Genomic DNA, 72,089 nt, shown 5'->3' with positions numbered 1-72,089 from the left:
ACCCTGAGCATTCTCTCCAGTCCATCTTTTGACAATTTTATAGGCAAGAAGCACATCTATTACACTGTTTTATTATGTAGATTCTTACATTTCCATAGCCAAAATTAGGTTTAAAAGATATGATTGATTTACAGTGTTAGCTGTAAATATTTTTAGCTGTTACAATGTGGATGAAAGAAAGGAAAAAAGGGATGGAAAGGTAACATGACAAATGTTGATTGTATTTCGTGGCTACGAAATGTACTCACTTTAATAATAAACTTATTTCTTAATATGAATCCTTTCTATATGCATGTTACATTATAGTAAATATTTTTAATGACTCAGGTAAATTTCAGTGTCTTAGTTGCACAGCAATCAGTTATCATGTGCATGCTTTTGTACAAATGTGTGTTTGTGTGTAGACATATATGTTCTTATTTTTCTTTTTAAAAGCTTTGTTTTTTATTTTATTATTTTGTTTTCTGTATTTTTGAAACAGGTTTTCACTTTTTGGTTCTGGCCAGACAAGAACTTGCTGTATAGACTAGGATCAAACTCAGGTTATTGGGCTGCTTTCCAGGCAAGTGCCTTTATCTGCTGGGTCAACTCCACAGTTATTCTCTCACCACAATTTTTGGGATTGCACAAAACAAAATATTTGTTTCTCTTGGTGTTTTCTTTTTTACTGCTATAGGGTTTCCTTACAGTTTCTTCATTTTATAACTGATATTTTATTAAAATTTTTATTTATTACTATTTATGAGGTATGCTTTAAAATTTTTTATGTCTGCTGCTGGTAGATATCTTCATGTTTTCAATGAAATGATATAGAAACAACAGTTTAATAGTCTTTAAATTTTTATTACACTCCTTCCCTTTCTTGACATCTCAGTTCATTAATCATTCATTTGTAAACATTCATTGATATCAGGAAGACTATAATACCTTGTTCTATTCTGAAAATATGAATATGATTTAATATGTGCATTAGAAATTTTATTATTTCATGGGTGTTTTAGAACAATAACAGATTTTCATACTCCTATAATATTAAAATGACAAAGCAGGTGGATTCCAATAATAAATATATTCTTACCTGAAGGTTCTCATTTTTCTAATTTCATCTTCTAACAAACTTTAAGAGTACTTATTTATCTTCTCAAAGAAAATAGATGGTTTTTGCTGAGGAAGGTGAATCTGTAGGGAGATATGATGGGATGGCAGGGGTGAGGGCAACTAAGAGAACAGAGGGTTGCTGGAAAATAAACTTTAAAATAGCAAGCAGGAAATAGGCAACATGAGAAAATGGTGAGCTAGCAAAGACTAGCCATGGCTCAGGTGTAAGGTCATTTGTCTTTTCATATGAGAAAATAATGATCATCAACTCCAGATTTTGATGCAGTTGACATTTCTACCTATTCCTGTGTTATTCTAAGGCTTTATCATGACTCAGGAAGAGGGAGCAAAGAACATCTTTACAAGCATGCTTGTCTTATATTATTTTTCTTCTCACAGAAAAAGTTACCTTGAGAATTATGTGACAATCCAGTGGAAAAATGCGCAAGAGTTAGGAAAAATCAACAGGGAGAAATTTTACATATCAGATTTTCCCAATACTCTACACAAAGTTAACTAACCTCTTGTCTGCATGTTTAGTCTAAGGAGGATTTTTAACAAATGCTCAAGGCACATTGCCATTAGATCTGACAAGAATGAAGGTAAGCTTTCCTAAAGGATGAAGAGTTGACTTAAACATTGGTACTTCAGTGTTAGATTCCAAATAGGATTATGTTACAACAGGACTGCTACAGCTACACCCACATTTCTAATACATATGTTCTGAAGCAAAGATATTTTTGGTACATATTTTTCAATCGTGTACAATAAATTATAGTATGTTTTCATGTATGGTTTCAGGAACCAAAATAATTGCCATGTGTAAGCTACTTAGAAACATAATCAACAGAACTTAGGCATCACAGGCCTTTAAATTATTCTACCTTCTAGGTGTATATCTAGCTTTATAGAGGACATCAATCTTTTCCTGAATCAATTCTGTCAGCATACAAAGTCCTAATCCATTGTGTCAGCAAAATTTAATGATTCAATTTAAAACTATACATAATCTCAATGAATTCTATGTTAACTGTATGATAAAATATATGTACATGTGTCATAATGTAATTTCATATGCAAGAAATCTCCATGCATGAAAGAATTTCATACCAAACACATAAGCTGAAGAAAGAAACTAGCACATTAGCAAAACCAGATTGAAAATTCAGGATGTGATATTACATTTCTGTTATTTTTATTGCTTGGATAATCTCTACATGGAGGATGGTGAGCAAGGGGTGATTGTCTGTAATATTCCATGGGTCTGTGTTGAGCTAGCATAAACACAGTCTTTCTTGTAGAATTTGAAGAACGACTTGTTGAGTTAACACAGAGAATGTTCCACCTACCAGAGATGATCTTATTTCATCATATATCTGAATAAACCAGGTGTCTGATTAATAAAAGTGTAAGGATGAGATTCATGAAGATACCAGAACCTCCTAGAATAATGATCTGTGTTAAACTCCTTTCTGCTGTCACATTGTGAATCCAAACTAACAACATTAACCCTTTTTCCTCCTAGCAAGAGATGTTCCAGGATCTGACCAGTTCCAACAGCTCTAGGTTCCAAGTGTCTGAGTTCATTCTGATGGGATTTCCAGGCATCCACAGCTGGCAGCACTGGCTGTCCCTTCCCCTGGCTTTGCTATATGTCTTGGCTCTCATAGCCAACATACTTATCATTACCACAATCTACCAGGAAGAATCACTACACCAGCCTATGTATCATTTCCTGGGCATCCTGGCTATAGTAGATATGGGCTTGGCAACCACTATCATGCCTAAGATTTTAGCCATTTTATGGTTCAATGCTAAGACTATCAGCCTCCCAGAGTGCTTTGCTCAGATGTATGCTATCCATTCCTTTATTGCCATGGAGTCAGGTATCTTTGTCTGCATGGCTATAGATAGGTATGTAGCAATTTGCAGACCACTAAGATACCCTTCAATAGTTACTGAATCTTTTGTGATCAAAGCAACTTTGATTATGTTCCTCAGAAGCTGTGGATCTTTCATTTCAGTACCTGTGCTGGCTGCTCAGAGAAATTACTGTTCCCGGAATCAAATAGAGCACTGCTTGTGCTCTAACTTGGGTGTCACCAGCCTGTCCTGTGATGACAGGACAGTCAACAGCATCAGCCAGTTGGTCATAGCTTGGGCAATCATGGGTGGTGACCTAGGTTTGATTATGATTTCATATGCTTTGATTCTTCGGGCTGTGCTGAAGCTGAACTCTGCAGAAGCAGCATCTAAGGCCTTAAGTACCTGCACCTCTCACCTCATTCTGATCTTTTTCTTCTACACTGTCATTGTTGTCCTTTCCATCACTCATGGTTCACAAATGAAAGTTCCCCTCATTCCGGTTCTGCTGAATGTGCTGCACAATGTCATTCCCCCTGCCCTGAACCCCATGGTGTATGCACTTAAGAACAGAGAGCTAAAACAAGGCTTATACAGAGTGATTGGTCTGGAATTGAAGGGTAACCATGAATAAGTAAATATTCCCTTTTGACCTTTTGCACAATTACACTTTATATTCTCCAGTGATTATAAGTGCTAAAATGTAAATACTAATGGACACCATAGGAAGTTTGATCTAACATCAGGAATCTACAAAAATTCAGAACACCAACACTAATAAATCACAATTGTATTTGTAGTTTATGGGTGTTGAATAGCTTTGGAATAGACAGTTACATAATGATGCTGTTATTATTCAAGATCCCAAGATATGTCTTACAGGATACACATCCCAATAGTTTAACTGAGTTCCTGATTAGCACAGCCAGACAATTTTGAATATATTGGTTGACGTCTTTGCCAATTATTCTTTAATTTGGAGATTTCTTCCCATGTATTTAATTCAATTTTTGGAAAAAAAACCCATGAGTTATTTCTACCAATGATGCTTGTGTTTGTTTCAGGCAACATTTTTTTTTTTTTTTTTTTTTTTTTTTTTTTTTACTGAAAAAGAGTGGCTTGAATACAAGTTTCTATAAAAATTCCACTTCTCCACAAAACAACTGATAAAATGGTCCACATCATTACTCAGTAATTATTAGGTATAATACAATAAAGCCACAGCAGCTTACCAAATGCAGCTTATAAGATGGACATTCATACATACACAAGAAAACAGAGAATGTGTTCTTTTTCATGGGCATGGTGATCCCTCTATACCATTGTCAAAATGTGAACAAAATTTTGTATTTTACCAGGAAATTAAATGGATACAATTACCACAAGACATAGCAATTAAGTACTAAGGGTCAAGATACATTCATCATAACCCAAAGGAAAGATTTCAACAAAAACTTGTGTGTGAATATTTTGTAATATTTCCTGTTGAAAAGTAAACAATGCATATTCTCTTTAAGTTCTCTTTTAATGTGGATCCATGAAATAATTTTTTTTCTGAGATGGAGTAAGGGAAAGAGGCCAGTATGACAGCTTAGTGGGTAAAGACACTTGCTGTCAAGCCTGAGGGACTGAGTTTGATTATTAGGACCCACATCATGGAGAAGAGAAAAGACTTTGTCAAGTTCTCTTAAGGTTTCCACTTGTGTCTGCTCACACAAAGAGATAAATATATTTTTAAAGTTAGAATCCAAAGATGTATCCAATAACATTATGATGTAAACTTCAAAATGCAGAATAAATTGATTTTCTTAAAATTTGGCTTTTTTTCATCTATTTATTTCCATCCTAGCTGTGACCTCCCCCAACTCATCCACTGTAGTGACATTTTGTTTATAATCTAACAAATAAAGCTTTCCTGAAGATCAGAGTGCAGAGCTAAGCCTCTAGTTAGCAGTACACACATTAAGCTACTGGCTAGCCATAGAGGACTAGCAGTGGTGGCCATACCTTTAATCCCAGCACATGGGAGACAGAGGCAGATGGATCTCTGTAAGTTCAAGGCCACACTGGACTACATGAGAGTGAATCAGTCTAAAAGAGAAACAGAGCTCAGACCTTTGATTCTAGGACTTGTGATGGTACACCTTTAATCCCAGCACTAGAGAGGAATATAAGGCAGAAACTCAGTGCAGTCTCAGGGCAGTCTGAGGTTTGGCGGAGAGCATTGTAGTCTACAGTCACTCTGAAGACAGGATCACCTCAGTTTGGTCTGAAGCTTGGTAGAGGTAGGAACTCTCTGGTGGCCTGGCTGTTTTGCTTTTTTTGAACGTCCAGCTTGAACCCCAATATCTGTCTCTGGGTTTTTATTATTCATGCTATAATATTCCCCTCCCAGCCCCTGACCCTCATAGCCCCTCTCCCACCTCCAATGCATCCTCGTCTGTTTCCATCCAGGAAAGGGCAAGTCTTTTATGAGTATCAATAAAACATGGCATATAAAGTTGCAGTAAGACTAAGCACTTCCCCATGTATTAAAGTTGGAATAGGCTAACTGAAATGAGTAGTGTCCCCAAAGCCAATAAAAGTGTCAGACAGCTCCTGTTCCCACAAGAGGGGTCCCACAAGGGGACCAAGCTACAAAACTGCAACATAAATGCAGAGTGCCTAAGTCAGTCCATTCTATGCAGGCTTCCTGGTTGTCAGTTCAGTCTCTGTGAACCCCTAAGAGCCTAGGTTAGCTGATTGCATGAGTCTTTCCATGGTGTCCTTGACCCTCCCAGCTTCAACAACTCCTTTCTTCTCCTCAGGATTCCCCAACTCCGCATAATGTTTGGCTGTGGTTCTCTGTATCTGCCTCCAACAGTTGTTGGATGACGCCTCTCTCTTGACAGTTGGGTCAGGCACCAATCTGGTCACAGGAGATGGCCAGTTCAGGTTACTTATCCACTATTGCTAGGGCTCTAACCTGTGGTCCTCCCCATAGACACTTGGGATATTCCCCTGAGCCAGGATTCCTACAGACACCAAAATGTACCTCAGAAGCCCCCCTGAGCACTCTCCTCCATTCATATCCCACCATCTGATTGCTCATATTATCATTCCCACCTTCCATGTCCATTTATAAAATCTCTTCTATTTCCCCTTTCCAGGGTGATCTGGGTATCTTCCCACGAACTTTCCTTGTTACCTAGTCTTTCTGGGTCTGTGGATTGTAGCATATTTATCATTTATTTTATAGCTAATATCCACTTATGACTGGGTATATACCATGTTTGTCTCTCTCAGTCTTGGTTCCTACTAAGGATGATTTTTTTCTAGTTCTACCCATTTGCCTTCAAATTTTCTGGTGCTCTTGTTTTTCAACAGCTGAGTAAAACTCCACTGCATAAATGTACCACATTATCTTTATCCATTTCTTGATAGAGGGACATCTAGGTTGTTTTCAGGTTTTGTCTATTACAAGTAAAGCTTCTATGAATATAGGTGAGCAAGTATCCTTCTGGTAGGATTGACCATCCTTTGGTTATATGCCCAAAAGTGGTAAAATTGGGAAATGTTGTAGGTTGGTTCCCAGTTTTCTGAGAAATTTCCATACTGACTTTCTACAGTGGCTGTACAAGTTTGAACTCCCACCAGCAATGGAGGAGTGTTCCCATGTGCCACAACCTCTACAGCATGAGTTGCCACTTGTGATTTTGATCTTAGCCATTCTGACAGGTGTAAGATGAAATATCAAAGTCATTTTATTTGCATTTCCCCAATGAGTAAGGGTGTTGAAAATCTCCTTAAGAGTTTCTCAGCCAATTGATATTCTTTTGTAGGGAATTCTCTGTTGATATCTGCACCCCAATTTTAAAATTTGATTATTTGTTTTGGTGATGTCTGCTTTCTTGAGTTCTTTATGTATTTTGGAAGTCAGCCCTCTGTCAGATGTTGGGTTTGTGAAGAACTTTTCCCATTCTGCAGGCTGTCATTTTGCCCTATTGATGGTATCCTTTGCCTTACAGAAACTTAAATTTCATGAGTTCTCATTTATTTGTTGTTGATCTTAGTACCTGTGTAATGGTGTTCTGTTCAGGCAGTTGTTTTCTGTGTCAATGTACTAAAGGTTACTTCTCACTTTCTCTTCTGTCAGCTTCAGTGTATCTGGCTTTATGTTGAGGTCTTTGATGCACTTGGACTCATATTTGGTGCAGGTTGAAAATTATGGATCAACTTGCATGCCTCAGCATGCTAACATCCAGTTAGACCAGCACAATTTCCATTGTATAATTTTGACTTCTTCATCAAAATTCAGGTGTCCATAGGAGTGTGTGTTTACATCTGTGTCTTTGATTTGATTCTATTGATCCACCTGTCTGTTTTTTTCTGCCAATACCATGTGTTTTCTTTTTCTTATTATAGCTCTGTAGTATAGCTTGAAATCAGGGATATTGATACCTTTGGAAGTTCATTTATTGTCCAGGATAGCTTTGGATATCCTGGATTTTCTGAGTTGTGTTGGGCTTTTAACGGGGATTGCTTTGAATCTGTAGATTACTTTTGATAAGATGGCCATTTTTACTATGTTAATTCTATGGATCCATGAGCTTGGGAGATATTTCTATCTTCTGACATCTTCATCAATTTCTTTCATCAAAGACTTGAAGTTTTGCCTTATAGGTCCTTCACTACCTTGGTTAGAGTTACTCCAAAACATTTTATATTATTTGAGGCTATTATAAAGGTGTTGATTCTATGATTTCTTTTCATCCCATTTATTGTTTGTATATGGGAGAGCTAGTAATTTCTTGAGTTAATCTTGTATGCAGCCACCTGAATAAAGGTGTTTATCAGCTGTAGGAATTCCCTGGTAGAGTTTTGGGGGAGATTATGATATGATAGTATTATCATATCATCTGAGTTCTTCCTTTCCAAGTTTATCCACTCCATTTCTTTTAGATGTCTTATTCCAGCTAGAACTTCAAGTACTATATTGAGTAGGTATGGAGAGAGTGGACAACCTTGTCTTCTTCCTCATTTTAGTGGAATATCTTTGAGTTTCCATTGAATTTGATGTTGGCAATTGGCTTGCTGTATATTACATTTATTATGTTTAGCTATGCCCCTTTTGTGGGGAGAAACCCTAATTAAGATGTACCACTGATCATGCCACTTGGGCCTGGTCACAGGTACCCTGACCATACCCGCTTGGGCATGGTCAGAGTGACATAACAAGGGTTTAAGTAGGGGGGAGGCACACACACAGGCCCTTTTCTCTTGCACCTGGCTGAGCTGACTAGGAAGCATCTTGTGGGTCCCTCCTGCTTCTATGCAAACCTGGTCACATACTGTCCATATGCAGGTCAGCATCCTTAAGTGCCTGGGACAAGGTTTGTGAACCAGGAGTAAGAGTAGAAACTTATACTAAGATAGCACAGGGACTGACGGAACAATTCACTGACTTTTAAAAAAGACTAGCCAGGGCAGTAGAGTTAACAGGAAGCAGATTCAGAACCTAGAAAAATATTCATATACTCTCTATCTTATGAAAATGCAAATCCACTGTGAAAAAGAATACTTTTGTCTTTAAAGATCACATAAGCACCACTGGAAGAGTGGGTCTTGCATACACCTAATCTTGAATATAGAGTCCAAGATACAGAAATTGGGTAGGATAGGCAATCTCAAAAGTTTTAAAAAGATACCTAGAGGCTAAATGTTTTAAAAGTGATGACACAGAAGCTTGCGAAGGAGAAGCAAATTCAAACATCTAAAAAGACACCAAGAGGCCAGATGCTCTCACTGTAATGAAACAGGAACTTGGGTAGGAAGAGCAATCCTCAGAGGGTAGTGAAGGCATTAGGATCCTAGATGTTTCAACTGTTTCAGAATAGGTCATCTTAGGAGAAATTGTAGACAAAGCAATCCCAACAATGTCTCATAAAGAAGACCTCTACCTCCTGGATTATGCAGGAGATATGGTAAGGGCAGATGCTGGACCAATGAATGTAGACCGACCACAGGCAGACAAGGAATCTTGTTACAATAGGGAAACTCCTTAAGGGGACTCTTGAAGGGCCCCATGTCGAGAAAGGTGAGGAAAATCTCTCACAGGACAGGGCAAATAGGTAGTACATTGCCTATGGTAAAGAATGGTACCATTCTAGTTGGTAGTTTGGCTACTGAGGAGGAATCAAAAAACAGCCTTATTTTGGCAAACTTCTAGAAAGGATCAAACCCTCAGTTGAAAGTAAAAATAAATAATAAAGTTATTACTGGTTTGGTGGACACTGGGGCTGACATGACTATTATAACCCAAAAGTCCTGCCCTCAGAAAAGGCCCCTAAAAGAGGCGAATTTTCAATTTTTAGGGATTGGAACTCTATCTAGAGTATGCCAGAGTGTTAGGTGTGTTGTCTACATTGAACTGGAGGGGCAGAGAGGAAGGTTAAAGCCAAAATTAGCAGACATTGCAATAAATCTCTGGGGTCATGACCTTTTACAGCAATGGAATACCCAGATTAACAATCCTCCAGTATTCAATGCAAATCATATACAACCTCTAGATGGTAGACAAAATATAGTAAGGCACTATGGAAAACAGATACCAACCATCCAGGCTGTATATAAACAAAGTAAAAATGATAAGCCTGCAGGGGAACCAAAAGCTCTACCTTAAAATGGCTCACAGATGAAGCTGTCTGGGTAGGACAATGGCCTATGATCTCTGAGAGGCTAGAGGCTTTATAAAAGCTAGTGCAGGAACAGGAATATCCTGGTCATATAGAGAAATCTACCAGCCCTTGGAATTGTTCTGTATTTGTTATAAAAAAGAAGTCAGGTAAATGGAGGATGCTGGTAGATCTGAGAGCCATCAATAAAGTAATTCAGCCTATGGGCTCTGTACAGCCTGGAATGCCTTTGCCTTCCTTGATCCCGAAGTGATGGCCAATCATTGTCACTGATTTAGAACATTGCTTCTTCACTACACCATCACAAGAAAGGAATAGGGAAAAATTTGCATTCACAGTACCCATACTTAATAATTCACAGCCAGTTAGGAGATTTCAGTGGAAGGTTTTGCCACAGGGAATGTTAAATAGTCCAACCTTGTGCCAGCACTTCCTACAAAAACCTTTGGAGATGATTTGTAAGAAATTTCCATAATCCACAATTTATCATTATACACATTACATATTATTATCAGATTCTAAGAAGGAAACATTAGAACGGATGTTTGAGACAGTGAAGGAAGTTCTACCTCATTGGGGTTTACAGATTGCCCCAGAAAAGATACAAAGAGGAGATTCTATTAATTATTTAGGTTATAAAATAGACTTACAAAAAATCAGCCCGAAAAACGTACAAATTAGAAGAGATTGTTATCAAATCCTTAATGGCCTGAAGAAATTGCTAGGGGAAATTTCTCAACTGCAGACAATTGGAGTAGAAGGACATCACTTAAAGCATTTAAAAATGGCCCTTAAAGGTGGCAAGGACTTAAACAGTCCATGAATATTATCTGCTGTAGCAGGAAAAGAATTACAATGGGTCCAAAGCAGAATACTGGACACACATGTAGACTGTGTGGACCCTAATTTAGATTGTACTCTTGTTATTTTACCATCCAGAGAATACCCTTCAGGGACTCTGATGCAGAGGGAAGATATCATATTAGAATGGATATTTCTGCCACCTAAACAGAATAAAAACCTAAAGATTAAGTAGAAAAGATTCCTGATTTGATTCTAAAAGACAAATTAAGACTTTGTCAATTGACTGGAAAGGACCCAGCAGAAATTATAGTACCTTTAACTAATGGGAAAATTTCCTCCTTATGGAAGGACAATGAAACTGGCAGATAGCTTTTACTAATTTTTGGGGAACAATAAGCAACAATTATCCCAAAACTGACTGAATTAAATTAATAAAAAAGGCAATCTGGATCCTTCCATATATTGTAAGAAAAAGACCTATTTCTTGAATCCTTACCTTGTACACTGGTGTGAACAAATCAGGTAAGGCAGGATATAAATCAGGAGAGATAAGTAAAGTAGTTTGTAGGGGTCACCATAACCACACTTGCTTGGGTTGGCTACAGGTGTGCCTGACCATACCTTCCAGGATGTGATCAGGGTAATGTTGGGAAGGTTTAAGTGTGAGGGGCATGCACTTGGGAGCTCCTTCTTCCTTTTCATCATTGGCTTGCTGTACTTACTCCGTGCCCTGCCAGCTGGCTAGGTTGCTCTGTAAATAAGGCATCTCCCTATTAAATACCCTAATACCTTTACCTGACTCTGCATTGGTAATTTTCTCATATCTAGCTTTCAGGGGTGAGATCTTGCAAGCCTAGACCCTGTTTGGGATTGCTCTCTGGTCCCACTGGGACAGTAGACTAGCCGCCTGGAAACTCCCCTTTCTCCACAGGTGCCCCCAGTTCTGCAGCATACTTGCTAGCTGCACAGGCCCACTGCTTGACACAAGCGAGTTCCCACTGCCACTGCTGGTCCACTCAGAGAATGGTCTGCCCAGCTAGAAGAGTTCTAAGGACTTCCCCAAGGTTTTACTGCCACGGGCAGGAAAGACCACTGCAGTTCCTAGCATTGCACGCATGGGACCTTCCCGGACCAAGGCCCACACGTGCCCAGAAGACCCCTGCCCTTCACACTCCTCAGGGCCTGATTTGTAATGCCCTGAGCCAAGTCTGCCTCGGTTATCAGCAGGATACACAGCTTCCCCTTGCCTCGGTGGACATAAAGCCGTGCCTCTCTCAGTGGTTGCCATCCACATTGAGGAGCCCGAACATGCAAGGTCATCACAGAACAGATATCAGATCCCATACAGGTCTGCCAGGCCCACTAGCACAAGGCAATGATGAGATTGATCATTTATTAATTGGAAGTGTGCTAGAAGCCTCAGAATTTCAAAAGAAACATCATGGAAATTGCAATGGTTTGAAAAAGGATTTCTCCATCTGATGGGGAATGTACTTCTTTGTATGTTTATCTTATTGATTGTTGAATAAAATAGTGTTTGGCCAATGACAAGCAAGGACTAGGAGTCAAAGAGGATTCTGGGAAATGTAGTAAAGAAGTGATGATCCAGGCAGGAAGTGACATGGCAAGGAGACTCATATCTAAGCGAGGAAACAGGAAGTATGCCCTCTTTCCCCTCCGCTCCTACTCCTGCGGTACAATGTGATCCACCGACAAGGAAGGACGCCATTAAGGCATCCGATAAGATAAGTCATATAACATATATAGATTTATGATAATTAAGACTGAGCTAACAGATGAGAAGTCCTAGTCATTGGCCAAGCAGCATTGTACCTAATAAAAGTTTCTATGTATTAATTTGGGCCCTAACTGGGGCAGGCAGCTGGCGTAAAGCACACATGTGGCCGTGGGTGGCGGTGGGGTTTGGCAGCTTTTGGCAGAAAGATTTATCGTAACATCCATCACTTGGCAACAAGCCAAGGAGACAGTGAGACACTGTCTTACTTGCTCTTTTTATAATCAAACCATTGCCAGCAGGCTGTAACCCTAAAGGCATTTGGAGGAATGAGGTTTGGCAGATGGATGTCTTTCACTTTGCAGAATTTGGAAATTTGAAATGTGTGCATCATACTATAGACACATTTTCAGGGTTCCAATGGGCTACTGCTCTTAACTCTGAAAAAGCCAATTCTGCTTTTACATACCTGCTAGAGGTGATGGCGGTTATGTGTATACATGCACAAATAAAACTGACAATGTTCCAGCATCTATCTCCACAAATTGGAACAGTTTTTCAAATATGAAGCATGTCACCACACAATCCTATGGGACAAGGGTTTTTCATGACAAAGAGACACAACTGTTCCTGGCAACACCAATTACTTGAGAGAGGCAGATACACATCAAAGAAACTTGTTAGAGAGTCTGCCTTTGACATGGCAAGACCAGCCATTTGGGCCAGAACTGCTCCTGTCTGGACTGTTTAACTGTATGAATGACCCAAAGGAAAGTGACTGCTGAACTTGCAAAAACAAGATGGGACAGTCCTGCAGGGTTCCTCCTTCATGGAAGAATCTGTCAGACATTCTGCAGGACACAGAGAAAAATGACTGTCAAACTGCCAACATAAGCGGGACAGTTTCAAATTTTCTGCTTTGCTGAAAAGTCTGCCAGATACTTTAGGCTTATAGGCTGAAGATGGATGCCCCAATGTAACAGAAGAACTTAGGGAGACTGTCCAGGCAGCAAGATATCTCTGTCAATTCTAGAGTTTATATATTATCCTTCTGTGGTCTTTGATGGAGTTGAAGACACATAGTTATGGTTATAGTTTTCCGTAGTTATAATAAAAGATAATTTAAACATAAGACTTCAGGCTCACAAAGATAGGATAGATGATAAGATATTTTCTTTAAATTTTGCCAAATGTTAATGGACTAAATATTGTTAACTATAGTTCTTACTTAATAACTTTGATTATATATAATTTTACTATGTTAAATTTAAAATCTTTCTTTCTATTTAGACAGAAAAGAGGAGATGGTGGGAGATGTCCTTCTGTATATATGTTTCTCTTATTAGTTGACGAAAAAAGCACTGATTGGCCAGTAGTCAGTCAGGGAGTATCGGCAGAGCTACTGGATGAGGAGATGCTGGGTTGAGGAAAGGGAGAGAGGCCATCCGGGAGACACCATGCTGCCAAGGAGTAACATGCCAGATTACAGGTAAGCCGCAGCCTCATGGCATTAATAGTTTAATAGAAATGGATTAATAATTAAGAAAGATTGCTAGCTAGTAAGAAGTCTAAGCCATCACCCAAACAGTTTATCAATTATTATAAACCTATGTGTGTTTATTTGGAGCTAAGCAGCTGTGGGACCAGGCTGGAGAAGAAACTCCATCTAAAATGTCTCCTAGACATGGGGTGAGATTTTTCATGTAAAACTTAACAAAAGCTTAAAAATGGATTTTAAAAACAAAAGAACAGAGGCAAGAATATGGTTTGATCAATGCTGCTTGGTAGCAGCATTTTCTTGGGTGGGCTTTTTGCTAGAGACAAGTAGAGATTCATGGCTCCTTTAAGTAAGGCTTCCTGACTCAGCATTAGTGGCAAAAGCCTGGGATGCTTCAAAGATGCCCTGCTACCAAACAATTAAATGCCAGCAGCATGAATCTTGGTGGTGGCATGTACCTAGAAACTCCCCCAGAGTAATGGTAATAAGTAGGAAACTAGAAATGAAGCTAGACTCTCAGAAAGCCAAGGAATAGAATGGACCAAGCTGCCACTTTAATCTTAGGTGTGCTGTTTAGCAGATAAAAGTCTTGTGGCCAGAAAAATATAGAGATATAAAGTAAAGATAGATTCAGAGACACAAAACCTCTAAATGTTACATAGTATGTTTAAAAATATACATAGGCTTGGGAGAAAAAAGGAAAAGGATTGAGAAAGTCCTTTAAAAAAAACGAAGAAATAGAGTACCTGGGTGTGGTGGCACATACCTTTAATCCCATTGCTTGGAAGACAGAGCTGAGTAGATCTCTATGATTTCAAGGCCAGCCTGATTTACAGAGTGAATTCCAGGACAGGCAAAAATGCACAGAGAAACTCTGTCTCAAAAAAAACATGAAAAAATAAAAGTAAAAGAAATTGAGTAATAATAATTAAAAAAATCCACCAGGTGGAGATACAAAATACATAGAGAATCTGGATACTGTATGTTGTTGTGTTGTTGTGGAATTGTTTGACTGCTGATGAGGAAGCAACAGTAGCTAAAATAACATTTGATTACAAGTGCTGCTGGATTAATCCAACATATATATTTAAAAAATGTCTTGACTTTAAAATTTAAGCCTAAGACCATGTTACTTTGGAAAAGAAATTCAGCTTTTGTTTCCACAGAAGATGAAAACCTGTGGATTCCTTCCAGAAGAATATGGTTTGATCAAGCAAGACCCCCTGAAGCAGTGTCTAGGTGACTCAACATCCAAAACAGTTGGGGTGATGCAGCCTCATACTACTACAGCCAGGATTTGGACACTTTCTGGGTTTTCTCAGCATCGCATTGGGATTGAGAACACCCCCGAACATCAGGAAGCAGTTTGGAAAGAACGATGCCCAAATTCCCAAATATTGTTAATAAATGTTTGTTTTCATTTAAATGGGGTTGGTTATTAATGGCAAACTGTCAAATTCTTTCTAAGGGAAAAGAAAGGGAATATGATATGGAAATGAATACTTTGCATTGGTATGGATTTCGGTTTATTGATACAGTTTTAAGGTCAATTTTGTTATATGTATATTTCTACTCATGTTTAGGTATTGTGTTTATACAGCTCTTTTAAAAATATAATGCATAATGACATACAGATTATATATAGTCACCTATAATAGTCAAAACTTAGGTTAGTTAGGTTTTCAAGATATACTGAGATATATTTGAGATGGATATTCATCAAACCTTTCAAAGACCTACAGAATGTGGCATTTAAAATGGTTTATTAGGGTTTTTCATGAAAGAGACACAATGTTCCTGGCAATACCACTTACTTCAGAGAGGCAGATAGGCATCAAAGAAACTTGTTAGAGAGTCTGCCTTTGACATGTCAAGACCAGCCATTTGGGCCAGAAACTCTCTTGTCTGGACTGTTTAACTGAATGCTTTATAAACTGGACCCAAAGGAAAGTGACTGCTGAACTTGCCAAAATAAGATGGGAGAGTCCTGCAGGGTTCCTCCTTCATGGAGGAACATTCTGCAGGACACAGATAAAAATGACTGAAAAACTGCCAACACAAGCGGGACAGTTTAAATTTTCCTCCTTTGCTGAGAAGTGGCCAGACACTCAAGGCCTATAGGCTGAAGAGGGATGCCTCGATGTTACAGAGGAACTTCGGGTGACTATCGAGGCAGCAAGATGTCTCTGTCAATAATAGGGATTATACATTATCCTTCTGTGGTCTTTGATGGAGTTTAAGACACGTAGTTATGGTTATGGTTTTCCTTAGTTATAATAAAAGATAATTTACACATAAGATTTTAGACTCACAAAGAATAGATGATAGAATATTTTCTTTAAATTTTGCCAAATGTTAATGAACTAAATATTGTTAGCTACAGTTCTTACTTGATAACTGTTTTGTTATATATAATTTCAGTATGCTAAAGTTAAAACCTTTCTTTTTATTTAGACAGAAAAGAGGAGATGGTGGGGGATGTCCTTCTGTATATATGTGTCTCTTATTGGCTGATGAATAAAACATTGATTAGCCAGCAGTCAGGCAGGGAGTATAGGCAGAGCTACTGGATGACTAGAATGCTGGGTAGAGCTAAGGGAGAGAGATCACCATGGAGAAACCAAGCTGTGAAGCAATAACATGCCACATTACAGGTAATCCACAGCCTCACGGCAATAATAGTTTGATAGAAATGGGTTAACAATTAAGAGATTGCTAGCAAGGCAGAAGCCTAAGCCATCAGCCAAACAGTTTATCAATTATTATAAACCTATGTGTGTTTATTTTGGGTGAAGCAGCTGTGGGACCAGGTCGACCAGAAACTCTAAACAATCGCCCAGTTTCATCCAAAGCTCTGTAGCTGACCACTTGCTGCAGCCACCCTTTCCTCCCTCCCTCCATCTATCTTTAGAGGATCACATATTTCTTCTCCTCCAACTTTTATTCTCCCAATTTATTGCTTTATCCTAGGCCTCAACTCAGCAGGCAGTCTCTGGGAAACTGCCAGCCAACCCTGCCACAGAGGTAAGCAGGCCAGCGAAGCAGGTAGGCAAGTTTCTGCTCTTCATTTTCCCTCCTCTCCTCTGTATCTAATCTAACAGTCCCATCTCAGTTCTATAACAAAGTCGGAGTCTCTCCCACTCTCTGCTCTCATTCCTAGGGGACTCAAATGTCCCTTGTATTCCTCCTGTGGACCCCTTCAGTTGATCTCAGCCAATTCTCATTCCTAATTATCAGCTCCCAATATATAAAAACACATGTTACCTGGAACCTCAAGTAGCCATGCCTAGCAGAATCCCAGAAGATTTTAACACCAGGCCACACAAACAACACACCCTCCTAAGAACCAGAGAGGGTAACATAAACCAAGGAATAATATACCCATCCAACAAGACAAGACCAAATATCAGCACCTAGAGTTACAATCTTCCCAAACCCAGAATCCTAGACACCAGTTTAAAACACAATCAATGCTATCCAGGACAAAATGTCTCCACTAGAGCACATTAACCCTACTATAGTAGGTCCTAAGTATTACATTTTAGCTACAGCACAAGACTCAGACATCAACACAGTTTCTATTAATATGGTAGAAGACCCTAAAGAGGAAATGAATTAATCACTTAAAGAAATATATGAAAACATAAACAGAAGAAGGAATGACTAAAAAAGTGCAAGACCTGGAAGTGGAAATAGAATAATAACAATAAAAACATAAACTCAGAGTAATCTGGAAATGAAAAATTTAGGAAATAAAACAGGAACTTCACAGGCAGGCCTTACCAAGAGAATACAAGAGATGGAAGTGTGAATCTTGGGCACTGAAGATGTAATAGAAGAAATGAATACCTCCAAAGAAAATGTTAAATCTGAAAACTTCCTGGTATAAAACATCCAGGAAATATGGAACATTATGAAAATACCAACTCCAAGAATAATAGGAATAGGGAGAAGAGAAGAAACCTAATCAAAGGTATAAAATTTTTAAAAGCGAACTTACAGAATACTATTACCTTAACATAAAGAAGGAGATGCTTAACAAAGTAAAAGGAGCATATGGAACAACAAATATACTGGACCAGAAAAGAAATCCCTATTCGTCTAAATATAGAAGAAAGAAAAATATTAAAAGTCGAATGGAAAAAGGAAAAGACATTTTTTGAGAAAACCAAGTTTAAGCAATACCTATGTACTACTCCAGCTCTACAGAAATCACTGGAAGGAAAACTCCAACTTAAGAGATTATCTACATCCAAGATATCACAAGGGATAAATAATCTCAGACCAGCAAATAAAAAAAGGGGAAACACTTGAGCACCAATGTGACACTGATAATTGATATTTCTCAGTATCAGTAGTCTCAATTCCCCAATAAAAGGACACAGACTCATACAAATAAAACAGAATCCATTATTCTGCTGCATCCTAGAAGCACACTTTAACATCAAGAATAGATATCACTTCAGGGTAAAGGATGGAAAAGATATTCCAAGAAAATGAACCCAAGAAGAAAGCAAATGTAGCCATTTTAATTCTCACAAAGTAGATCTCAAACAAAAATGAATCAAGATAGGGAAGGACACTACATACTCATCAAAGAAAAAAATCATCTAAGAGGACATTACAATTTTAACATCTGTGTACCAAACACAAGGACATCCAAGTTTATATCAGTATCACAATTACAGCTTAAAGGAGTAGATGGACTTCACACAAAAGAGACTTCAGTACTCCACTCTCTGTAAGACTGGTCATGCAGAAAAAAACTTAATAGAGAAATGTTGGAGCTAATTGATAATGTAAATCAATGGACCCAAAAACATATTTAGAGAAGATTTCAGCCAACCGCAAAAGAACATACCTTTTCCAGCATCCTATAGGATTTTCTCCAAAATGGAACAAATACTTAGACACAAAGTATATTCTGTTTTTCTCAAACCTATTATGTATTTTTACAATAATACATACAGACAACAATTTCCTAATTAAAGGTACAGAAATATTTATACTTTATCATTGCATTGATTGATGTCACATTTACCATTAAAAATTAGGACATTTTCTTGGTTGGGAGGTGCATGCCTCTAATCACAATACTTGATGTGAAGAGGCAAATTGATCTCTGTGATTTTTTTTCCATAGAGAGATCCTTTATTAATCAGGGTAGAAAAGTTAAAGTGACAGGTTCTCCCCCCTTTTTTTATTATTAATTCAAGTTAGGGAACAGGCTTGTTTCACATGTAAGTCCCCTACTCTCTCCCTCCCCTCACCCCCATCCCTCCTCCCCCACCTCCAACCTACCCCCCACCCCATCCACCCACCACTCCCCAGGCAGGGTAGGGCCCCCAACAGGGGCTCCACAAAGTCCACCAAATCTTCCTGTGCTGGGCCTAGGCCCCTCCCCATGTGTCCAGAGACAGAGCCCATCCCTCGTAAAGGATCCTTTACGAGGGATGGGCTCTCAAAGTCTCCCCCCCCATAACCAGGGAAAAACGCCAGTCCACCTCCAGAGGCTCCCTGGAGTGCAGGGGCTTCCCCATTGGCATCCATGATCAGGGGGCTGGATCAGTCCCGCACTAGCCTCTCAGACAGCGTCTGGGGTCGATATGCTTTCCCTTTTTCAAGCCAACTGTTTCTGTGGGTTTCTCCAACCTGGTACAACTAAGTTCCAGATTTCAGCTCAGTGTATTTCTGTGGATGTCTCTCTCTGCTTCCATCAGCCACTGGATGAGGGCTCTAGGATAGCATAGAGAGTAGTCATCAATCTCATTCTAGGGGAAGGGCTTCTAGGCTATCCTCTCCTCCACTGCCCAGACTGTCAGATCGTGTCATCCTTGTAGGTCTCTGGAGATCTCCCTAGTTCCAGATCTCTTCTCGGACTTATAGTGGCTCCCTCTGATATGGTATCTCTCATCCTGCTCTCTCTCCTCTATTCTTCCCACTACTCAATATCTCTGCTCCTCCATTTCCTCTCCTTTACTCTTCTTGTGCTCTTATTGTGGCAGCACCCTCTCCCCTACCCTCATGCTCTCAATTAGCTCGGGAGTTCATGCCACTTCCCATTCCTGGGGTCTATTTATCCCTTAGAGTCCTTCATGTTTCCTAGTTTCTTTGGTGAAGAGGATTATAGGCTGGTAATCCTTTGCTCTATGTCTAAAATTCATATATGAGTGAGTACATACCATGTTTGTCTTTTTGTGACTGGGTTACCTCACTCAGGATGGTTTCTTCTAGTTCCATCCATTTGCCTGCGAATTTCAAGATTCCATTGCTTTTTTCTGCTGAGTAGTACTCCATTGTATAAATGTACCACATTTTCTCAATCCATTCTTCAGTTGAGGGGCATCTAGGTTGCTTCCAGGTTCTGGCTATTACAAACAATGCTGCTATGAACATGGTTGAACATATGTCCTTGTTGTATGTACATGCACTATTTGGGTATATACCCAAGAGAGGAATGGCTGGATCTTGAGGTAGATTGATTCCCATTCATGCTGGATGACCAATACAGTAGGTGGAGAAGAGTCACAAGATCAGGCAAAAATGTTCAGAGATTTGCCCATTCCCCCTCTTATGGCTTTCACCAAATCACAAAGCTGTTCACCTATGACATATATGCAGCTGAACTAGCTCTTACCCATGCAGTCTTTTTGATTAATTCTTTAGTCTGTGAGACCCTTTGAGCCCTGTTAAGTTATCTTGTGGAGCAAGTTCTCGTGGTGTCCTTGAACCCTCTTCCTCCTACAATCATTCCTTCTGCTCTTATGCCAGAATCCTTGTGCTCTGCCTAATTTCTGGCAGTGGGTCTCTGCATCTTCTCCCATCAGTTGCTGGGGGAAGCATCTCTGATGATGGTTAGGATAGGAAGCCATGGGTGAACATAGCAGAATCATTCTTTAGAAACTGTTTATTCATTTATTTTATTTTATTTTATTTATTTTATTTTATTTTATTAGTTCTAGTAAGGGAACAAGCTTTTTACAAGTCCCTTCTCCCTCACCCTCCCTCAACCCCAACCCTCCTACCCCCACCCCCAGTCCACCCCACCCCATCCACCCACCACTCCCCAGGCAGAGTAGGGCCCTCAATGGGGGCTCTGCAAAGTCCACCAAGTCTTCCTATGCTGGTCCTGGGTCCTTCCCCATGTGTCCAGGGCCAGAGTGTAACCCTTCACGTGGGATGGCCTCGCAAAGTCCCTTCTTGCACCAGGGAAAGATACTATTCCACCACCAGATGCTCCCTGGAGTGCAGAGGCCTCCTTATTGACATCCATGATCAGGGGGCTGCATCAGTCTTGTACTGGCCACCCTGACAGCATCTGGGGTCGTTGTGCTCTCCCTTGTTCAGGTCAACTGTTCCTGTGGGTTTCGTTCTTCATTCCTCCCTCTCTTCAACTAAATTCTTGATTTCGGCTCACTGTATATCTGTGGATGTCTGTCTGTGCTTCCTTCAGCCACTGGGTGAGGGCTCTAGGATGACATAAAGAGAAGTCATCAATCTCATTTTAGGGGAAGGGCTTTTGGGTTATCCTCTCCACCATTACCTGGATTGTCAGAGAGTGTCATCCTTGTAGGTCTCTGGAGATCTCCCTGGTTCCAGATCTCTTCTCGGACCTATAGTGGCTCCCTCTATATGGTATCTCTCATCCTGCTCTCTTTCCTCTATTCTTCCCCCAACTCAATGTTTCTGCCCCTCTGTTTCCTCTCCTCTTCTCTTCTCTTGCTCTTATTGTAGCAGCTCCTTCCCCCCCTACCCTCATGCCCCCAATTAGTTCGGGAGTTCATGCCACTTCCATTCCTGGGGACCATTTATCACTTAGAGTCCTTCATGTTTCCTAGTTTCTTTGGTGAAGAGCATTATAGACTGGTAATCCTTTGCTCTATGTCTGAAATTCATATATCAGTGAGTACATACCATGTTTGTCTTTTTGTGCCTGGGTTACCTCATTCAGGATGGTTTCCTCTAGTTCCATCCATTTACCTGTGAATTTCAAGATTCCATTGCTTTTTTCTGCTGAGTAGTACTCCATTGTATAAATGTACCACATTTTCTCAATTCATTCTTCAGTTGAGGGGCATCTAGGTTGCTTCCAGGTTCTGGCTATTACAAACAATGCTGCTATGAACATGGTTGAACATATGTCCTTGTTGTATGTACATGCACTATTTGGGTATATACCCAAGAGAGGAATGGCTGGATCTTGAGGTAGATTGATTCCTATTTTTCTGAGCAACCGCCATACTGATTTCCAGAGTGGTCTTACAAGTTCGTACTCCCACCAGCAATGGAAGAGTGTTCCTTTTTCTCCACATCCTCTCCAGCATAGATTGTCATTGGTATTTTTGATTTTAGCCATTCTGACAGGTGTGAGGTGGTATCTCAGAGTTGTTTTGAGTTGCATTTCTCTGATGGCCAAGGATTTTGAGCACTTTCTTAAGTGTCTTTCAGCCATTTCAGATTCCTCTGTTGAAAAATCTCTGTTTAGTTCTGCACCCCACTTTTTAATTTCATTGTTTGGTGTTTTGGTGGCTAGCTTCTTGAGCTCCTTGTATACTTTGGAAATCAGCCCTCTGTCAGATGTGGGGCTAGTAAAGATTTTTTCCCATTCTGTGGGTAGTCGTTTTGTCTTACTGACTGTGTCCTTTGCCATACAGAAGCTTCTCAATTTCAGGAGGTCCCATTTATTGATTGCAGACCTCAGTGTCTGTGCTCCTGGCGTGATGTTCAGGAATCGGTCTCCTGTGCCAATCTGTTCCAGGGTAATTCCCACTTTCTCTTCTAGAAGATTCAGTGTGGCTGGATTTATGGAGAGATATTTGATCCATTTGCACTTAAGTTTCGTGCATGGTGACAGGTGTGGATCAATCTGCAATTTTCTGCATGTCCGAATCCAATTGTTCCAGCACCATTTGTTGAAGATGCTATCTTTTCCCCATTGTATAGATTTAGCACCTTTGTAAAAAATAAGGTGTTCATAGGTGCATGGGTCAATATTAGGGTTTTCAATTCGATTCCATTGGTCTATCAGTCTATTTTTTTGCCAATACCAAGCTGTTTTCAAAACTATGGCTTTATAGTAGAGCTTGAAGTCAGGGATGGTGATGCCTTCAGAAGATCCTTTATTATATAGAGTTGTTTTGGCTATCCTGGGTTTTTTATTTTTCCATATATAGTTGAGTATTGTTCTTTCAATGTCTGTGAAAAACTGTGTTGGGATTTTGATGGGGATTGCATTGAATCTGTAGATTGTTTTTGGCAAGGTTGCCATTTTTATTATGTTAATTCTATCTATCCAAGAGCATGGGAGATCTTTCCATTTTCTGGTATCTTCTTTAATTTCTTTCTTTAAAGTCTCAAAGTTCTTATTATACAGGTCTTTCACTTTTTTGGTTAGTGTTACCCCAAGATACTTTATGTTGCTTGTGGATATTGTGAAAGGTGATGTTGCCCTGATTTCTTTCTCATTGGATTTATCATCTATATATAGTAGGGCTACTGATTTTTTTGAGTTAATTTTGTATCCTGCTACCTTGCTGAAGGTGTTTATCAAGGTTTACGTAGGAGTTCCCTGGTAGAGCTTTTCGGGTCAGTAATGTAGACTATCATGTCGTCTGCAAATAGTGAAAGTTTGCCTTCATCCTTTCCAATTTGATACCCTTTAATTCCCTTTTCTTGTCTTATTGCTATAGCCAGAACTTCAAGTACAATATTGAAGAGGTATGGAGAGAGTGGACAGCCTTGTCTTTTTCCTGATTTTAGAGGAAACTCTTTGAGTTTCTCTCCATTTAGTTTGATGTTGGCTATTGGTTTGGTGTATATTGCATTTATCATGTTTAGATATGTTCCTGTTATTCCTGTTCTCTCCAAGATCTTTATCATGAAGGGATGTTGGATTTTGTCAAAGGCTTTTTCAGCATCTAGTGAGATGATCATGTGGTTTTTCTTTTTCAGTTTGTTTATATGGTGGATTACATTGATGGTTTTTCATCTGTTGAACCATCCTTACATCCCTGGGATGAAGCCTACTTGATCGTGGTGGATGATTTTTCTGATATGTTCTTGGATTCAATTTGCCAATATTTTTTTGAGTATTTTAGCATCGATGATATTTTAGCATCGATGACAGCATGAGGGATATCGGTCTGTAGTTCTCTTTCTTAGTCTTATCTTTGTGTGGCTTGGGTATCAAAGAGATTGTAGCCTCATAGAAAGCATTTGGCAATATCCCATCTGCTTCTATTGTGCGGAACAGTTTGAGGAGTACTGGTATCAGCTCTTGTTTGAATTTCTGGTAGAATTCTGCAGTGAAGCCATCTGGCCTTGGGCTTTTTTTGGTTGGGAGGCTTTTGATGACTGCTTCTATTTCATTAGGGGTTATGGGTCGATTTAAACTGTTTATCTGAACTTGGTTTAATTTTGGTAAGTGATATTTATCCAGAAAACTGTCCATTTCCATTAGATTATCGAATTTTGTGGAGTACAGGTTTTCAAAGCATGACCTGAAGGTTCTCTGGATTTCCACAGTGTCCGTTGTTATATCCCCCTTTTCATTTCTGATTTTGTTAATTAGCATGCTCTCTCTCTGCCTTTTGGTTAGTTTGGCTAGAGGTTTGTCTATCTTGTTGATCTTCTCAAAGAACCAACTCTTTGTTTCATTGATTCTTTGTAATGTTTTCCTAGTTTCTACTTAATTGATTTCAGCCCCCGGGTTGATTATTTCCTGGTGTCTACTCCTCCTTGGTGAGTTTGCTTCTTTTATGCTCTAGTGCTTTCAGTTGTTCTGTCAATTCTCTAATGTGACTTTTCTCCAGTTTCTTTATGTGGGCACTTAGTGCTATGAACTTCCCTCTTAGCACTGCTTTCAGAGTGTCCCATAAGTTTGGGTATGTTGTGTCTGCATTCTCATTAGATTCTAGGAAGTCTTTAATTTGTTTTTTTTTATTTCTTCCTCAACCCAGGAAAGGTGCAATTGGGTGTTGTTCATTTTCCAAGATTTTGCAGATTTTCTGCTATTCGTATTGTTGCTGAATTCTAGCTTTAATGCATGGTGATCTGATAAGATACAGAGGGTTATTTCAATTCTTTTGTAACTATGGAGGTTTGCTTTGTTGCCTACTATGTGGTCAGTTTTAGAGAAGGTGCCATGTGGTGCTGAGAGGAAGGTATATTCTTTTGAGTTTGGTTGGAATGCTCTATAGATATCGGTTAACCCTAGTTGGTTCATAACTTCTTTCAGATCCTTTGTTTCTTTGTTAATTTTCTGTCTGGTGGTCCTGTCTAGTGGAATAAGGGGTGTGTTGAAGTCTCCTACTATAAGTGTGTGTGGTTTTATGTGTGGTTTAAGCTTTAGTAATGTTTCTTTCACAAATGTGGGTGCCTTCGTATTTGGGGCATAGATGTTCAGGATTGAGACTTCATCTCTTGATGGACTATTCCTATGATGAGTATGAAATGCCCTTCTTCATCTCTTTTGGTTGATTTTAGTTTAAAGTCCAATTTGTTAGATATTAGGATTGCTACACCAGCTTGTTTCTTGAGCCCATTTGATTGGAAAATGTTTCCCCATCCTTTTACTCTGAGGTATCGCCTGTCTTTGAAGTTGAAGTGTGTTTCTTGTAAACAGCAGAAGGATGGATTCTGTCTTTGTATCCATTCTGTTAGCCTATATCTTTTTATGGGTAAGTTAAGATCATTGACATTTAGGGATATTAATGTCCATTGTTCATTGGTTCTTGTTTGTTTTGGATTTATTGTTGGTGGTGTCATTGTGTGTGGATTTCACCCTCCTGCTTCTTTTTGTGTTTGGTAAAATTAGATTATCTATTGCCTGTGTTTTTGTGAGTGTAGTTATGTTCGTTGGGTTGGAGTTTTCCTTCCAGAACCTTCTGTAGTGCTGGATTTGTGGATATGTATTGTTTAAATCTGTTTTTGTCATGGAATATCTTGTTTTCTCCATCTATAGTGATTGAAAGTTTTGCTGGGTACAGTAGTCTGGGTTGACATCCATGCTCCCTTAATGCTTGTAGGGTATCTAAGACCTTCTGGCTTTCAGAGTTTCCATTGAGAAGTCGGGTGTGGTTCTAATTGGTTTGCCTTTATATGTTACTTGGCCTTTTTCCTTTGCAGCTCTTAATATTTTCTCTTTATTCTGTAGATTTGGAGTTTTAATTATTATGTGTTGGGGGACTACTTCTTTTTGTGGTCCAGTTTGTTTGGTGTCCTGTAAGCTTCTTGTACTTTCATAGGCTTATCCTTCTGTAGGTTGGGGAAGTTTTCTTCTATGATTTTGTTGAATATGTTTTCTGTACTTTTGAGCAGTGTTTCTTCACCTTCTTCTATACCTATTATTCTTAGGTTTGGTCTTTTCATGGTGTCCCATATTTCCAGGATATTTTTTGTTAGGGATTGTTGACTTGAGGTTTTCTTTGGTTGATGAATGTATATCCTCTAGCGAGTCTTCAATAGTTGAGATTCTCTCTTCTGTCTCTTGGATTCTATTAGTTATACTCACGTCTTTAGTTCCTGATCATTTATCCAGTCTTTCCATTTCCAGCATCACCTCATTTTGTGTTTTCTTTATTGTGTCTAATTCAGCTTTCATGCTTTGAACTGTTTCAAGAGCTTCCTTCACTTGTTTGGTTGTTTTATCTTGGGTTTCTTTAGATTCTTTAAGAGATTTGTTTATTTCTTGAATTTTTTGGTTTGTCTTTTCCTCCAATTCGTTTAATTTTTTGCTTGCTTTTTCTTCTATTTCTTTAAGGGATTTTCTTGTTTCCTCTTTGAAGGTCTCTATCATCTTGCTAGATAATTTTTGACGTCCATCTCTTCTTCATGCACTGTGTTGGGCTTTTCAGATCTTGCTGGAGTGGAGTCCCTAGATTCTGGTGGTGTCATATTGGTCTTTCTGTTGTTGAGCGAGTTCTTATTCTGTCTTCTTCCCATATCTTTTTCCAGTGAGTGCAGGTGGGGTCTCTCTATCTCCTCTTGTTACGCAGTAGTGTTTGTTGGTCAGGAATTCAATGTCCGCTGCTCTGGATGGTCTTGCCTCTCCTGGTAGTCTCCTCACTCTGAAGGAGTTAGGCCTGCAAAGGGGTCTGATGTGTGTGGCTGGGACAGAACAGTAAGAGTGGGGTGTTTCCAGGCTCTGGGAGTTCCTCACTGCCTGGGCAGGTCTACCCCAAGCAGGAGAAGGCCTGGGGAGATCGGGGTGGATGGCGCTTTGGAGGGGAATGGGTAAGACCAGTGGATCACTCACCTCGTTTCGGATCGGTCGGAGGAAAGGGAAGGAAGAGTAGCCTGTACCCAGATTCAGGGAGCTCCTCCTTGCCTGTGCGTGTCTACTTCAAGCAGGCACAAGACTGGGGAGATCTGGGTGAATGGTGCTTTGGACAGGAGTTGGGTAAAAGCAGGGGGTCACTCAAATAGTTGCTGATGGGTCGGCCGATATCTGTGATTTTGAGTCCTACCTGTTCTACACAGTGAGTTGCACAACAGCCAAGGCTATGTGGAGAGACTCTGTCTCAGAAAATTATTATGGCATCTACTTATCTCTAATTTTAAATTTTAGCATACTATCATAAGCTTCCATGAAGTTATATGATGTCATAATACTTTTTATCCACATATATTGAAGTAAGTTTCTTATAAGCCATAGTCATATATTCCAAAATTGTTGAGTCCTTCTTACAATGCTTGAGCTATTGTCATCTAAGATTTTCATAGATGCCTATATTAACCACATCCTATACTGAACTCATCCCTTTAATCTGTCCAAACTGGCCTTGATTTCTGAGGCCTGACTTTTGCATTGTGATGTATATCATTTGCTATGCTACCTAAATAAATACCTAAATGATCTTGCCTTACATTCATCAGAGTTATGTCAGTGATTACTTCAACATAGCCAGTGTTCCAGTTCTCATTCATGCCAGCTCACCATGTCTATTTTCTTAATCTAGGCAAAAAGAACAACACTTTTTGAGAAATATATGAGTACGCACTCAAAACATCCTCAGAAAAATATTTATGAAATTCATCTCAAAGATACAATAAATGTCCAAGCTATATTTATTGTTTTCTTCTATTCTTCCCCCAAGTCAACCTTTCTGCTTCCTCATATCCTCCTCAACCCTCCTCTTCTCCCCTTCTCAATCTCCTAGCTCCCTCCCCCTCCTCCCATGCTCCCAATTTGCTCAGGACATCTTATCCCTTTCCCATTCTCCAGTGGACTATGTATATCTCTCTTAGATTCCTCCTTGTTTACTAGCTTCTCTGGCAGTGTGACTGGTATTCCTTTACTCTATGTCTAAAATCCACATATGAGTGAATCCATACCATGTTTGTCTTTTTGTGATTAGGTTACCTCGCTCAGAATGGTTTCTTCCAGTTCCATCTATTTTCCTGCAAATTTCAAGATTCCATTCATTTTTTTCTGCTGAGTAGTATTCCACAGTGTAAATTTACCACATTTTCTCTGTCCATTCTTCAGTTAAGGGGCATCTAGGTTGCTTCCAAGTTCTGGCTATTACAAATAGTGCTGCTATGAACATCGTTGAGCAGATGTCCTTGTTGTATGAATGTGATTCTTTTGACCCCAGAGATTTATAGCTATGTTTGCTACATATGGTTTTAACCTTCTCTCTGAACTTCCAGTCCAATGGAGACAATCCAGTTTACACTTTGGCATACTCTAGATAATGTTCCAATCCCTAAAAAAAATGCACATTCAGCTCTCTGAGAGGCTGTCTCTGAGGCCAGTTCCTTTGGATTATCATACTTTCATGCTCCCCAGTGTCCCCAAGACTGGTAATAACGTTATTATTAATTCTTACTTTCAACTGACGCCTCTTATCATTAATAGAACTTTTCCAAAAATAGGCATTTTGTCTCCTCCAGTCATGTGTGATTCTTAATCACTAGCTAAACTAGTATCTAGAATAGTATCATTTATTACAATAGGCAATGTATTATTTATTCATTCTGTGAGAGATTGTCCTTCTAAGTGACTGGGAATGACTGGACCTTTCTCCATGCTGGCTCCTTTGTGAGATACTTCAAGGAATTTCCTAATTGTATTAGGTTTCCTTGTATGTCTCTGGTCCATCTGCATTCATTGGTCCATTGCCTGCCTTTACCACATCTCCTGCATAATCCAAAAGGCAGAGGCCTTCTAAATATACAATCCTAGACTCCAGCTTTTGGCCTGTGGTGGAAGATTCCTCAACATGGAGTAAACTGCCTGTGCTATGTCTCGAATCCTGTCGTGGTTCTTAGCTATTTTTGCCTTCAAAGCATCAGACATGGAACAAATTTTGGTTTCTATTTGCCATGAGATTTTTTCTACCTGTGTTAGTAATGTACTATGGCCAGACATGGTATTCTCAACTTCTTTACATAAACACTCCATATCTTCCATTTTAGAAATCAAATTTTCCTGACTGGCTTTTTATATCCTGCATCCAATTTGCTATGCTGTGGTTTTCCCTGTGTTTCAATCCTCTGGTTAGAGATATCATGTGGAGTATAAAGCTGACTGCTAAAGTATTATATAGCTACATCATTGGCAAGTCATAAGCCTCCTCTAACACTGAATTTATGTAAGTAGCAAGAATATTCCCAAATTTCTGCATTGTCAGATATTCTGCCATTCTGCAAGTTTACCTGTACTAGTTGCCGTCCAGATGCAGTAACTTTATTTAACCAGCAGGTGGCATCGGTGGCCAGTTTTGATGGCACAGTGTTCAGCTTCAGAGGTGAATTGTCTCAAGACTATCTGAAAAATATCTGAATGCTTTGGGGACTAAATTAGAACGGATGGAAGGGATTGGCTGTTTTTAGCAGAAAAGGCTTCGGAAAACCTGCAGGAGTGTAGCCGGTCGTGGCACTGAGCAATACCAGTTCCAGGTATGGAGCAGTATCCTGTACTATACAGCTGTGCGCTGGGCAATGCCTACTGTGGCTGCAAAAACTAATACATAAGAGCAGGAGCCTCAGGTAGGGAAACCTGAGGAAGGAAAGGGCCAGAAACCTTGCTTGGGCTGGGAGACTGACCTTGGAGTTATGACACCCCCAGGCGTCTTCCTAGCAGAGTGAGTGGATGGTGAGGGGGGTGGAAGGGAAAGGTGAAAGGTTACCCAGACACAGATGCGGCAGTGGAAGAATTCTCGCCAAAGGTCACGACCCACCTGCAGGTTTAGATTCAAAACTCCTAACAAGAGATAATGCCGAACACAATGTGGAATTAGAACTAGGTTGATAACAGATAGTTTATTAAGAAAGTACTCACACAATGGAGCCAGTGACCAGGTTTACACTGGATGTCTGCTTGTCTGCTCAGCCAGGCAGTGGGGCGGGGGAAGAAAAAGAGAGCTAGGTGTATACCTTTCAGATATTTAAACCCTTGCTACATCATTCTGACCACACCAAAGCAGGCGTGGTCAGCGGCACCTGTGCTCAGCACCAAGTGGGCATCGTCATAATTTCCCCCTACAGAAGCACACATGGGCGGCAAAATCCTCCCAGAGAAAAAAAAAATCTACCTGGTATGAAGGATGTACCTAATTTGGCTAGACTTACTTTGAGTTTTTAATTGCTGTGGGTTTTTCTTCCCTTCTACAAGACTTTTGCAATGTTATCCTCTCTTGAGATATTTTAACCATCAGTTGTTCTTATATATGATGTAATTTCTTAATATTTTAAATTGTTGGCTTGATCGTATTCAATACAAATGCATCTACTGTTTAAGGAGTAAAGCATATACTCAGACATTTTCAGACTGAAAAACATTGATCCTGGAAACACACTTCAGAAATGATAGGGTAATAATACTGGAACAACAATGAAGGAGTCAAAATCCTGGATTGGTTGTAATCAATATTCATATTCCATACTCACTAATATTCATATGATGATACCAATCCAAGAATTGTTTATTAGCTTTCAGTTATTACACTGAAATTATCAATAAATTCAGGAAGAGTCCTTGAATCACACCAAACAAAGCCTTTTTAAGATCATAAATTCAATATATGGCCTCCTAACATTTATATCTGGGTAACAGTAATCTACTCACAAATACTGTGTGTATCCCACATATTACAGTAAACAACACATGTGTAACCATATGTAGTAACTGAGTTAAATCCTCATTGTATGCAACATAGGGATCAATGATCTATTTACAGTTCAAACACACCTTGGAGAAGAATCATCAGAAAGAACAGTGCAAGCACATACATGTGAATAAAACAGCTTTAAAAGCACACTGGGTACGAGTTAGATGAAAGAGGGATTTTTTTCACTGTTATCTTGTGCACATTTTTATTTTAATTTGTATAAATATGCAAATATATTTTGCACTAAGTTTAAGATACTTCTTAAAGAAAAGCAAATGCAAACAATACATAAACCATGCATAACTACCCTATGAGGTAAAAAGAAATGTTTTAAAGAACAGACAGTTGGGATATTACTCAATTCATGTTATTAGAAACAAAAATTAGATTGATGTAAAGTATGTATGAAGAAAAAGTTCACAGCATGAATAAAAGATTAATGATTATCCCCTGTCATCCATGTCAATAACCAAAACTAAAGTATCTCAGACATGTCCCCCTTATATGGTGTCTCACTCTCAGAGGCAAAATATGATCCTAATGTCTAACAACATAAAACAGTTTGCTTGTTCCTGACTTTTATACAAATAAAAGCATGTATTTCATGTCGTTCATTCATGATTACATTTGATTAAGCCTAAACTGTATTGTCAGTTAATTTGATATTAATGAATTGATGAATATTGCTATCACACCTGCTTCTAGGCTGTAGAAGTAATCATCACATTCTCTTAAAATTTTTTGTGATCTGTATATGAATTACCAATGAATATATATCTCAGAAATTTGGGATCAGAAAACACATAACATAGCAGAGAAGAATAAACTCCAAGTGATTTTCTAAACACAAAGTTGAGATGAGGAAATAAGCACAAATATTGCTGAAGACAGGCAACATTTTAAAGTAGTAAACTCTAAGTCTAGTGATTCAAAGACTACTGTAATGTTTGTAAGATTGTAACTCAGGAGAGTGATACTTGTCCATGAAGACTGAAAGCAGTGAACTCACAGAGAGCTAATGTGAGGAGAGTTTGGATTCAGAACAGGTTTTCTACTTACATGAACATGATTGCATTTGCTCAAAACAGATAGAAGAATCTGAGTCACATGCATGCACTTATTACAGCCAGACTCAGGCTTTGTTATTGTTTTTTTTTGTTGTTGTTTTTTGGTTTTTTTTTTTTGCTTTTTTTTTGTTCTTTAACCTAAAGCAGGCTAAGGGAACTATGGCTTCTTAGGAGTGTCCATTAAATTTTTTGAGAAGAACTTTCTTTCCTTTTAAACAAGAATCAAATGACAGTCTCTCGTATCTGCTTGGTTTTCACTCCATACACAATAGAGTTCATGGTGGGAGGCATGAGTAGATAGAGATTAGCCATAATAATGTGTATGTGGGGTGGATGGTATGTTGCCCAAAGCGGTGTATAAAGAAGGTGAAGAAGGCTGGGACATAGGTGATGACAATGGCATTGATGTGAGCAGTGCATGTGCTGAAAGCCTTCTGTCGAGCATCTGCTGATGACAGACTCACTACTGCCTGTAAGACAATGGTGTAGGAGACTGTGATGTAAAGGATGTCAAATCCCCCAATGAGGAGGGCCAACATTAACCCATAGATGGAATTGATCTGAACATTGCCACATGATATTTAGGTGTCGGACATGTGGTCACAGTAGGTGTGGGGGATGACATTACCCCTGCAGTATGGCAGGCGCTTGGTGAGGAATGTAAAGGGAATGACAAGAATCATATCCCTTAGAAAAGTGAGCATCCCTGCCTTGGCAATGACCACATTAGTGAGGATAGTGGCATAGCGCAATGGGTAACAGATGGCCATGTATCGGTCTAGGGCCATGAGCATCAGCACTCCGGATTCCATCCCTGTGAAAGTGTGCACAAAGAACATCTGGGCCAGGCAGGCCTTGAAGTCAATCTCCTTGAGATTGAGCCACAATATGCAGAGAGTGTTGGGAAGAGTGCTGGTGCACATGAGCACATCTGTGAAGGAAAGCAGGGCTAGGAAGATGTACATAGGTTTGTGGAAGACTTCTTCAGAGTAGGTAAGATACATGAGTTCAAAATTCTCTGTAAGAGCGATGCTATACATGGCAAAGAGTGGGAAGGAGATCTACAATACACCTCTTCGAAATCAGGGATGCCATTGAGGATAAATGAAGCTGGAGTCAGGCTGCTGCCATTCAGAAGTGACATGAGTGTTGGAAATTCATTGTAGCGGAGTCCATAATTATCTCTGTAACAGAAAAATACCACTAAAGACCACAGACTATGTAATAAATTTTCCTCCCAATGAAGGCTAATTTCTCATTCTTGTGGGGCCATCCCTATCTGACTATATGTGCTTCCCCAACTTTTTTGCATGTGGTATATAGGGTTTGTGTACATGCTTTTAGGGTTATACTTTCTTTCAAACAATAAAGACTGTATAGATGAGTTCTAGGGGCACTTAGGGTTGAGAAATAATTATATCATAACTGTGGAAGAGAAGCAGTTCTCTGAAAAGAAAGACAATATAAAAACTGAAAGTTGTGGGATAAAGTATATCATTCTTTTGCTTTCTGTACTTGTACAAGATGAATATTTTCACACATACCTGCTGTTGTTGGCTCCCGTGTTCTGTTTGACCAAGAGTTCTTCTGTTATAAAACACCCCCTGTTGGAGTTCAGAAGTCCAATGCCAATCGCTTAATTGAAAGTGGAGAGTGAGCAAATAATATGGTGATGTAGCCTTTCAAGATGATTCACTGAGCTTTTTCAAATGTTAAGAGACAAGACTCCTCTCCAGAGCGTTATTCTCTTGTATCTGCTGCCAGAGCCACAGTGGCACACCTGGAGTGACTTCTTGTCACTCAGCATCCACCTCGTGTCTCCCAATTGTGTAGGACTCTGTAATCTTTTGATTCCTTTCCACGAAAATACAAGGAAACATTCACTTTTTAAAATTCAAAACCATTTAAATAATAAGTAGTTGGTTTGCTCAAGACAAAGGTTTTCTTAACTGACACCAGTATCATTGGTTCTGTTCATTCCTTGGGACAGTTCCCTAGGTGGCTTTATAATTCAACAAGTCAAGTCTTAACGAAGTTACTCCCCCAGATTAGTGACAGGCTTTGAGAGCATGTCACACCTGTGGTTTGGCTAATGCACCACCCAGATCTCCAAAAGAGCTCCATTAGATCTTGACATGACTCTAATCTCAAGATTGATTCCTGCTGTTCAATTTCAGAAACCGAAGCTCCCTGAGAGAATAATACATGTCATTTGTTTTAGTATTGCAGTTTTTATTAAAGCAGTATTTAATGCAATTCAGGTTATTTCTTTGAAAGCATTTATGTTAATGTGCATTACCTGGAAATGTGGGGAAGATGTTGTGTGTGTTGCTTGTTCATTACACAAATAAGTAAGCACAATAAGTAGATGCTCAGCCATCAGATATGCCTGTCCCTGCTCTGCCCCAAATGTGTAATAAGCAAGTGTCCTAATAAGCAAGTGACATTTAACTCTAGTTTTGTTACAAATATAACTTAGGAGGAAAAGTTGATAGGAATTATACTCTATATTGCTAATTTGTAACCTACTCATAAACAGATTCATAACCTCCTCATATACAGTATTCAGGACACAGAAATCTTTTGATTGACTCGAGTATGTTCTGGCTTCCATATTAAACTTGCAAGTTTTTTCCAGCTCTTTTTCTCTATACTCTTAGTATTGGAATTTCTTATGTCCTTTCTTTTAGCAGTTTGAAAGCACTGTATTTGGGAGAAAGATAAGAAATCTAAGAAATGAACGAAGCAGTTAAAAGTTTAACTTTTAGAGATATTGTAGGTGCTAAATACTGGATTTAATCATTCATATTTAATTTGTTTTCTGGGCCTTGTAGTTATTCAGTAAACCCCTATAGATCTGTGTAATAATTTAATTGTATAAACCTCATTTGTTCCTTTAAAGCCTATACTAGTCTGTCTGCCTTTTAAACTTGTTGCAATAACTTTGCTGAAATATTACTACATTAGTAAAACTTTTCTATTTTTTTTTTTTTTTTTTGCTGCAAACTGCATGAGGCTTTATTGTTGTTTAAGGAGCTAACCCCAAGTTAGCTCGGGTCTTTCACCCACTTGCCATGGCAGATGGCTAGCAAAGACAGCTTGAACCAGCTGCATAGAGATCTTGTAGGGCAGCGTAAGGGGAGTGTCTAGGGTTACACACAGGATCAGGTTGGTGTGCCTCCAGGCTTGGAGGGCTTGCCCTGTTTTGATTGGCCAACTGGTTGTTATGGCCCATAGGCCCTCCCAGTGTGGTTGCTATGCTCTACACATCATTGCTGTGCACTTGACCGTAAAGCACACCCAGAGCCGTAAAGCATTGTACCACCAGCTAATTTCTGATTTGTTCTTTGCCATGAGGCAGGCATCTGACTTCTAGTGACTAGGACAAGGTCATGGCAAGCACGTGTTACTGCCATGGCTGCCAAAAGGAGCAGCTGGTCCCTTCATTCCCCCACTTTCTAGTTTGGAAATTCCAATCAGGGAATTATTGTCTCTTAGCGCCCCCATCAGGGAGTGAGAGATATTGACATCCCCATACATGGGAGTTCCTTTTGACTTAGCATTTCAGGGAAAATGGACATTGTATTCTTTCCCATGCTATTTCCTGCTGACTTTGGGACAAAGTTAGGGACCCCAGAAGGTTGAAATGCTAGTCAAAAGCAAAAAAGAAATTTAGGCAATGGGGAATCCATCAGGGGCTGTTGGCAGACTCTGTTGCAGAGACAGGTGGTGTCCACATCAGCTGGACTGGTTCACATCCACAGTAAGTCCAGGGCTCGAAGTCTACTTAGAACAGCCTGTAGTCAGCAACTGACACTTAGATGTCGGCCAGAAGCAGAAACTTGTTTAAGACATGTTTAAACTAGGAACAGACGTTAAAACTTATTTACTGAAGCCCGCAGTGCAGAAAAAGCAGATATCTGCACATCTGTTCAAACAGCAGGAACATATTTATAATTTTGAGTCCTAGCAAAATACAGATTTGGGCTAGAAGCATGTACGTTTTTCTTCTGTCCAAAGAGCCAAGTATGGATTGGACAGAAGTGCCTTTGGCTTGATGAAAAGCCCTTTAAGTTTATACCTAGATGACATCCAAAATAAACTTAAAAACCTTGAACTTGTGACTGAAAAGTAGGTAGTCATTACTTTATCAGGTAACATGCTGACTATAGCCTATAGTAGATCTGACTGTCTGATGCTGTCAAGCTGACAACCATTAATATTTTAGAGATCTGAGAAGGGTATATTTTATCCAAATCTACTAAAAAGTGACAGAAGCCAGTCCATATACAGTTAGCCATACCCATGTTTCTCCATTACCACTGGAGGCAGATGTCTCAAAGAACAGCAATTTTCACCAGGCCTATAAGCTGAGAATTTTTTTTTCTCTCTGTGGAAGAGGGACATGGAAAAGACTGACCTTGTTTTGACTAGGCAAAGGGGGTTCAATCAATTTTCCAGTGTCCAGCAACTTTGTACACAGTTCCTGGCAGATGGCAGGTATCACATCTCAGCATCTTGCTCACTGGTCCAGGTGCAGGAATTGGGGTGCCTCATAATCTTCTTTTGAGACTTTGGGTCACTGTCAGGATCTGGCAGTCTGTCTGATATTATAAACTTTAAAGATAACAATTTAAATGCCATATTCTGCAAGTCTCTGAAACATTAGAGGTCTGTCTGTCTGTTATAGTTACTTTCCTTAAGTACACAGGTGGCTAGGTAAGGTCTTATATCTGTAATTAACTTTCAGTCTGACTGTAACTGGTTTTAACTTATTAAAATATTTGAAACTTAGCACAGCTGAATTTAAAACTGCATAGAGTTTCCTTATATTCCTTAAACAGTCACTACATGTACACATTTTAGCTGCTTTGCTTAAACTTAACTTCTTTCTGAGACAATGTTTTTCTGTGGCTTTGGAGTCTGTCCTGGAATTTGCTCTGCAGACCAGGCTGGCCTTGAACTCACAAAGATCCACCCACCTCTGCCTCCCAGTGGTGAGATTAAAGGCGTGTGCCACCAACGCCCTAAACTTAAAGGTGTGTATCACCAACGCCCTAAACTTAACTTCTGAAAACATAAACTGTAACATCTTAAAATAGATTAGCATCTTTTATTAAATAAGAACTTTACATTGTCAGGCTTTGCTTAAAAATGATTCTAAATTGAAGCACTTTAAGTACAAACATTAATAAAAAGACATTTTAAAAAACATAAACATATAAAAAACTGGTTTTAAAAGAAATTTAAATTCCCTTAATATCTTCTGTAATTTTTGGAAGTATTAACATTTTAAATCTTAACTGAAAAACTTGTTTATAAAATGGTACCTCTAATTTCCTTGCAGTCACCCTTAGTCAAGATGGTGGTTTAAGTATCTTTTTTTAACTTCAGCAAAATGGCTACCAGCCATTTTGTGCCACATGGCTGACTACAAAATGGCGGTGACCCTCACCATTTGTTTCAGCTACATGCTTGTAACGGAACTTAGGTTATGCCAGGAAACAGATAGAACATTTTGAATCAAGTATGCATAATTTACTTGAGAAATAAACAGGACTTTTTAAACAGAATTAACTTAATATGGTTAAAATTTTACTATTTGTAGACATGAGAAACCATAGCAAACAGCTTACATTTTTTCTTTTAACAACCTTTTCTCTGGCCTTCTACGACTTGCTTTAACCCTCACTCAATAACTTTCTATATACCTTTGGTTTAGTCCTCTGATTTTCTTAGACATTCTTAGACAAATTTCTCTTTCCCTTTCTCTCTTTGTTACTTTAGTACATTCTCTCTCATTTATCAGTCAACATAAAAATTCTTATCAAAGTCCCTTTAATAGTTTTTAATAACTTTAAGGCCAATTTTTAGAAGTCCAGATAAGGTAGGTAAGTTCCTAGGCCCCAGATCCATGTGCTCAAGGCAGAGACCTGGGGGTGGGTGGGTGTGCTGCTGGTAATCCCAGACCCTCAGCCAATGCAGGGGTGGGAAAAAGAACCCGGAGGCCCCACTGCATACCATGTGTGTGGAACACAGAGAAGGCCGGGTAGCCAGGCAGTGGCGGCCTTGCAGCCATGTTCCCTCAGAGCAGGGAAACTCCTGCAGCAAGCCAGGACCCATGGCAGGATGGCAGTTGGGGCAGAGACAGCCCCACTTTGCATGCCTCATAGACCGGAAGGTGAAGATAGAAAAACAGACTCACATCGGCCAGACTCAGCTGTGAGGGCTGCAGCAGTGGTTGGAGTTCGGAGTAGCAGCCTCAGCGGACTGGGCTGCAACACGTCAGATAACACAGATAACAAACCTGCTGAGCCAACCAGCCCATTCCAACTCTCCAAGCCTTACAGAAACGGTACAGCAACAAAGACTGGAAAAGAAATTTACCTAGTGTGGCGCCACATGACTCAACGAAAGAGGGTGTCGTGGTGGATCCTGAATTGAAAAACAATGATGAAAGCACAGAGAGAGAGGGTAGACAGAATAGACAGAAAACAACAGATGCCAACCCAATCTGCCCATGCCACTTATAAGGCAATGGAGCCGGGAAGATGGGTGGTAGAACCAGGCGGCTACAATCACAGCTAACTGAGGAGGATCCAAGTGTTCTTGACCTCCATTCGTACCTCCTCAGGACAGCAGTCTGTGATACTCCAGGCACATCTGCCGATCACAGTTGAGGTGGAATCCAGGGGGTGGTTAGTATGGAGACAGATACAAACAGCAAAAACAGGACAGACATCAGACAGGACAAACCATGAGGCAGACCAAATTACAGACACAGACATGGCACCAAACCAAAATTACAAAAAACCCTTGGACTTTAGTCCAGGGTGGAACCAAGGGTTCCAGAAACATGTCTGTTTCTGGGCACAGCTGCTTTCCCTATGGTCCAAATCAAATGACCCTCGGACTTTCGTCCAGGGTGGGACTTCAGAGTCTCTGAACACATCTGTTTTCCCCTGAGGTCCAAATTACAAATCCAAATAAAAAGTACAAGTCCTCCACCAGCACAGATCAAATTCAAGTAGTGGCACCAAACCAACAAAACAGCAAGAGACATACATAACACTGAACATATAAGTTGAGAGCTCATATCATCTTACCTCCAAGATTGAATCCACACAGGTAGGGGTGGTTGCAAATCCAGGATGAGCCCCCAAATGTTAGACCCCAGGAAAACTCAGGGCTCCGGGGTCCCAGCCCAGGACCTTGGTCACCCCCATCACCAGGCAGATTCGAAAACTTGATGCAAACTGCATGAGGCTTTATTGTTGTTTAATGAGCTAACCCCATGTTAGCTCGGGTCTTTCACCCACTCACCATGGTGGATGGCTAGCAAAGACCAAAACTTTTCTTAAATGAAAAAAAAAAATAAGAGGCAAGACTATCTTAACCTTACCATCCTTTCTACCCTATACTCATTTCTTTCAGAATAAGAATACAACCCCAATGTAGAAATCTGATGCTTAACCTAAATATTAGTGATATTTCTCAAGAAACTAATTATCCATGGATGAAGTCTTATTCACATCTTTAGCATTCAGGAAAATAAAACCTCTATTGAGACCTTGAGAGGCAAGCCACAGAAGGAACATGTTATTCTGTAATTCTTTCTCCCCTTTCTTCCCTTTTTCCCTCTCTATGCATGTGAATTTGTATATGTGTGCATAAGTAAACCTCCAGGGAATAGAAATCTCCCACATATATGGGTGTGAATGGTCTAATCATAGCTATATCTGGATGCAAAGGACACTAACTGAGCCACTGTCAATTATCTGCTGAAGTATTTTTATCTTCCATTATAGTCTGAAATTCCTGAGGTTGTCATCTTTCCTAAGTACAGCAGGGACTAGACCTTTATATGGTCTTTCTAAATTTTAATGTATCAAAAACAAAATTGATATTACACACACAGACACAGACACAGACACACCCCGCAATTTTGGATTTTTTTGTTGTTTTCTTTTCTTTTTTGAGACACAGTTTCTCTGTGTAACCCATGCAATCCTGGATTTTGGTTTATAGACCAGGCTGGCCTCAAACTCAGAGATCCATCTGCCTCTGCCTCTCAAGCACTGAGAGTAATGGTGTACACAACCAGAGCCTGCCTTAATATTAATGTATTTTTAAAGTCAAACAACTGAGTGGTATATATGATGTATTTAGTGTCCTTGATAAATTTCATTATTATCATCATAAATTTCCTTGGATTATTTGGGATTATCTGGATGTATATCATCATGGTGTCTTTGAAAAAGTGATTTTTTCCTGTTTTATGCCTTTTTCTTATCTTTGTGTAATGCTAGCATCTCTCTGCTATAGGGTATTTACCAGAGGTAGTTTTAGCAGTTATCCCTTTTTTAAATAGATGACTGGGTATGATGGTTTAAATGAGAAATCACCCCTAGTCTTAGTTCTTTAAACACATTGTTCCCAACTGGTAGCACTTCTTATGGAGGTTTAGGTGGTAGACAGCCATGCTGAATGAAGTATGCAATGGGGGTGGGAGGCTTGAGTTTGAGATTAAAGGTTTTGGCCACTTCTAATCTGCTTTCTCTGCTTTGTGCTTCTGAATAAGGATGTGAGCTCTCAGTTTCCCATTCTTGCATTCAAACCTGCTGCTTGCTTCTATGCTTTCTTACTATCCCTCTGGAACCATAAGCCCAAATAAACTCTTTCTATAAATTGTTCCAGCAATAGCATTTTAACACAGGAATAGAAAATAAATAATACATTTAAGTATAATGAATCCTCCTAGAGTTACAGAAAACTGGTTCCAACAGTCATATGAAGAGTTGGAATTATAATGTGGAATTATAGCCAGGTAACATTGGTACAACCATTTAAAATATATCCTTGGCTAAATGCAGGCAGGAACTCATACCAGTTTGCAATGTGTTTATATGATTATAATACTCACATATTTCTAAGTATACCCTTGTATATACACCAAATTCCTTTTATTGGTGTCCCGTTTATAAATAACTTTAGCAAGAATATAAAAGACTTTTGTTTATCTTTCTGTCTCTCTCCCTATGTCTGCTCCCTGTTTGTCTGTCTCTCTGTTTGTCTCTGTGTGTGTATGTGTGCTGCATTCCTGTGATAAGAGGGCACTTGGAGTTTTACAGTACCATGTGGAAGTCCTTGGAAGATGTTGGTTTGATTCTTCCTGAAATTTTCTGTGACTTAGTGTTTGAGACTGTGTCTCACACTGGACTGGAAGCTCAACAGTATGGTTACCCTGACTGCCTACCACACTCCAATGACCTCCTTAACTCCACATTACTACCCTGAGTGATGTCTCCTAGAGTGATGTTGTCTTAGTTAGGTTTCTATTGCTGTGAAGAGACACAATGTCATGACAACTCTTAAAAGGAAACTATTTATTTGGGGTGGCTTGTTTGTAGTTTCCGAGGATCAGTTCATTATCATCCTAGTGGGGAGCATTGAAGTGTGCAGGCAGACACAGTCCTGGCAAGGTAGCTGAGAGTCCCACTTCTTATGAGCAACAGGAAGTTGACTGACACACTCAGGGGTTTCCTGAGCATAGGAAACTTCAAAGCCTGTCACACAGTGACACACTTTCTCGACAGGCCATACACACTCCAACAAAGTCACATCTCCTAATAGTGCTACTCCCTATGGAGATTATGGGGGCCAATAACATTTAATCTATCACAGATGTCTACATCTTCATGTGTGTGGTGGGTCTAAAAAATACAACGACCCACATCTCTGTGCTTAGGCATTTCCAGTAACCTCACTTTGTTCTTGCTTGCCATGTGTTATGTACTTCTCCTGAGATCACACCCAGAGTTCATTTCCTCTTCCAGGTTGGCAGATCTTTTGTGCCCACCACCTCTCTTCTACTTCATGCTCCATTCTCCTCTTCACTTGTGTATAAAATAGTCTTCTGAGCTTACTTGTTATGGTTTCTGTTTCCCTGTCCCCATGGTTGGGCCTGCATATCTGTTATTTCCAGTCAGAGGAATCCCAATGTTGCACTGGCTAGATAGCTGGAGGGGACCCTTATAGACACCCTAAGCATGCTTCTAAATCTCCTAAAGGAAGTCTTAAAAATACCCGGAGTTGAGGCCAGGCTGTAGGTTCAGGCCACCATTATCAGCTCTGTAGTGGCAAAGGTATTATGTCAGGAGTTCAAAAAAAGCATTCAGAAGAAGTTCAAGGTCAATATGGACCACCTGACATTTTGAGTCAGAAAACAAAAACAAAAACACAAAGTACAATTTTCTTGGTGTGGTGTACTTGAACCTTAATCTTATTCCTTTTGAGCCAAAGCGTGGATTGTTGAAGGGATCATCCCAGTCTGCACTAAATGTAAATTCAGGCAACTCCATCCTAGGAATTAAGACCCCATTTTATGATAAACACAAATCACCTCAGTATTGGTTGTTTTTTGATAATTTTAAACACAAGTAGTGAACTTGCACCATTTCCCAACTTTCTTCAAGCTTCTTACTCCTATGTTGCTCCCTTCATGTTTGTGGGGGACCGAATATCCCTGTTATGGAATATTCTGGGTTCAGGCCCTGGCTGTCATAAACAGTGATGGGCCAGGTCACCATTGTATTGTTAATTAACACCAGGCTGTAACTTTACCTGGCCTGAGGGTAATATGCCTCTTTTTTTTACATCTGTATGGGCCTAAGCATCTGGATAGGCCCTCACCTGGGCGGAGGGCTAGAGATATGTGAGTAATGGATGAGGACAGAAGGAGAGGAACAAAGTGGGCGAGGGCCAGAGGGAGAGAGGAGAACAAAGGGAGAAATGGTTGCCTCATAGTGTTAGCATGGTGGTTAAGGAACACCAGAAAAGATGATTAAAAAGGAATTGTTCTAGTTCCACAACATGGAACTGAGAGCTCTCTGAAGATGACAAGATGCCTGTGTTTGGTCTTTATCGTCGTTACGTTCCTGGAAGCTTCCAAGTTCACATACCCCCCCTCAGGTAGAACTTCATGGCTGTCATGGGTTAAAGCCGAGGCAAGCCAGGCCACGACACATCTTGTATAATTCAAGAACTTATCATTTTTCTACAAGTTGCTTTCTTTTCTGAAACCATGGTTTCGATACTCTGATGGCTATTCTAGGTTGTCAACTTGATTCTATCTGGAATGAAGAAAAAGTGAGTGCAAACCTGTGAGGGAATTTTGGTTTAAGTAGGATATTCACTTCTAATGTGGATATCTGTAGTAGGAAGGCAAAGTTCCAATCCACATAATTTGTACTGGGAAAATCACCCTGAGCCATGCCTTTTGCTGGAAACCTGTATAAGGACTTTGGAGAAAGTTTTTGATTTTTGCCTCATTAGCAAGTCAATTTTGTCACTGGCATTAGAAACTGATTTTTCGGATTCTGCTGTCTACTGAACACCTGTTGGGACATCCAGCTTTGGGGACTGACAGCTGCTGGATTCTTGAATTTTCTATTCATAGCCAGTCATTGTAGGATTACATAGAACATGGTATGTAAGTCATTATAATAAAATTCTAATAAATTAAACCCACCTCCCTCTCTGTCTCATTTCAGTGTGTAAAATCTGTTACTACAGAGAATCCTAACACCTCACTCTCTTTATGGAACACATGAAAATTTTCAGTTGCAAACCCACTGTGTGGCATTTCTCATATTTACCCATGGTACCAACCACCATTTACAAAGCAACAGAATCTCTCTCTCCTCCCTTCATCCCGTCATGTGTCCCACTCTGTCTAGCTTCAGATCTTCCTCCCACACCTCTTCCCCTCCAACATCTCTTCATTTCTCACTCTGTGCCCATCCCACTGTCTATTCCTCACCATCTCTCTTCATCTAAATGCTCTGTCCCTCCACCTCCATGTCTATGTCCACCTTATTTAACCATCTCCATCTCACTTTTCCTCTCTCCTCTGTTTTATCAACCTAACCCTCCACATCCCCACCCTCAATCTCATCCTTCCTCTATTTCCTCTGTCACAATTAGAGTCTCACTACATATCCATGGCTAACCTGGAGCTCGTTATGTAGTCCAGTCTGGCCTTGAACATACAGAAATCCCCTAGTCTCTGCTTCATGAGCATGTTTTTGGGAAAGAGTGTAGAATCAAATTGTGGATGACGTGGGCAAATATAGTCTCACCACATTCTTCCACAATGTCAATAGCATAAATATGATATATCATCAATGCGAGCAAATATTTTATTTAAAATGTGTGTGTTCATCAATATATATGTATATCTTACATACAAAATTGTTGGGAAATGAAACATGTATGTCAAATGCTCATGAGTATAGAAGATCAGATCTAGGTTGACTAAATAAGTAAAAGAGGTAAAACTAAATATGAACATATTTTAGTCAGGATTCTCTAGAGTGAAAGAACCTCTAGGATGAATATCTCCCTATATAAAAAAGGGGATTAATGAGAATGACTTGCATGATAACCCAGCTATTGGCTACTCCAACAATGGCTGTCCATAATTGGAAAGTGCAAGAATCCATTAGTTGCTCAGGCCAGAATGCTAATCATCGAGGCTGGTCTTCAAAGTATGCTGGAATCTCTAAGAAGTAAGCTTGTATAACAGTGATTTTATGAACTTGCTATCAAGGCAAGAGCAAGGAGGTAAATGTCAAAATCTGGCTTTTTCTCTGGCCCCAGATAGGCTTCCAGCAGAAGCTGTTGCTGAGATTTGGTCTGGATTATAGATCTGCATTTCAGCTGAGTCTTCCTACCTCAAAGATTCAGATCACAGGTGATTCTCCCACTTCAAATATAAAACCCCTCACAGGTGTGCTTTACACTTTTCCTTCTTAGTTAAATTCAGATGTAGTCAAATTGACTAGTGTAGCTGGCATAGCCTGAATAATCTTAGAAACAAACAAATACACTCATGAGAAGACCCTTGTAACACAAAAGATAAATGACCCAGAGACTGATATTGTGGTTCAAACTGAAGATCAGGGTAGCAAAACCACTGACCACTAGCTGTTGCTTCAAACTCAGACTGAAAGGCTGATTCACACACCACCAAGCCTCAAACTGCTGCCTCACTTCATTGTGGCTGGAGAACCCTGATACTTCAGTGTCTTCTCATTCTCCCTCATACTAAGTCTTGCCATCTTCAGTTAGGCTGGAGAATGAATGTCTCCTATCCTCAGTGTGGTAGAAAGACTGACTAACCCTGAATTTTCTCCTGTGATATATACCTCCCGAATTCTGGGATTATAGGCATGAGCAATGGACTCTTCGAGTCTGATTCAATGTAGTGTATAACTGGGTAACCTTGACCTCAGAGAGATCTGTGTACCTGTTAATCTTGAGTCCTAGAATTAGAGGTGAGTAATAGTACTCCTACCTTCTTCCCACTGGGATTAAAGAAGTGTGCCTGGCTTCTATGGCTCATGATTGACTTGGTTGTCTAATCCTCCGAAAGCTTTAACAAATCATAAATAATATATAACTACACCTGGCCTTGGGGAAATTTCCTCCCCCAATGTGAAAGCTGCATTAAGTACAAGATTGTGTCCCACAGTCCCTCTAAGGCACTGCTGGGACAGCAGCCTGACCCCATCATGATATAGGAAGCTACATTACAAGGTGAAAATAAGTTTGTTTCTTTTTGTTGCAAAAATTCATTTTCTATTTCTTGGAATTTGATAAGATCATACCTTGAACATCCCTGCAATTTACTTGGTCTCCAATCTGTCTGTTCCTTGAAATACACTGTGCCCACAACACAATATTTTCTGTGAAATACTCTCAAGACTGCTGTCTCCCTATGTAGTCTAGTTGAAAAATGCATATGTTGACAAAATTACTTCTGAATACACCCATATTTTACCATCAAAAATGAGCCTAGAAAGTTAATTTCCAGGTGACCTCCTAAGACTCTGTCATCTGGGGATAGGTGAGTGCAAGGGTGGCAAGCCCCTGGACCTGATATATTGTGCCCCCAAAGTAAAGCCTACTTGCTTGGCCAAAACCAATTTGTGACCTTAGCCTTTACATTTGGTGGGTGGGATTAACAATAACAAGGAGATGCTATTTTCTTTTTCATTTTTGGTTTTTTGTTGGTTTGTTTTGATCTGTTTTTGGAGAAAAGGTTTTTCTATAATGCTTTGATGGCTGTCCTGGAACTCACTAGGAGAACAGGTGGCCTCGAACTTACAGACATCTGCCTACCTCTGCACCCCCCACACAAAGAGTGCTGGGATTAAAGGACCGTACAACAATACCCAGCAAAGGAGACTCTTATACGGCAGGTCTACTCCTGCTTTCTTTATCTCCTGTGGTTTCCTAAGTTTTTGTACAAGAGTAATCCAAGTTTACCACTCCTAGGGTAACCACACCCTAACAGATCAGATTTTAGTGCTGTTTTGCATGAGACACACCCTAAATTGCCCTATTGCAATTGGAGGCTTACAATTAATTGGCTGTCCCTGCTGGGGTTAGTGGGTGTGGCCATATGAGGGAGGTATAAAAGCAACAGCATTTGGGCCATGAGCTCTCTTAGAGTCCTTGGCAGAAGAGAATAGAATCCATCCACGTGCTCAAAGAGAAGCCTTCAGCAAGATGTTTGGAAGTGGCATCTGGAGTTATGGAGGCAGCTCACAGGTTCTCAGAAGGTAAATCTTACTGGAAGGCTACAGGTTGCAAGTACAGAAGCCATGCTCTACAATCTAAAAAAAATTGGAATGTGGTTTCAATGCTTAAACAGGAGAGGAAATCCAGTGTGTTTATTTCAACAGGCTGGGAGATCAAAGCCTGATACAGCATTCACCAAATCACAAAGCTAAACACCTATAACATATATGCAGGTGAACTAGCTCATACCCATGCAGGCTTTTTGATTAATTCTTTAGTATCCGGGAGATCCTTTGAGCCCCGTTAAGTTATCTGGTGGGGCAAGGTCTCCTGGTGTCCTTGAACCCTCTTCCTCCTACAATCATTCCTCCTACTCTTATGCCAGATTCCTTGTGCTCTGCCTAATTTCTGGCAGTGGGTCTCTGCATCTTCTCCTGTCAGTTGCTGGGGGAAGCCTCTCTGATGATGGTTTGGATAGAAAGCCATCTGTGAACACAGCAGAATCATTCAGTAGAAACTGTTTATTCATTTCTTTAAACATTTATTGATGTGTGTATTTATCTATTTGCCAGTTGTGTTGCAGGCAATATTGTGCATGGGCTCCTCTTCATATAGGCCTCAGGTGAGACCCGTCGTTGGTTGGCCAATCCCAAAAAATTCAAGCCAGCATGGCCCCAACAGGCATTGCTGGTAGGATAGATAGTAAATCAAAGATTTTGTTATGGCGACCTTTTGTTCATGATATGACAAATATAGCTTGTCTGAAGATTAGTGTGCCAAGCTTGGCCCTGTATTAGCCATAAAAGCCAGGCAGTGGTGGCACACACCTTTCATTCTAGTTGCCATACTAGTTAGCCATACAGTCCAAAGACTTTTTGTTTGTTTGTTTTTGTTTTTGTGTCTGGAGACAGCATTTCTCTATATTGCTTTGAAGGCTGCTCTGGAACTCACTCAGGAGAAGAGTATGGCCTTGGAACTCTTAGAGATCTGCCTGCCTCTTTCTGGCAAGTGCTGGGATTAAAGGTGTGTGCAACAATGCCCAGCAGAAGAGACTCTTGTATGGCAGGTCTACTCCTGCTATCTTTATCTGATGTGGTTTCAAAATATTTTATTTAACAAGGGAAATCCAAGACTAAGGCTCAAAGGTTAAGGAGCGCCAAACAGATCAGATTTTAGTGCTGCTTTGCATAAGCCACACCCTCAATTGCCCTTTGGAAAGTGGAGGCTTGAAGGGGTCTGGCTGTCCTGGCAGGGATTAATGGGTGTGGCCACATGAATGAGGTATAAAAGCATCAGCCCTTGGGCCAGGTGCTCCTTTAGCGTCATTGGCCATACACAAGTTACTGCATTACCCCTGGAGGCAAAGAACAGCAATTTTCACCAGGCCTATAAGGTGGGAAGTTTTTTTTTTTTCTGTAGAAGAGGGACATGGAAAAGACTGACCTTGTTTTGTCTAGGCAAAGGGGGTGCAATCAATTTTCCAGTGTCCAGCAACTTTGTACACAGTCTCAGCCAGGTCCTGGCAGATGGCAGGTATCACATCTCAGCATCTTGCTCACTGGTCCAGGTGCAGGAACTAAGGTGCCTCATAATCTTCTTTGGAGACTTTGGGTCACTGTCAGGATCTGGCAGTCTGTCTGATATTATAAACTTTAAAGATAACAATTTAAATGGCATATTCTGCAAGTCTTTGAAGCATTAGAGGTCTGTCTGTCTGTTATAGTTACTTTCCTTAAGTACACAGGTGGCTAGGTAAGGTCTTATATCTGTAATTAACTTTCAGTCTGACTGTAACTGGTTTTTAACTTATTAAAATATTTGAAACTTAGCACAGCTGAATTTAAAACTGCATAGAGTTACCTTATATTCCTTAAACAGTTGCTACATGTACACATTTTAGCTGCTTTGCTTAAACTTAACTTCTTTCTGAGACAGTGTTTTTCTGTGGCTTTGGAGTCTGTCCTGGAATTCGCTTTGCGGACCAGGCTCGCCTTGAACTCACAAAGATCCACCCACCTCTGCCTCCCAGTGGTGAGATTAAAGGCGTGTGCCACCAACGCCCTAAACTTAACTTCTGAAAACATAAACTGTAACATCTTAAAATAGATTAGCATCTTTTATTAAACAAGAGCTTTACATTATCAGGCTTTGCTTAAAAATGATTCTCAATTGAAGCACTTTAAGTACAAACATTAATAAAAAGACATTTTTAAAAAACATAAACATATAAAAAACTGGTTTTAAAAAGAAATTTAAATTCCCTTAATGACCCAGAGACTGATATTGTGGTTCAAACTGAAGATCAGGGCAGCAAAACTGCCGACCACTAGCTGTCGCTTCAAGCTCAGACTGAAAGGCTGATTCATACACCACCAATCCTCAAACTGCAGCCTCTCTTCATTGTGGCTGGAGAACCCTAACATGTCAATGTATTCTTATCCTCCCTGAAACTTGTCAACTTCAGTGAGGCTGGAGAATCAATGCCTGGTATCCTCAGTGTGGTAGAAAGAATGACTAACCCAGAATTTTCTCCTGTCCTGTATACCTCCTGAATCCTGGGATTAAAGGCATGAGCAATGGACACTTTTAGTCTGATTCAATGTTGTCTATAACTGGGTGACCTTGACCTCAGAGAGATCTGTCTACCTGTTAATCCTGAGCCCTAGAATTAGAGGTGTGTACTAGTATTCCAGCTTCTTCCCACTGGGATTAAAGGAGTGTGCTTGGTTTCTATGGCTCATGATTGACTGGGCTGTCTGATCCTCAGCAAGCTTTAATAAATCATAAATAATGTATATCTACACCTGGCCTTGTGGAAATTGATGTGAAAGCTGCATCAAGTAGAACATTGTGTCCCACAGTCCCTCAACTGAAGTCCCTCTAAGCCATGGCTGGGACAGTCTGGCTCTATCATAAGATAGGAAGCTATATTACAGGTGGAAATAAGTTTGTTTCTGTTTGTTGCAAAATTTCATTTTCTATTTCTTGGAATTTGACATGATCATACCTTGAACATCCCTGCAATTCACTTGGTCTCCAATCTGTCTGTTCCTTGAAATACACTGTGCCCACACCACAAAATTTTCTGTGAAATACACTAACACTGCTATCTCCTTATGTAGTCTACTTGAAAAATGTATATGTTGACAAAATTCCTTCTGAATACACCCATAATTTACCATCTAAAATGAGCCTAGAAAGTTAATTTCTAGGTGACCTCCTGAGACTCTGTGGTTTGGGCATAGGTGGGTGGGAGGGTGGCACTGCCCCTGTACCTGATATGCTGTGCCCAGAAGGGAAGCCTACTTGCTTCGGCCAAAAGCAATTCGTGACCTTAGCCTTTACATTCTGTGGGTGGGATTAACAATATCAAGGAGACTCTATTTTCTTTTTCATTTTCATTTTTATCTTGTACTTTTTTTGGTTTGATTTTGGAGACAGTGTTTTTACTCTACTGCTTTGATGATGGTCCTGGAACTCGCTAAGTAGAAATGGGTGGCCTCGAACTCATAGAGATCTGCCTGCCTCTGCCTCCGGAGAATTGGGATTAAAGGACAGTGGAAAAATACCCAGCAAAGAGAATTGTATGGCAGGTCTACTTCTGCTTTCTTTATCTAATGTGGTTTCATAAGTTTTTTTTTTCTTTACAATGCAAATCCAAGTTTAAGACTTATAGGGTAACTGCCCCCAAACAGATCAGATTTAGTGCTGCTTTGCATGAGCCATAACCTAAATTTCCCGATTATAATTGGATGTATATAGGGAATTGGCAGTCTCTGTTGTTAGTAGGTGTGTCCATAGGAGGGAGGTATAAAAGCACCAACATTTGGGACATGTGATCTCTTGCAGTCCTTGGCAGAAGAGAATAGAATCCATCCACCTACTCACAGAGAAGCATGTAGCAAGATGGTTGAAACTGTCATCTGGAGATATGGAGACTGCTCAGAGGCTCTCAGAATGTGAGTCTCATAGGAAGGCGTTACAGGCTGGAAGGGCTGAAGCCATGCTGTATATTCTGAAAAAATAGGAATGTGGTTTCACTACTTAAACAGGAGATGAAATCTAGTGTCTTTATGTAAACAGGCAGGCAGATCATGGGTGATTTAAGCACCCTAACTGCAGTTACACAGCAGAGGTCTCAGGGCTCTATAAAATGTTATTATCAGTAATTAGAGATAGAATTGACCCTACACATCCTACATAAATATGAACAGCTAGGTTGGTGAAATGCTAGGAATCCTCCATCCTTATATACACTTTAAAAAAAGATTGTACTTTAAACATTATTATCATTTTCAGAGGGACATTCTAAGTACAAACACCTTGCAGGCTCAAGGACATTTGTTTTTCAGTCAGAGAATTCTAAATCTCTAGAGAATACCTGACATCAACCATCAAGTGGCCTTGACTGGATGGAGAAAATCAGACTGTGGAGCTGTGTGGTCTGTGTGCCTTTGCAGAGAGCCTCCAGCCCCAGGTGGGCTTCAGGGATTACAGAAGCTGCATGATTGACCAGAATGAGACAGCTCAGGTGTGATTTCTATACCAGATTTTACTGGAAAAGCTCCACCTTTAAACCCAAGAGGTACACACAGGCAGATCTATGGATGTTCCAGGTCAGCCTGGTCTACAGGGCTAGTTTACCACTTCCAAATCTGCACAGAGAAAAAAAAATGAAGAAAACCAAATGATGAAATAAACTTGGGAGTTCTTTGGAATGAACAGGGCATCCTGATGGACCAGACTGATTCCATTTGATGTCAAAGTCATTTGTGTTAAGGTCAGAATAAGTTGTTGTTTTTGCTACAGTACGACTCTACCCCAGGATGATGGGGTGTCCAGTCATGGAACCTTGAGACATTCTGCCACACTAGTTGTCAAATAATCTAATCTGTTATCAGGTTCTGTAAACATCTCTTTCCAAATCATGATGTTAAGAAGATCTCATTTTGTAAGGTTCTCTAGAAGAGAGCCTGCAAATTAACCGACACTGTATTCTAAATTCTCATATTGTAGATCCAGTTCTGAGCCTAGGAAATAAAGCTTGCTTAATTCACTTTAACAGGGGTGGCAGTTGGTGGTCTCAAAAATTCAGATTTTATCAGCAAACTGAGAAATCCTGGTATGTGGGTGAAATCATCTTTCCTTCTTTCTTCCTGTCCGTCCTTCCTTCCTTCCTACCTTCCTTCCTTACATCCTTCCTTCCTTTCTTCCTTCCTTCACTCCTTCCTTGCAATCCTCCTACCTTTCGTTCTTCCTTCATTCCTTGCTACTGGTTTTTCTCTTGTACAGTACTTTCCCCTTCCTCCACTTTTCCCAGTTACTGCTACATCTCCCCTCTCCCCTGTTCCCTTCATCCTCCATTTCTCTTCAGAGGAGATTATGCCTTCCCGGAATATCAACCTAATGGTGCATTGGAGGACACAATAAGACTTGGCACCAATGCTCATATTCATGCTGGATGACCAATACAGTAGGTGGAGAAGGGTCTCAAGATCAGGCAAAAATGTTCAGAGATTTGTCCATTCCCCCTGTTATGGCTTTCAGCAAATCACAAAGCTGTTCACCTATGACATATATGCAGGTGAACTAGCTCTTACCCATGCAGTCTTTTTGATTAATTCTTTAGTCTCTATGAGACCCTTTGAGCCCTGTTAAGTATTCTTGTGAGGCAAGTTCTCGTGGTGTCCTTGAACCCTCTTCCTCCTACAATCATTCCTTCTGCTCTTATGCCAGAATCTTTGTGCTCTGGATAAATTCTGGCAGTGGGTCTCTGCATCTTCTCCCATTAGTTCCTGGGGGAAGCCTCTCTGATGATGGTTAGGATAGGAAGCCATGGGTGAACATAGCAGAATCATTCATTAGAAATTGTTTATTCGTTTATATAAACATTTATTTATGTGAGTATTTATCTGTTTGCCGGTTGTGTTGCATGCAATGTGGTGCATGGGCTCGTCTTGGTATAGGCCACAGGTTAGACCAGTCATTGTTTGGCCACTCCCCAAAATTCAAACCAGCATGGCCCCAACAGGCATTGCTGGTAGGATAGATATTAAATCAAAGATTTTGTGATGGTGATGTTTTGTTCATGGTATGACAAACATAGCCAGCCTGAAGATCAGTGTGCCAAGCTTGGCCCTGTATTATCAACAAAAGCCAGGCAGTGGTGGCACACACATTTCATGCTAGTTGCCATACTAGTTAGCCATACATTCCAAAGACTTTTTGTTTGTTTGTTTGTTTGTTTGTTTGTTTGGTTGGTTTTTGTGTCTGGAGACTGCGTTTCTCTATCTTTCTTTGAAGGCCGTTCTGTAACTCAATCAGGAGAACAGGGTGGCCTCGGAACTCATAGAGATCTGCCTGCCTCTTTCTGGCAAGTGCTGGGATTAAAGGTGTGTGCAACAATGCCCAGCAGAAGAGACTCTTATATGGCAGGCAGGTCTACTCCTGCTATCTTTCTATCTTTATCTGATGTGGTTTCACAATTTTTTTTCTTTTTTCTTTTTAAACAAGGGAAATCCAAGACTAAGGCTCAAAGGTTAAGGAGCGCCAAACAGATCAGATTTTAGTGCTGCTTTGCATAAGCCACACCCTCAATTGCCCTTTGGCAATTGGAGGCTTGTATGGGATTGTCTGTGCCTGCTGGGTTAGTGGGTGTGGCCACATGACTGAGGTATAAAAGCGTCAGCACTTGGGCCAGGTGCACCTTTGGAGTCATTGGCAGAAGAGAGTAGCATCCATCCACCTGCTCCCAGAGAAGTCTGCAGCCAGGTGTTGGCAAGTGGCGGCTGGAGATATGGAGGCAACTCAGAGGCTCTCCGAAGTGGAGTCTCCCTGGAAGGCCGGTACAGGTTGCAAGCCCTCAAGCCATGCTCTAGATTCTGAAGTGTCTTTGTGTTCTTATGGTTCTGCAGATTCAGCCTGGTCATCTCCTTTGGCCCAAGACCTCCACCAGGATAATGCTCAGGGGACAGCAGAGCTGGCTGCCAGGGGCAAGCACAGTGCGAGTTGGGAGAGGCCCCTCGGCGTGGGTGTGGGTCTCCTGAACACAGGCAACAGCTGCTACCTTAATGCAGCCTTGCAGTGTCTGACACACACGCCTCACTCGCCAACTACATGCTCTCCCGGGAGCATTCTCGGAGCTGCTGTTACCACCCGGGAAGCTGCACAATGTGTGCTCTGGAAGCTCAAGTTAATCAGAGTCTCCTCCACTCCAAGGATGTCATGCAGCCCTCGAAGATCTTGACTGGTGCCTTCCACCGGCAGAAGCAGGAAGATGCCCACGAGTTTCTGATGTTTACCTTGAATGCCATGCACGAAGCCTGCCTTCAAGGGAGAAAGCCTTCAGAAGAATCCTCGAAGGACAGCACCCCGATCTACGAGATATTTAGAGGTTCGTGGAGATCTCAGGTCAGGTGTCTCCAGTGCCAGGGCACCTCAGATGCCTTTAGCCCATTCCTGGATGTCCTACTGGATATCCATGAGGCTCACAGTGTGAAGCAAGCCTTGGAGTATTTAGTGAAGGCCGAAGAACTGTGTGGGGAAAACGCCTACTTCTGTGACCATTGCCAGGAGAAGACGCCAGCTTTGAAGAGCCTGGCAATCCAAGGCGCCTCGAAGGTTCTGCTGCTGGTCTTGAACCGCTCCTCAGACTCCGCGGGTGGCCAAACGGACAGGAAAGTAATGTACCCCGAGTCCCTTGACCTGAGGCCATACATGTCTCAGTCTAACAGAGGACCGTTGGTGTATGCCCTGTATGCCGTGCTGGTCCAAGCTGGTGCGACTTGCCACTCTGGACATTACTTCTGTTATGTCAGGGCTGGCAACGGGAAGTGGTACAAAATGGATGATTCTACGGTCACCAGGTGCGAAGTGGCTTCTGTCCTGAGTGAGTCCGCCTATCTGCTCTTCTATGTCCAGGGGACCGATGGCAGAGGGGACAGTGTCAATAGGCCAGTAGGCACAGGAAACAAGGCTCACGCTGGGAAAGGCTGGCAGAAAAAGCACAAGAGAAGATCTTGTGTGCAGGCCGCAGAGCCACGGCGAGAGCCGGAAGAGGCTGCGGCCCAAGCAAAGTCTTTAGACCAGTGGAAGGTGCTCGAGGAAAACAAGCGCCCGGAAAGTGGGCTGAACCTCCAGCGACCTGGGTCCACTCCACCAGCCGATGGAGTTGGGATCCACCGGGCCAGAAGCAGAGAGGACTGGGACAGGAACCGGCCCGACAAGGAGAACCACCCATGGCACGATTCTGCCAGGTTCCCGCCTGCTCCCAGAGCCATGGACTCTGGGTTACCCTGCAGTCAGGAAGAAAGAGCAAGATCCAAGAAGAAGAAAAAGAAGCCAACTTGGAGGCCTCTGCCTCTTTACTAATGCTCACAAAAAACTCACGGACCCTCCGTTTTGGTGATTGGGGGGGGGGTCCTGAAGACATCTGTGAACTGGAGGAGGCACTTGAAAAGCAAGAGACTTGCAACTGGACCCCACGATGTGCCGAGGTCTCACCCTTCATCTCTTTCCATGCCTGGCCTTGCTGATTGCCTAAGAAAAACAGCTTGGATGCAGAAAACAAACTTTCCCGGGTCCTAGGACGAGTGAAACTCCAGAAAGCTTCTGGGTTCCAGGGGGACTCCTGCAGTAGCCTCTACTCTTCCTCACCGACTCCATGCAAGTTAGAGACTAACTCAGCAACCACATATTTTGGATGCTGGATTTCCCTTCAGCCAGCAAGGGGCTGCTCAAATGGCCTCCCTTAACTGTTTCCTGTGAGATCTTCCTTTCGGGTTTGCTATCTAGAACCCTCTGTGGGAACTTTCTTACTCATTGTTCTAGAGCTGCAATACTTTGAACCAAATAAATTCTGTTACTTCTCACTCTTTGTTGGTCTTTTCTTTTCAGCATGACTTCATATCAATATTGAGTATTCTGGGAAGGGTCGACTCTGCTTAGGAATAGAAAAAATAGGAATGTGGTCTCACTGTTTAAACCGGAGATGACATCCAGAGTGTTTATGTCAACAGGCGGGCAGATCACCGGTGATTTAATCACTGCAGTTACTCAGCAGAGTATGCAGGGCTCCATAAAATGTTATTATCAATAATTAGAGATTGTGTTGAGGCTAGAAATCCTATATTACTATGAACAGCGAGGTAGCTGAAAAGCTAGGTCCCGGCCTTACTCTGATACACAGTAGAAAAAGACTGCAGATTAAAGATCCTTACCTTTTTCAGCTGGACATTCTAAGTGCAAACAGCTGCAGGTTCCAGGACATTTGCTTTTCAGGGAGGGCATTCTAAATCCCTAGAGAATACGTTTCATCTACGATCTAGTGACCTTGACTGGATTGAAAAAAAAATATTTGTTGTTTTTGCTACAGTGTTGAATTTAGACCCCCAGGACTCTACCCTAGGATGATAGTGTCCTGTCAAGGAACCAGGAGACATTCTGGCACAATAGTTGTCAAATAATCTAATCTGTTATCATTTTATGTAAAAATCTCTTTCAAAATCAAGATGTTACAAACATCTCATTTTGTAAGGTTCTCTAGAAGAGAGCCTGTTATATCAAACAAGAGTGTATTCTCAATTGTCATATTGTAGATCCATTTCAGAGCCTAGGAAATAAAGCTTGCCTAATTCATTTTAACAGGCGTGGCAGTTTGTATTCTCAAAAATTCAGATTGCTAGCTCACTGATAGAAATTCTGGTATGAGGGTGAAATCATTTCACTTATATCATGTTTCCTTCTTTCTTCCAGTCTTTCCTCCTTTCTATCTTCCTTCCTTCCCTCCTTCATTCAGTTCTTACTTCCTTCATTTCTTGATTGCTTCCTTCCTATTGCTTTTTCTCTTGTACTTTACATTTCCACTACATTTTCCACTTCCTCCTTATTTCCCTGTTACTCCTATATCTCCCCTCTCCCCTGTTCCCTTCGCCCTCCATTTCTTCAGAGGATATTAGGCCTTCCCAGAATATCAACCTAATGGGTCATAGGAGGACACAATAACACTAGGCACCAATCCTCATATTAATGCTGGATGACCAATACAGTAGGTGGAGGAGGGTCTCAAATTCCCACAAAATCTTCAGAGATTTGCCCATTGCCCCTTTATGGCTTTCACCAAATCACACAAACTATACACCTATAACATATATGCAGGTGAACTAGCTCATACCCATGCAGTCTTTTTGATGAATTTTTTAGTTTGTGAGACAGTTTGAGCCCTAGTAAGTTATCTTGTCGGGCAATTGAAAAATTTGGTGGAGGACTAAACAAATAATTCTCCCCAGAATAATCCTAAATGGCAAAAAGACTTTGAAGGAAGTACTCAACATGCTTAATCATCAGGGAATTGCAAATCAAAAGGACTCTGAGATACCTTCTCATACCTGTCAGAATGGCTAAGATTAAAAATATTGAGGACAGCTCATTTTTTAGAGGATGTGGAGTCAGGAGAACACTCCTCCACTGCTTGTGGAAGTGCAAACTTGTACAGCCATTTTAGAGATCATTATGGTGGTGTCCAATAAAAACGTGGATCAATCTACCTTAAGAACCTGCATCCCACTCTTGAGAATTTACCAAAAGGATATTCAATATTACGCAAAGGAAATTTGCCCAACCATGTTCATAGCAGCATTATTTATAATAGCTAGGACCTGGAAACAACGTGGATGCCCCTCAACAGAAGAATGGATAAAGAAAATATGGTACATTAACATAATGGTGTACTAGTCAGCAATAAAAAATGATGACCTCATGATTTCAGGCAAATGGATGGTGTTAGTATTAGGCATCTGTACTATGGTGTTCCTGGGGTTCTGATAAAATACATCCTCAGCTGTAGCCACTAAGAGCACCACCTGTGCCTGTTCACCATGTTCCTTTTAAAAGGGCCTTGCATACCTCCAAGCCTCCACTCTCTTTCCCTTTTTCTCTCCCTCTGTCTGTCTGTCTGTTCTTCTCTCTCTCTCTCTCTCTCTCTCTCTCTCTCTCTCTCTGTGTGTGTGTGTGTGTGGCGCACGTGGACACACACACACACACACACACACACACACACACACACTTGCCCATATTTACTCTCTCCTTTAGCTCCTGTCCCCAGAGACTGGTGTCCCCACTCCCCTATCCCATTTTGATCCATTTATCTAATAAAACCCCATATGCTTCAACCTGTTGCATGGCATCTTTTTTCTCATGTGCTGGTTTTCTTAAATTACTACAGATGGAACTTGAATAAACTATTCTGAGTGAGATAACCCAGACTTGGGAACACAAAGACAGTATGTATTCACTGATAGGTATCCATTTTTATTTTAATATTTGTTGCTATGTTGAGCATTTAACCTATAGGCATTCATGTATTGGACTAACACTCTATCATTGTGTTACACTGTCTACCCTAAAATATTCTTTTATTTTGAGACTGGGTCTGGCCTACAAATATTCTTATCCAAACGATGTTCTATTTAATCCAGCTCAAATAGATTTTTTTCCTATAGATTGGAAACTTTAATATTATTTGTTTTTTCTTTGGTGACAATTTTGTAATTATCTTCCAATTATATAAGAACATTGATTATCATTCCTTGCTTCTTAAGATGGTTTAAATGTAACTTAAATCATGGAAAGGGAGATATTGAGACAAACTATTTACAAGGTTTTATGGAGGTGTACAGATTGCTCTTTAATTATGATATAGAAATTTTCACAGTGTCCACAAATTTAGGCATTTCCATTTGTAGTCAATCCATAACACACAATCAATTTTGTTGCTGGTAAAACTATGGAGAAAGATTGTTTCTTCCAGATAATTCTAAATAAAGAAAATGCATGGAATTGAATCAAAGACCGAGACTAATCCACACAACTATGAACACCTGACTTTTGATAAAGAAGCCAGAAATAGACAGTAGAAAAGGAAAGCATCATCAGTGGTGCTTGCTAGTCTAACCGGATGTCAGCATGTAGAAGAATGAAAATCGATCCATGTCTATTACCCGGCACAAAACTTAAATCTAAGTGGACCAAAAACCTCAACATATAACCAGATGTGCAGGCCCTGATAAAATAGAGAAAGTGTGGAATAGCCTTGAACTCAATGGCACAGGATACAACTTCCTGAACAGAACAGCAATTGCACAGGCACTAAGAAAATCATTCAATAAATGGGACCTCATGAAATTGAGAAGGTTATTTAAGACAAAGGACTCCATCATTTGGACAAAACATCAGCCTAAAGGTGGTTAATATACAAACTATATAAAGAAATGATGAAACTAAACTTTGAAAACCAAATACTCCAATTAAATTTCAGGATACAGATCTAAACAGATAATTCTCAACAAAATACTCTCAAATGGCTGAGAAATATTTTTAAAATGTTAGCCATCCTTAGCCATTATGGAAATGCAACTGAAACAACTCTCAGATAATATCCTACACATGTCAAAATAGCTAATATCAAAAACACAAGTCACAGCTTATGTTGTCAAGAATGTAGAGTTAGAGGAACACTTATCCATTGCTGGTGAGAGTGCCAATTTGTACAGATACTTTGGAAAACAATGTGGCAGTTCCTCAGAAAATTAGGAGTTGATTTACCACAAGACCCATCTACACCACTCTGGGAATGGACTTATATCCAGAGGACGATCCATCCTCCCACAAGAACACTTGCTCAACTGTGATCATCGCAGCTTCATTTATAATAGAAATTGGAAGCATCCTAGATATTCCTCCACTGACAAATGAAAAGAGGGAAAATGTACACAATGGAATATTACTCAGCTGTTAAAAAATGACATTGTGAAATATGAAGGCAAAAGGATAGAAATGATAGTAGGCAGAATTTTCTTTCCTGCCTACCAGTATCTAAATAACTGGGATGAAGACTAAAAATTAATTATAAATGCAAACCTGATAGCTCAGGCTTATTTCTAAGTAGCTCTTACTACTTAAATTATACAGTATTTCTTTTTTGAAATAGATTTTTTTAAATTCAAAACAATCTTATTTACATATCCACCCCAGTTTCCTCTCCCTTCCCATCCTCTCAGGTCTTCCACACACTTCCTATCCCACCTGCATCCACGAACAAGGGAGGATGAGGCCTTCCATGGGGAACATCAGAGTCTGTCACATCATTTGGGGAAGGGCCTAGGGCTTTTCCTGGACATCTAGGTTCAGAGAAGTATCGCTTAAAGGGCAATGGGCTCCCAAAGTCCATTTGTGCACTAGGGATAGATACTGGTTCCACTGCCAGAGGCCCTATAGACTGCCCAGGCCTCATAACTGACACTCACTTTCAGGTAGCTTGATTTTGGGTCCCATGCCGTTTCCCCAGCTGTTCAGACTGGGGTCTGTGAGCTTCCCACAGAGCAGCTGTTTCTGTGGGTTTCCCCAGCATGGTCTTGACCCCTTTGCTCCTCACTGGTCCTCCTCTGCAACTGGGTTCCAGATTTCAGTTCAGTGTTTAGCTCTGGGTGTGTGCTTCTGCTTCCTTTAGCCTTTAGACTCTGCACTTCTTCCCAGCATGCTCTGCTTCCAAAACCCTGCCAAGATATTGGCCAATAGTTTTTTTATTAACAGTGAGTGTAACACATTTTCATAGTGTGTAGCAGGATTATTCTACAGCATTTTCCCTTTTGTCTATATAAAAAGGAAGGGTTAATTTAATAATGAAATGCCCTGTTCTGTAGGTCTTTAAAGTGTTTCAAGACCATCTATATATCTAAATAGATTTGTAGATGACCGTGAAAACATAACTAACAGAACTATAAATTTAGCTATTATACATGACTATTAATCTGTATTTGTTAATTATATACTACATACTACATTAAATGAGCCACATAATACCTCAAACAAGAGTAGAAACATCCATACAGTATAACAAAGTAACTTCAAATTTCTATCACTAAGCCAAATCCATATCAATGTAAAATATTTAAGATTGATAGTTGCTTTTGATTAAAGTAGATTCAATAATCTACATTTTTACCTCATTATTTCTATACTTTCTATACCTTTGTTCCTTTAAAACAAAATCTTTAATTTAACTCATTTGTTTAGATCTTTTTTTTTCAAAAACCATGATGAATAACAACTTTTAACCACCCCCCTTAAATGATAGTAAACATCCATAATCTGGCTTTTGGGAATATGGTGTTATTTTCTACACTACTCTGTGGTGTTTGTAGGCACTGGTGTCTATGGAGGAACCTTGAGAAAATGAGGAAAATTGTTAGGTCTTGGCTGGAGTGTTTTTTGGGTCTGAATCATCTTGGCCAGAACTTTGAAGCTGTTTTGGATGCAGAATTCTGAGAAGACCCTAACACAGACATTCTGAGATGCTGGATCACCTGGGTCATCCATTTTCATTGGTGCTTGGTCTCCTTATTCTAAAAATACATACTTTTAAGGGTAACATACAAATATGGAAAATGTGGTGTTTTCAAGTCAGTTAAACATTACTTTTTGTTTTATATTTGAGCAGGAAAAATATGCATTAAGTGTGTGGGTTTTCTAGGTTTATTTCTTTTTCTGTTGCCAGGGATTCAGGGGTTTCCCCAGACAAACCTCATCATCTACAATCTGGAATGAATCCATAGTCTTTCATTTCCTATGGAAATAAAAGCTTAACTTTTGCCCAAAAGCATACATTTTGACTTCCATTTTGAAGTCAAGATTTTTTTTAAATAGATAGGTTAGTTTAATCTAACAGCATTCAAAATCCAGTTTCTGTTATCAGCCAAAAACCTTGAAAGATAGCACAATAGGACACAGAATCCAGAATATCTGTGTGGTTTCCATCTTTATGTTGCTTTTAAAAATATTATCTACTCCCTTTTCAAGGACTTTATTCATATATATACATATATCATGGTGATATATTTTTTGATTTATTACAGCTTGCCTGAGGAGGTCAGAAAGACAAGTCATCCTCAAGATGTAGAGATCAGACAGTGGAGGTACACATCTTCAATCCCAGGACTGGTTACAAAGAGGTAGACAGATCTCTGTTAGTTCTAGGCTACTATGGCCTAGACAAGAGTGAATAGTAACAGAGCTCATGCCTTTGATCCTAGCACCTACAATCACATACATTTAATTCCTTTATTAGGGCGAAATATAAAACAGGAGCAAGGTCTCAGAGATTGCATTTATTCTGCAGCCATATAAAGCATAGTATGGCTCAGTCTCTGAATTCTCTAGCCATACTGAGGAGAAGATAATAGTCTGGGCTTTGGTTGTGACAGGATCGCCTTTCAAAGTGAGGTAAAGTTAAGAGCTGGTGGCCAGATACGTTGTTTTTCTGATCTTTAGTTTGAAGGCTGAATGAACCCCAATATCTGTTTCTGGGTATTTTATTTTTCATATTACAATATAAGAACTGTCTATAACTTTTTTATTTTGTCTCAGAAAGCTTTGCACATTTTTATATACTTTAACATCTTAATAGGTATTTTTCCCCTCTGGAAGTATCATTACGGAGCATCTGTATCCTTTGTTGTCTGCATGAGAACACCCTGCCTCATGCAATGAGCTGGTATTTCAATCCAGGAGACAATGCCTGGGAGGCATCTCTCTATATATCAGCTCATATAAGAGAATGTAGGAAAAAGCAATGTGGGTCTGCTGGCAGCTCCCAAGAGATACATCTCTGTACTGCATCCAACATGAGAGGCACATGACTTAAAATAAGCTGTATTTAGGTAAATATCTGTATGTTTAGAATGTTTTTAAAGTTTTCTCAGTCTTATGTAGATAAAGGTGAACCATGTTGGAACACCAGTTATAGGCAAAAACTAACATTCCTGCATGCTAGTTCCCTACTGACATGGAGCCTAAAAGATAATTATAAATTGTCTGCCAATAGCTCAGACTTATTAATACCTAGCTCTAACAACTAAGTTTTACCACATGGCTCATTTTGTACACATTCTACCTCTGCATCTGGCTCAAGACTCCTCATAGTCTTCTTCCCAAAATTCTCTCTGTCCCCCAAAATCCTGCCTATATATCAACCAATCAGCTTTTTATTGATAATGATAGCAACACATGTTCACAGTGTACAGAAGGATAATTCCACAGCAATAGTCATTTTCTGTCAAGTAAACCAGACACAAAAAGACAAATAGGGGATACACTCACTTATAATTCTACATTAGTTGCTAAGTAAAGAACAATCGTGCTACAATCAACAGACCATAAAGTCTAAGTAGCAAGGTGGATCAAGGTGGGTATACATGACTCTCTCTCTGGGAAGGTGAAATAGAATAGATTTTGCTGGAGGACTGGGGGCAGGTGGTGATGGTAACAGGAGAGATCAGGCAGTGGGGAGGGAAAGAGGAATAGAGTACTGGTAGGAAAAAACCAGAATTGGGGGCTGCATTGGGGAGGGGTAATATAGAAACAAAGCAGTGCAATGAAAACTCCATGGAATCCCTAGAAGTGACACTAGACAAATTTCCTAATAATAGGGTATATGGAGCCCAAACTGGCTATCTTCCATAACCAGGCAAGGTGCCTAACAGTGGGGCTGGGTCATCAACGCAGCCACAAAACATTCAAATTTCTATCTGTCATACCTGAGAGACCTGCTGTTGTTGGTGAAGAACTTGTGTGAGTGGCCAACCCATAACTGGTCCAAATTATAGTCCATGCCACAAGAAGGAGCCCATTCCTGATTTTGCATGGGTGATCAGGAGCCAGAGACAGGACAGCCCAAAGATCGAGTATAGACCATAAGTAAGCTGCAAAAACCATAACAATAAGAACATCAACAATACTAAAAATCAATGAATATTCCTGAATGTTATTCTGCTTCAATCACAGATTGGTGTGGAGTCTAATTGTCATAAGATGAGCATCATTTGGGAACTGATAGGAGTAGATGCAAAGACCCACATCCCTTTGAGAATATGGGGGTCAGTTACTTTCAAACTACCACATTCTACCCCTTAGGATCCATAAATTTGTAACAACATCATAATGCAAAATGGATTCTGTCCAATTTCAAAAGTCTTCATTGTCTATCATATTCTCAACAATGTTTTAAATTCAAAGTCCCTTCTGATACTCATAGAAATCTCTTAACTGTAATCCCCTATAAAATTAACATCAAATCATATACTTCCAACATATAATGGCACAGGTATATACTACCATTTCAAAACATAGGAAGGGGGATAGGCAAGAAATACTGGACCAAAGCACAACCAAAAACCATCTGGGCAAATTCCAAATTCTGCATGTTCTTATCTGATGTTGAAAAACTCTTCAAATCTCCAACTCCAATCAGCTTTGATGACTGCAACACACTTCTTGCTCTTGGGCTGGTTCCCCTTCCTTTAGCAGCTGTCATCCACAGGTATCTCATGATTCTAGTATCTCTATTATCTTGGGCTTTCCAAGGCAATCCACACCTCACATTCACAAGTTCCCACAATGGCGTCTCTACTACGTCTCCATTCAGGGACACTCCAGACACATGCCTGACCTCAGTGTCTGTTTTTAGGCAGAGAGAAATTCCATAAGTTATTTCTTGTATTCTTATCTCTAAAGCTGCCAGTTTGTGCTGCCTGATGGGGCTGGAATATGGCCCCCTTGCCAGTTACATCTTCACCAACTTTCTATCCTTTGTTACCTAAGCTTAGGTGTCCTGAAACTTGCTGTGTAGACAAGGCTGGCTTCACACTCAGAGGTCCATTAATCTTTGCTTTCCCAGCACTGGGATTAAAGGCATGCACCATCTCAACTGCCTCTAAATTTTACTTCAATTCCTTTTCACAAGTTGGAAACTTACCTATGAAGGATCTTGTCCTGAGACCACTACTTTCTTTCTTCAATTCTTAATCCATTTATCTCCTTGAATATAGGATTTAGCTCTAGTACTTTCATGTACTCTTTTCCCCCTCAAAATTTACATTTTGTAATGTACTCTGTTTGCCTTGCTCATTTTCATTATAAATCTTCATTAGAGTTAGCACTAGTAACCAGAAAACAGAGTTTTTATACTAGGCTGTTTTGGGTTTCTTCTGCAACTGTATTAATCCAAAACTCTTCACATCAGGCCTAGGCAGATGCTTTGTACACTTTCTCTACCAAAATATCACAAGAATGATCTCTACACAACATACTAAAATTCTCCTCTAAAACATCTTGAGAGAGCCCTACCCCCATGTTCATCAAATCACACTTAGCACCACTGTCTTCAGTTCTCCTACTAGGATGGCCCATTAAACTGCACTTAAAACTTTCATCTGCTTTTCTAATCCATAGTCCCAGTCCATAATACTCCAAAAATGCTTGGTTAATCTTCTCACAGCAAAACCCTAGTCCCTGGTATCTACTCCTGTTTTATATGGGGTTTTTATTTCTGTGAAGAGATACCATGACCAAAGCAACTCTTACAAGGAAAACATTTATGAAGGGACTTGCTTATAGTTTCAGAGTTTCAGCCCATTATCATTATGGTGGGGACATGGCACCATGCAGGCAGACATAGTGCTGCAGAAGCTGAGAGTCCTACATCCTGCTTGTAAAAAAGATGATGAAGACATTGGGCAGTATCCTGAACATAGGAAACCACCAAGCATTCTCTCACAGTGATACCTTCAACATGTCAACCTCAAGAAAGTCTTACCCCCTATAGTACAAATCCCTATGAGATTATGGGGGCCTATTATATTCAAACTACCACACTAGGAAATAACCTACTATTATCATCCTGGTACACAGACATAAGATTAAACAAACTCCTAATTATTGACCATTTTCCCATAGACGAAGGCACATCTCAATCCATATCAGAGAAGCTTCTCTTTGTAGTACATGACAATCAACACAGAGACCCACAACTGGCCAAAGTTTAGAGAATAAAAGACTGCAGAATGTTCAACCCCTATCTCCAATGGCTCAGGTTTCATTACAGAAAAGAAGTACGGTAAGACTATATAAGCATTAGAGGCAATGGATAACTAAAAGAACACAGTATCTTCTGGATACAGCAGGGTAGGTGTTCACATGCAAATAAAGCAGCTGACAGCATGCATAAGACCTGTGCAAGACTAAACCAGACCAGTTTCCAGCATAGAAAAAGGAGTTGGAAATATAGTTCTACCTGTAACTGAGTAGCTATTGGAAATTCTTAGATACCAGGAAACCACGAGACCATTTTCTCTAATAGCATGGAATCAACTGCTGCAGGGGAAGTCCACCTATCCAAAAAAGTTTAGACAGCACAAAATAGCCTTAGTGGGAAAACATGATAGTTAGGTAGGATGGGAAGTGGTGGCTGAATCTGGGAAGAATTGGATGAGGGAGAATGTATATGATCAAAACTAAACTCATTGTAAAACGTTGTCAAGAAATAATTAGAAATATAAATAATCAAATTCATCCTCCAATCCTTCCCCTCCAATACCTCTCCATATCTCCACCACTATTACTTCCAATTTCATATACTGATTTTCTTTATAAAATTTATTTTAATTAGAAACAATCTTATTTTACATATCAATCCCAGTTCCCTCTCTCTCCCAACCTCCCATCCCCCAAACCAACCAAGGCATCCAATGCTGCCTACACTCTCCAATCTTCCATGAGGGATTATCAAAGTCTGTCACATCATTTGTGGCAGTTCCTAGGCCCTCCCCACTATGTCTAGGTGAAAGAGTATCCCTCCATAAAAAAGGGGCTCCCAAAGTCGCTCCGTGTACTAGGGATAAATATTGGTTCCACTAGCCAGAGGTCCCATAGACTGCCCAGGCCTCCTAACTGACACCACATTCAGAGACTTTGGTTCGGTCCTATGCTGGTTTCTTAGCTGTTAGGCTGGGGTCCATGAGCTCTCACTTGCTCAGGTCAGCTGTATCTGTGGGTTTGCCCAGCATGGTCTGGACCCCTTTGCTCATTACTTCTCCCTCTCTACAATTGGATTCTAGGAGTTCAGCTGGCTCAGTGCTAAGCTGTGAGTCTCTGCTTCTGCATCCATCAGCTACTGGATGAAGGCTTTAGGATGACATTTAAGGTAGTCATCAATATCCTTAAAGGGAATTGGAAAATGGGAATCAGTGTTCCTTTTTTAAAAGAACCCACTGGGCATTGTTATTATGTGCATGGGGATAGGGCCAAGTTCCAGAACAGCCCGATCTACTGGAGCATTAACATAGCCTCACAGGACCCTATCCATGATGAAAATGGCCTTTCCCTTGTCCACCAGTTGTCAATGACAATAGTTTCTTGGTTGGAATTTGGAGTTTTGTGACTAGTTGTTTTCATGTTTATCATTGTATGATGGGCCACAATTTATTCAGTCACTAGAATTAATGGATATTCATTCATATCCTACTTAGCACTGGTACTCATTAGCCTACACTGAACATGCAAAGCCCAACCTTTGTATAGAATACACATTTGATTTAGTCTTTTAAATAGAAATAGAATGGATAATTATATAGTAGAGCTATCTCTAAATTTTCAACAAATTTATCACATGTTCTTCCAAGTGATTGTTCTAGGACAGAGTCAAATCTGGGGTACTTGCTTAGCATGAACAAGGCCCTTGTTTCAAACCTCAGTACCATAATACATGATTTTACTATTTAAATCTCCACTAATTATGTTTGAATATTACAACTATTTCACATCTTCACTAATACCTGATAATGTCAATCTTTGTCAAGTATACTATTGTGTGTATATACAAACATATTGTAAGTCACAAATATTCCTTTAATTTTTTCATAGCTCTATCATATTACATCATAATTGTAAAAATATATGTAGTACTTACACTATTAATAAGCAGTTATACTTTAAACCATTTTCTTTTGGAAAAATTAGAGCAAAACTGTAACATGAATGTTTCTGGGCTTGCTGGTCCCACTGCCCTTCTCTGCTCCAAAGAATCACACAGATGCTATATTAATTACAAAGCTATTGGCTGGTGGCTTGGGTTTCTTATTGGCTAGCTGTGTCTTAATTATTAACTGGTATCTATGTATTTTCATGTGGTATTGGCTTACCGGGGAATGCTGGACCTGCAACTCCATTGCCTTATTCATTGTTAATGTTCAGTGTCTCAGCAGAAAAGAGAGCAATTTCCTGTTTGTCCCTGCTTTTATCCTGACATTGCCCAGCTATGTCACTTCCTGTCTGACTGAACAGACCTCTAGACTTTTATGTCTATTTAGTGGCAGTTTCTGCTCAGCATGTCACTTCCTGGAATCATATGATGGTCCTCTCTGCCTACACTTCCCAGAATGCTCATTGTACCCTAGTCCCACCTATGTTGCTGCCCTCTTTGCCAACAGTGTTTTAATCATCAACCAATAAGATAAACATATACACAGAAGAACATTCGCCATCACAAAACCAGAAGAGGATCCTGCTAAATGAGGATGTTGTGATATAGAAGAGTCTCTGGTTGGGATTTCTAGAAGTTTCTAAGACCTGGAGTATGGCTGATTTCTGATTTGTTGATGTATTAGGTTAGCAAATACTACCAATATCATACAAATTCATGTTTCCAGAGGAGCAATTACTCCTAGTTTATCATTTACTAACACTATCTGCTAAATGATGAAGCTATATTGCATGTGGGATGGGGTGAGACCCATGACTTATATTGCATGAATCCCAGGTTGGCCTTCATCTCCTTGTGCAATTGCAATGACCTTGAGTTTCTGAATCTTCTATGACTATAACCTGTGTTTTGAGGTGACAGACTTGCACTACTCATTCTGGTTAATATGGTGCTGGGGTTCAAATTTTAGGCTCTGTGCAAGCAAGGCTGGTACTACCAAGTGGTTTGCTTCAGTAACACTTTCTGTGATCTGTTCATGACCAGAAAAACTATATTCTTGAGATTCTGGCATTGATAGCTGTTCTAAAGGAAAGCCTTACTACTTCAATGGGTTGCTGCTCACTGTATTCACTTTGTGTAGATGAAGCACTTCCATTTACCTAAGGGTGATACTAAACTGTTGGTGCTGTTACATGATTCCAGATCTGAAATGTGTTCATTTCTGATAACATTTAATCCCAACTTTCAATGTACCTTAAATATGATCAAAGGCTACCTATGAAAGTAAAAATTTTAAAAAGTGATACTTTAGTAACAAAGTATGGAATGGCAAATGTGGAGAATCAGTGCATTTTAACTAAACTGATGCGACTGTAGAAAATGTATTCAAATGAATTACATTTCAATATGTAATTTAACATATAAAGTTCAGAATTTGTTTCCTTGATAAATTTTAGTAAACTTTGGGATGTATGCATGACATATGTTAAAGTTATGAAACTGAACTTGAGCAGCCTTGGGAAGTAGATGTTGACAAATCAAGAAGTTCCAGAAAGTATGCCTACCTTCCTATGACTCATCAGGGAACACTTAGGACAATTTGAGAGCTGGCCATACCCCGCTCAAATGGGTTCTAAATATAGATCTTGTTTTCTCACTGATAAACTTATACCCTCTCCATCAGACACCTATCGGAATTCTACCTGTGATGCCCCAAACGTATCATGTTTTCTCCATGACCTGTAATGTCTCCAGTGAAAATATTAAAATTGTCATACAGGCTCATTATCAAACTATAACACAGCTCTTTCTTAGTGGAAGCAGTCATGGATATGCCATTAAAACCATATGGCATTACAGTGAGTTTTTTCCATTCATTTATTTAGCTCATAAATAAAGTCATTTACACAATTATGATACAAAATAGAGTATGTTCATAATGGCATGGCTAAATTAAACCAATTAACATGTTATATCACACATATTCATCATTTTTGTTTTGAGAACACTTAAAGTATACTATCTCACAACTTTTAAGATATAACATATGGTTATCAACCATATTATTCATGCTCTTGGTAGACCTCAAAACATCACAGAGTCCATGACTTTTGTCCAACTGCAGTTTATATCCTTAAACCATCGTTTCCCCATTGTTAAAAGACCCACATTGAAGCCTAATAGCCACAATCCTGCTCTTTGTTCCCATAAGTTCATCATTTCTAGGTTACACATAAAATTGAGATTGTGTGACATTTGTCTTCCAGTGTGTCACTTATTTTTGTTTGGCAAGCATATAACTTTACTGCTTAATAAAGATGAAATCAAATTTGCATGCACACGTGAGCACTCACTGAAACACCTTGGATTCATCACATATTGAGTTGTAATTAGCATATATATATAAAAATATATTTAGAGAGAGAGAGAGAGAGAGAGAGAGAAAGAGAGAGAGAGACCAATAATGGGAGTATGTTATGCATCAATAGCAGCAACAACTTTTCAAGGTTCTGAGGTCCATTTGAACAAAATTGTAGAGACATCCTGCACCCTCCATTAAAAAAAAACAAAAAACAAAAACAAAAACAAAAACACAAAACAAACCAACCAACCAAACAACAACAACAACAACAAAGTAATAAACAAAATCCCAGAACACAGCCCAGTTCTGTTACTCCTGTGGTACCTGGCACCATTTTTTAAATTAGCTTTTCAATCATCATCTGGAAGGAAACCATTCTGAACAGCATCATTAATCAGCTCTGATAAAGCACGGTCACTACTATGTATCATAAATCAGGTCCACATATGAGTGGGTAAATATCATGTTTTTCTTTCTGTGATTAGGTTACCTCACTCAGAATGGTTTCTTTGAGTTCCATCCACTTTCCTGCAAATTTCAAGATTCCATTGTTTTTTTCTGCTGAGTACTACTCCATTGTATAAATGTACCACATTTTCTCTATCCATTCTTCAGTTGAGGATCATCTAGGCTGCTTCCAGTTTCTGGCTATTACAAATAATGCTGCTATGAACATGGTTGAACAGATGTCCTTGTTATATGAATGTGCTTCTTTTGGGTATATGCCTAGGAGCGGAATTCCTGGGTCCTGTGGTAGACTCATTCCCATTTTCTTGAAGAGTCACCATACTGATTTCCAAATCGTTATGCTGGTGGCTGTACAAGTTGGCACTGCCACCAGCAGTGGAGGAGTGTTCCTCTTTCTCTGCATCTTCTCCAGCATAAACTGCCATTAGTATTTTTGATTTTAGCCATTCTGACAGGAGTAAGATGGTATCTCAGAGTTGTTTTGATTTGCATTTCCCTGATGACTAAGGATGTTGAACACTTTCTCCTTTGTCTTTCAGCCATTTTAGATTCCTGTATTGAGAATTGTCTATTTAGGTCTGTACCCCATTTTTAAATTGGAATGTTCGGTGTTTTCAAGAATAGCTTCTCGAGTTCTTTGTATATTTTGGAGATCAGCCCTCTGTCAGATGTGAGGTTGGTGAATATCTTTTCCTAGTCTGTGGACTGTCGTTTTGTCTTGCTGACTGTATCCTTTGCCTTACAGAAGCTTCTCAGTTTCAGGAGGTCCCATTTATTAATTGTTGATCTCAGTGTCTGTGCTACTGGTGTTATGTTCAGGAAGAGGTCTCCTGTACCGATTAATTCAGGCTATTTCCCACTTTATCTTCTAGTAGGTTCAGTGTGGCTGTGTTTATGTTGAGGTCTTTGATCCATTTTGACTTAAGTTTTGTGCAGGGCAAAAGGCTTGGGTCTATCTGTAGTTTTCTACATGTTGCATCAAGTTGTGCCAGCACCATTTGTTGAAGATGTTCTCTTTGTTCCAGCGTATAAATTTGGATTGTTTGTCAAAAATCAGGTATTCATAGGTATGTGGGTTAATATCAGGGTTTTCAATTCTATTCCATTGGTCTACCTGTCTATTTTTGTGCCAATACCAAGCTGTTTTCAGGACTATAGCTCTGTAATAGAGTTTAAAGTTAGGGATGGTGATGCCTCCAGAGTTCCTCTATTGTACAGGGTTGTTTTGGCTATGCTGGGTCTTTTGTTTCTCCATATGAAGTTGAGAATTGTTTTTTCAAGGTCAGTGAAGAATTGTGTTGGGATTTTGATAGGGATTGCATTGAATCTGTAGATTGCTTTTGGTAAGATTGCCATTTTCACTATGTTGATCCTGCCTCTCCACGAACATGGGAGTTCTTTCCAATTTCTGGTATCTTCTTTAATTTCTTTCTTTAGAGACTCAAAATTCTTACGGTACAGGTCTTTCATTTTTTTGGTTAGTGTTACTCCAAGGTATTTTATATTGTTTGTGGCAATTGTAAAGGGTGATGCTTCTCTAATTTCTTTCTCCACCAATGTGTCGTCTGTATATAGTAGGGATACAGATTTTTTTCAGTTAATCTTGTATCCTGACACTTTGCTGAAGGTGTTTATCAGCTGTAGGAGTTCCCTTGTTGAGTTTTTCGGGCCACTTATGTAGACTATCATATCATCTGCAAATAGTGAGAGTTTGACTTCTTCCTTTCTGATTTGTATTCCCTTAATCTCCTTTTGTTGTCTTATTGCTGAAGTTAGAACTTCAAGGGCAACATTGAAGAGGTATGGAGAGAGTGGACAGCCTTGCCTTGTTCTACAGTGAGTTTTTATTGTCCAGAAAAAAGTAAATGGATAAGATACACAAAAATACTGCTTTTAGATCCGGACTTCAGTCAGGGGTGGTTGATCAGGGAATATAAAGAAATATCTCACTTTGTAGAATTGCTGAAGTAGACAGATTTCTATGTTGCTTTCAAGATAGAGAGGAATGGCT

At 40.0% G+C, this 72,089-nt stretch overlaps 1 protein-coding gene and 2 pseudogenes across 1 annotated transcript; 2 read left to right on the top strand and 1 right to left on the bottom strand.

Moving 5' to 3' along the window:
- The first annotated feature begins 211 nt into the window (after window positions 1-211).
- Window positions 212-3,595, top strand: LOC100774538 (putative olfactory receptor 56B2). The gene is made up of 2 exons (XM_027407526.1): window positions 212-220; window positions 2,630-3,595. Exons 1-2 carry the CDS (start codon window positions 212-214, stop codon window positions 3,593-3,595), a joined length of 975 nt encoding a protein of 324 aa, XP_027263327.1.
- A 28,480-nt stretch (window positions 3,596-32,075) lies between these two features.
- Window positions 32,076-32,997, bottom strand: LOC113834890 (annotated as a pseudogene).
- A 20,238-nt stretch (window positions 32,998-53,235) lies between these two features.
- LOC118237632 lies at window positions 53,236-54,809 on the top strand (annotated as a pseudogene).
- Window positions 54,810-72,089: the final 17,280 nt, after the last annotated feature.

Source organism: Cricetulus griseus, chromosome 3, assembly GCF_003668045.3.
Source record: "Cricetulus griseus strain 17A/GY chromosome 3, alternate assembly CriGri-PICRH-1.0, whole genome shotgun sequence".
Lineage (NCBI taxonomy): Eukaryota > Metazoa > Chordata > Mammalia > Rodentia > Cricetidae > Cricetulus > Cricetulus griseus.
This window is presented reverse-complemented; position numbering and strand designations above follow the sequence as displayed.